Source organism: Humulus lupulus, chromosome 1 (assembly GCF_963169125.1).
Source record: "Humulus lupulus chromosome 1, drHumLupu1.1, whole genome shotgun sequence".
Taxonomy (NCBI): domain Eukaryota; kingdom Viridiplantae; phylum Streptophyta; class Magnoliopsida; order Rosales; family Cannabaceae; genus Humulus; species Humulus lupulus.
Window position 1 is genome coordinate 133596787 of NC_084793.1, and position 72089 is coordinate 133668875.

Genomic DNA, 72089 nt, shown 5'->3' on the forward strand with positions numbered 1-72089 from the left:
TCAGGTTCAGAGTCTGGCCTGGGGAGATCAGCTTACAGGCCAGCATTGTCTCGTCCATCACGAGCTGACGATAGTCCTTTTCACTGGGGGGCAAGCCTGCCAGTGTCTCGTACTGGCTCCCGAGGATCACAGACTTATCTGTCCTCGCGAAGATAGCTACAGAATTATTCTAAGTCAGAAATGGATATAGGGGGAGCTAACCGATGCTTAACTTACTAGCTAAGGTTGAAAGGCACTTACGAGGACGGTTGAAGCAGTGCAGCTCGCAGTTTCGAAACCCCGTCGATATAAAGAATTGATCTTTGAAGTCGTTGGGGTGGCTGGGCAGCTCGATGACCACAGACGTGTTGGGGAACCGGGTTAAGTAATAGATTCTGTCACCTCGCCACCGCTACTCCGGGCTGGCCTTGAGGCAGAAGAAATACAAAATGTCTGCAGGAGTGGGGACCTCCCACTCCTGTTTCAAGAACAAGTATCTTAACCCCGCCAACAAACGGTAAGAGTTGGGGGGGGGGGGGGGAGCTGGAATGGGGCCAACCTCACGTAGTTGAGGAAATCGGCGAAATACTGGTCCAACGAGAGGAAGGCCCCCGCCTTGAAATGTTCGTCGCTCCAGGCCGAGAACATCTCATCAAGCGCGCGTGCAGCTCCGCTCTCCTTCTAAGGGAGGTCGGGCAATCACGGTTCCTCTCCACAGCTCGATGTTATGGGAGAGGAATATTTTGTTTACCCTCGCCTGGTCTGTGATCGTCGAGACGATCCTCTCCGCCTCAAAGAATGCGTCGGGGGCCACCTCGAGCTCCCATTCCACTGCTGGCCCAAAGTTGGGAATCGGGGATTCAGCCATCACCTCATTTCCCTTGTTTTGTTGGGAAGACGAGCTGCCTACGGACTTCTTGGGAGCGTTTTTCTTGGGTCCCATCTGGTTGCCTAGCGAACAAAAAGAAGAAATTTTAGAAGAATGCGACCTAAAAATGGAGAAAAATCTGAATGTATTTCCTTGACATGAGCTGAGCTAAGCCCAGCCCGTGGAGAGTGAGACCACGTGGTTCTATGAACACGCACCTGTGCTCCCAACAGATCCCCGATTACTCGAAATTCGTGTGTCAGGAGGGTCAGGATAGAAATTTGCCTTGGAAGGAAAGTTTCAGTAGGCGAGAGGTGCAAAACCGCCTATGAAGCGTGTCCCCTAAGCTACCCGGTTTTGCACCCAAAATACTGGGTACTTTAGACCAGCATACCTAAAATCCTACCCAGAAAATTTCCCCAGAAAACGCACCCTATAAACAATGCTCCTAAATGGTTTTCTACTGCATACGATACCCTAACCTAAAAGGTTTTTACCCTTCATGCCCACAAAAAACCAACAAAACCTTGCATGTGGCTACAGTAAATATTTACCTAAGCTACAGTGAAAAATAATTTCAAAACATGCACAGTCAGGAGACTTACAGAATGTTCTGGTTGAGAAAAGGATGAAGGGATCGCCTGGGTTGGGGCTTCGTCGGAGTAGTTGATTCCAAAGCTTCGAAGGGGCCCTTACGCCTGAACTTCTTGAGTGCTGGGAATGGCAGCCGGAAAGAAGAGGGTTTTTCTTTTGAAAATGAAGAGAGAAGAAGAAGAAAATTTCTGAAAAATTTCAAATGAACGGGTGGCCCATGCGTAAGGTGGCCACCCCTTTTATATACGTGAAGGGCCACGTGAGGAGGGCCGTTGGATTGCCCTGATGTGGGATCCAAGGCTCTCCACTCGAAAGATGAAACGACGGCTAAGTATAGGCTAGGCCATTAAATGCGGTTCTCGGAAGACGTACCGTCACCAACCACGATGTTCCACGTATTCGGCGCCTGCGTAAAATGTGGAACATGAAGAGTTCATGGGGAAGCCTAAAAGCCCCTACTGTGGCCCTATGCGACGTCGTGTACCACGAGCAGGGGCTTGGAGGGCAAATGTCAGCCCTGGTTTTCCCACGGGCTGTTAGCAAATTGAGATACAGCCTAATCATGTCTACCACATGGACATCCCCAAGACCGGAGCTTCCATCGAAAGATCCTACCTCCTCAGCTCGAGGTAACCTAAGGGTTCGCCAAGGTTAGACTGAGTTTGGACTCTGAAGGCCACAGGTCGAGGGAAGCATCCAGCTCGTGGTATGAGCTAGAGTTGGAGGTTGTGACCTTTTATAAAGTCAACCACACAAGGTAAACGTGCATATATCAGACATCATGTGTCTGATATATCCCTGACTTCTCGAACACGCAGCATGAACGTGCGTATTCAGACACCCACGACTGGGTTGGGTCGTGCGGCCCATTATCCCCTTACCTATTGATTAGACCACACTTCATGTGTCAGGTTTTAGGAATTAATCATGAATGTCACAGAGTTGACATGATAGGTAAGAAGGTCACGAGATGACCTTCTTACCAACTCCCAGGTGCCCTCTCCTATAAATATGGAGACCCTGGGAGTTGCAAAGGGTTGGATTCTGGTGTGTAAGAAATACCCTGTAAAAGAATACCAAGCATATAGCAATAATATTGGCTGGTGGAGTAGAAGGATTTTAACCTTTGAACCACCTAAAAACGTAATTGTGTCACCAGCCCATTTCTAAAAAGATCATTCATCTATTTCGGTTCAGCATAAGCACTAATCCCTTCCTCTTATTTTCTTAATTACCTGTTGACGAAGAACCGCGTCAACAAAAGTAATAACAGGATATGCAAACTCCAACAAACAGTTATAAGAATTCAATATTTAGGTTTTCTCTAATTGGATCAAAATTGAAAACAGCAGCTAAAAAATTCATCTTTTTTTTTTCCAAATAAATTTCATTAAAGTTACAGTTGAGAACTCTAAGTATTGATTTAATCCTGCATAAGACTCCCCATTTCGTATATAACAGTCAACATGACTAGAGTGCAAATATTTAATCAAATATACTTTGTACTTTTCACACTTGTGTTTATTTAGACATCACGCGAACAAAGACAGCCAGAAATTTATAGAACATACCAGCAACGTGAAAATAATGGGTTCAGCGAGGTTTTCCTGCTTTTCAAGTTTTTCAAGTTTTGACCCATGACCTCTCCATGAGACCGAGCCATCCACGACCCTCCGCAAGCCCGAGCCCTCCAACCCCGTCCATAGCCCTATTCGTGAGCTGCATTTGGAGTCTTGATCAAGGTCCTAAAATATGCAAACATAGAAAAACAGTATATTCATGCACAATTTTCAATAGAAATGAAAGAATATATATTGTACAATTTTCAATAGAAAGGAAGGTCTAGAAATTTTCAATATATATTGTAAAAGCCTTAGATATGCAAGTCATATTTGCTAGTCACCATGAACATCATATGTAGACCACAATTCAACAAAACATATTATTGTAACACAACTCTTATTATTCACACTAACACATGAGTAATTCATCTATATGCTAATGGCTATATCATCTTAAGGTAAAGGTAAAATCAATTATAAACAGTCAATGCAATGTCACAGTAAAAGAGATGAGATAGAAAGATCCGGTAACCATACCATTCCCCTATTGAGCCAAGTACTGACCAATTCTGAACAAAAGCGATCATGAATATCTGAATTGATACGCGAGAAGTTCACACATGTCCAAAACTCAACTTGGCCTCCATTGATCATTTTCTATCATAACCCAAAATCAAAAAAAAATAAGTCAATGAATCATACCTCTTCACATACATCATAACAAAATGGAGTTGTAAAGATCATTTACTTACTTTATTGGACATATTCCATTGCCCAAATCTAGGATGCTCAGTAGCCTCCCTCCCAGTACCTCTGTATAAAAGCTTCATGAAGAAAAATAATAGAATTAGTTCCAATTGAAAGAGTAGAACTCACTCGTCAAACGCAAAAGCAAGCACATATTAGAAAAATACCACTGGTGGAGGTAAAACTCGAGCATCAACCATTGTCAAATTGTTTGCAACACTAATTCCAAAATCCTGGACAAGTTCCTGATCACTGTATTTGTTCTGCTTAACAATTCGCCAAATGCTTTCTTCCCTGTCGTTTGGTCTTTGACAGGTTGCCCTCAATAGATTGGTTACTTTCCTTTCATTGAGTTTCTTAGAGTATCAACAATTGTACAAACCTATAACAGATACAACATTTAGAAATATAATCATGAAAATAGCTGTTGTCCAATAGAACTTAGCACACAAAAAAAAATGTTATTGAAACTATGATGGGAACCTCCATGGGTAAGTAAATAGGCTTTGCTGCATTTCCTGCTTGCAGAGCAGGCCATGTCACATATCTGAGTTTGATTTTGTACTTGTCTTGAAAGTAAGAAGTAGCTGAAATCTGTGTCATCTTATCATCAAGAGTAAACCTAAAATAAAATATAAACATGTTAGTAAAACAATTTGAAAGTACAGGTAGAGAAGTTTAAATACCACCAAGAAAAATCTTCCCAAATTGTTAAAATCAAATAGCAGCACATAGCACATACCAACATGGAATAGTTAAGGTCATGACATATGCACACTCACATTAATTTGTTCAGTGGCTCTGTCGATATCCCAGTAATATTATAAGTCCTTGTATTTTGCAAATGACTGCATGCTACTTTAACCCCTTTCAAATTTTTCTTTAGCTGCAGTAGTAAAAATAGATATAAATTTCTTTTAATAATGTTAATAATAGATAAGAAAATCACCGATATCCAACTTATTAATATGCAAGAACCTGGAGCCGGACTTGATCATGCAATGGCCTTAGATCGTCTCTCACATTAAAGTTTTTGAAAACGAAATCAGATACCCTTATAGTTTCATAAAAAGCCCTTGCTAAAACATCTACAATAATTGGATAAGGTAGTTCAGAAAAAGAAACGTCAGTCCACTTGGTAAAAACCATCTAGATAACAAAAATTGTTGTAGGGCATCACATAACATCTTCCATATTATATTTTAGCATCTTACTAGATTATGTGTGAATCGACATTAAATTGCACAAACGACGACCTTACGCCATCAGGTGGTGCACCACATGGTGCCTTGTAACATTATAAGCATAAAAGAGTAAACTAGCTAAAGGCAATACCAATGTTAAGAGAAAGCCCCAAATGAATTGGCCTCAAACTTTGATAGTACCCTTTCCAATAGATTATGCCATCTGCAAGCTCACCAGGACGCCCCAGTGTGAGGTGAAAAAATGACCTCCCAACAACAGTATACCTACAGCTAAAGATATACATACACTCAAGCCATCGACTAAAAAAAACTCAGCACTTTTAACAACATACAGAGTACATTATTATCAAGTTACATAACATATACAAACCAAAATAAACTACCAGGCACTGAATTTTCATATGAAAAAAAATAGTAAAGCAGTAAGAAAATTTTATAAAGAATAGCATTTTGTTCTAAAGCCTGAAGGCAGTATTGAATTACTTATCCGATGGATCTCCTTTGAGAGCAACATCCAGTGCTTGAATTGTCTCTTGAGGAGCATCAAGTTGCCTGCTCTGTAAAAACTGTCGCAGATGATGTAAGTCTGGCTTCGAAGCAAACTTGATGGTCACCTTAAATTCACGTTCCCTACAGCTAATTAAGGGAAAAAATATCAAATCAGAATAGAGTACATAAAAATGAAAATAGTATTACTCAAAATGTCAAACTTAATGTAGTATATAATACCTCCTGGTACTAGAGCTTCCAGTTTCTCTATCATTGTCAGACAACTTTATAATAAATTATTTGGAGGAAAATGGCAACTCCCCAGCAGTGTAGATAGACTTCCCACCATCATAAGCAACTCTCAGATTAGCCAAATGAGAGGCACGGTAGAGAGTATCCAGCTGTTTGATAATGTCACGGTTTACCTGTTGGAAAAAGCTTATACAGGATCTTTATTTATTTTCATGTATATCTAATATTAAACAAATTAATACAAGATAGCCTAAAACATGTTTCTAAAATTGAATTAAAAGAGAAACAAATAATATAATACTTACAGTATACGCAGCGGAATTAAGAGTCCTTCCTTCAGTTTCTCTAACTCTTGTATCCTTTCTGTCGCAGAGTATTATCAAGAAACTGAACTGATCTTCTATTTTCTTCACGATCTTCCAATGTATCCTTAGAACCACCTAGACTAGTGTGGGCAATTCTCAACACATGAGATAGATATAGAGAAAATAAGAGAAAATAACAAAGAGGTTTAGAAAAGGACTTGTGTTTAGAGAGAATATAAAACTATCAGAAAATCTGACTTGTGACTTATCTGTCGTCTCTGAAATCTTCTCTCTAAGCACTCCTTTTATAGACTCAATTAGGTCATTTAATTTAATTAAAAAATCAATAAAATAACAGCCATTTTGAAGCCCTAGGTCGAAATTATGATGGGCTATATGCCCGTGAAATTTCTCATTTGATTATAAGCCCATTGGACTTAAAATCAAGGCCTGTATTATTTTCTATTGATTTAATTATTTAAATCCTTTATCAAATTAATTATTTATAATTTGAACCTTGATTTAAATTTATTTATTAATTTTGATACCAATTTATCTTAATTAATAAATCTGCCATAATTTCTCTTTTCTTCTCAAAATTACACAACTCTGTGAAACTATCCAAAATTGACCTGGTCAACTTTGATAATTCTAATTGATAATTAAATCAATTAATTGAGACTATCTAGATGATTTTATCCAAGGTACAATGGGGACCATGGGCCTATGAAATCAAGCTCCAATAAGTTATCATAAATCTAACAAATAAATTTACTAACTTATTAATTCCTCGTGACTCCACTATAGACTTGGAATTGCACTCTTGAATTCATAGAACGCTCTAGAACAAATATAGATACGCTATTAATTATCCATTGTTACAACCATAATTGTCACTCAATCCTCTATAGACTGTCTACAATGAGATAGGACTAAAATACCATTTTACCCCTCATTGTATTTTATCCTTAAAACACTTAGTTCCTTATAAATGATATTTCAGTAAACTAATTTAATTATTGAAATGAGATCTCTATCATTTATCACCTTGAACCAAACTAAAAGGAAACCATCGTTTCACTTCTTCATCAGAAGCTATAGATGTCCATATCTATGATTAACACTCCCACTCAATTATACTACCGAGTTCCCAAGATGTAAGTATGGGCTAGTCCGTAGGGTAAGCTAGTAACGAACAAGTCAAAGAACTCAAATAATACAACCAGTTAGAATACTAACCACTCAGAATTGAGATTGAATTGACCTATGGTCAACTATATGATATGACTAGAATAGATAATAACGGTATGTTTACTTATCTTATCAACTGTCAATATCGGTCCTGTCCGATGTAACAAATACATCTGATCTTATCTACTTTGCTAATGTTCTGGAAAGAACATAACACTGTAATGTGTAAGTAGATCATATCGTAGATTGGCAAGTCAGTGTAAATCCGGTGCACTGACTAATCTTAGGACTAACTTATTTTTGAACATATAATCATATTTATATTCCACTGTGATTACGTCACTATAAATAAGATTAGCTATATGCTCGGGATTTAAGAAGTTTATATTAAACAAATAATCATGAAAATAAAACATGTGAGCAAAGTGATTGACCAAGTCAAAAAATGATTTCTATTCTTTTATTGATAATAAAATGAGATTACAAAGAATTTGGGTTTTAATTAGGGCATAAAACCCCAACAAACTCCCACTTGCACTAATTGAAACTAATGCCTTAATTCTACTAATCCCATCTCCTTGATATGCTTATCAAATGTAGCTTCTAGTAGTGTCTTTGTAAACGGATCCGCAAGATTGTCTTCAGTTGCAATCTCCATAACCTTCACATCTCCCGTGGCCACATATTCTCGAATAATGTGATACTTCCTTTCTATATGCTTACTCCTCTTGTGACTTTGAGGTTCTTTCAAGTTGGCTATCGCAATGGATGACTATGATCACTACCATACTTGATTTCATGAGGGTAGAAGGACATGACAGAGTGGCCTGTGCCATTTATATGCTGAGGGAGGATGCCCGAATCTAGTGGGAGGTGGCATCACAGACCAGAGATGTTTCTATATTGACTTGGGAAGGGTTTAAGGACTTGTTTAATCAGAAGTATTATAATGTTGCCATCAGGACAGCGAAAGTGAATGAGTTCGTGGGGTTGGTTTCAGGGCAGTATGACAGTTACAGAATATGCCTTGAAGTTCGACAAACTTGCGAAGTTCGCACCAAGTCTTGTGCCTACTGATGCAGCTAGGCAGGACAGGTTTATCAGAGGGCTGAATGCTATGATAGCCTGAGATGTGAGAATTACCACAGTTCCTGGAGGGACAACTTATGCCCAGGCTGTGGAGAAGGCTCTTACCACTGAGGAAGCGGAGAACAAGATATGGAGAGAGAATGCGGTGAGAAGGGAAGGCCGCAGGGTGGTGCCTCCATATTCTGGTTCTGGTAGGGGTGGAGGCCCCAGTGATTTGAAGAGAAAGATTTCTGATGCTCCGATCGCTCCTGGGCCTGATAGGAGAGGTCGGGGTACTCAGGGTGGCCGTCAGGGAGGTGGTGATTCATGGAGGACTTATCCAGAGTGCACGAGGTGCAAGAGACGCCATCCGGGCGAGTGTCGAGCTAAGGCCTGCTATGTGTGCGGGGTGGTGGGACACCTCAGGAAGGATTGCCCGACGGTGAAGAAGGGAGAGACAGGGCAGGTGGACAGCTTGACTCCAGCTCGAGTGTTCACCCTGACGCAGGCGGAGGCCGAGGCTAGTTCCTCAGTAGTGACAGGTCAGCTTTCTAGTGCTGGCATTCCTTTTACTGTGTTGATTGATTCTGGTGCTACGCATTCGTTTGTATCTGATAAGGTGATTGATAGATTGTGTAGACCTAGTGAGTATAGTACTTCAGGGTTTGGGACTATTTTTCCTACAGGAGAACTAGTAGTATCTAGGAGGTGGATTAGAGCACTACCAGTAATAGTTGATGGTAGGGAGTTATCAGTAGACTTGATTGAGTTAAGTATGGAGGACTTTGATATGATTTTAGGTATGGATTGGCTAGTTAGATATGGAGCTACCATTGACTGCAGGAAGAAGATGGTAACTTTTGAGCCAGAGGACGAGGATCCTTTTGTTTTTGTGGGAGCGGTGCATGGACCCCGCGTACCCAGGATATCTGCATTGAGAGCCAGAGACTTGTTACAATGGGGATGTATAGTCTTTCTGGCTAGTGTGGTGGATACCACCAGAGTCTCACCAGTAGGACCAGAGGAGACCAGATTGGTTTACGAGTTCTTGGATGTGTTCCCTGAGGATTTGCCTGGGTTGCCACCGCGTAGAGAGATTCAGTTTGTTATTGAGTTGGCGCCAGGGACAGAGCCAGTGTCGAGGGCACCATATAGAATGGCACTGGTGGAACTGAAAGAATTAAAGATACAGCTGCAGGAGCTTCTAGATTTAGGGTTCATCAGGCCTAGTTACTCACCATGGGGTGCTCCAGTTTTGTTTGTGAAGAAGAAGGACGTGACTTTGAGGATGTGTATTGACTACCGAGAATTGAACAAGCTAACTATCAAGAATAAGTATCCCCTACCAAGGATTGATGACTTGTTCGATCAGCTTCAGGGTAAGACAGTGTTCTCAAATATTGATCTTCGATCTGGTTATCACCAGCTGAGGATCAAGGATGAGGACATCCCTAAGACGGCCTTCCGAACACAGTATGGGCACTATGAATTCTTGGTCATGTCTTTTGGTTTGACCAATGCCCCAGCAGCCTTTATGGATCTAATGAACAGGGTGTTCAAGGATTTCTTAGATCAGTTCGTTATTGTCTTCATCGACGACATCTTGGTGTATTCTAGTTCAGAGGCAGAGCATGAGCTCCATCATCGACAAGTTCTTCAGAGGTTGAGGGAGCATCAGTTGTACGCCAAGTTCAAGAAATGTGAATTTTGGTTACCCGAAGTGACATTCCTTGGACATATCGTAGGTGCAGATGGGATTAAGGTGGATCCATCTAAGATAGAGGCGGTTAGGGATTGGCCGAGGCCAAGGAATGCCTCGGAGGTGCGGAGTTTTCTTGGGTTGGCAAGTTACTACAGACGGTTTGTAGAGGGCTTCTCAAAGATAGCAGCACCGATGACAGAATTGACAAGAAAGAATTTGAAGTTTATCTGGTCAGACAAGTGTGAAGACAGTTTCCAAGAGCTGAAGCGACGACTTATTACAGCGCCAGTGTTGAGTCTTCCTTCGAGGGAAGGGAAGTTTATGGTTTATTGTGATGCATCGAGGTTGGGCTTAGGCTGTGTGTTGATGCAGAATGAGAAGGTTATAGCTTATGCATCACGACAGCTGAAGGAGTATGAGCAGCAGTATCCTACTCATGATTTGGAGCTGGCAGCAGTGGTTTTTGCACTGAAGATTTGGCGACATTATTTGTATGGGGAGAAGTGCGAGGTATACACTGACCATAAGAGCCTGAAGTATTTCTTTACACAGAAGGACCTGAACATGAGACAGAGGCATTGGCTAGAGTTGGTAAAGGATTATGATTGTGATATTCTTTACCATCCGGGGAAAGCCAATGTGGTGGCTGATGCATTGAGTTGGAGAGGTCCAGGTCAGTTGTATAGTTCTATCCAGATCTCAAAGGAGTTAGCTGATGAGATGGTTAGAGCAGGGATAGAGTTGGTGGTAGGACGGTTGGCTAATATTACTCTGCAATCGACTCTGCTAGAGCGGATCAGAGAAGGGCAGTTGGCAGATGCTCAGTTACAGAGGGTTAGAGAGGATGTCTTAGCGGGAGTAGCTAAGGACTATTCTGTTTCTGAGGTTGGTTTACTTCGGTATCAGGGACGGATTTGTGTTCCAGCTGATGAGGGGATCAGACGAGAGATGCTAGATGAGTCTCATACGACGCCGTACTCACTTCATCCAGGTACCACGAAGATGTATCAGGATCTACGGACTTTATATTGGTGGCCCGGGATGAAGAAGGATGTGGTGGAGTACGTTGCCAGATGCTTAACCTGTCAGCAGGTGAAAGCTGAGCATCAGCGACCAGCGGGGTTGCTTCAGCCTTTGGGTATTCCTGAATGGAAATGGGAGGACATTACTATGGATTTTGTGGGGGGTTTACCCAGGACAGTGGGTCTTCACGATTCAGTGTGGGTGATAGTGGATAGATACACCAAGTCAGCCCATTTTCTTCCAGTGAGGTCAACATATACTGTGGATTAGTATGCTGAATTGTATGTGAGGGAGATTGTACGTCTCCATGGGGTTCCTAAGTCTATAGTGTCAGACCGGGATCCTATTTTCACTTCCAAGTTTTGGGGTGGTTTGCAAAAGGCTTTGGGGACTCAGTTGAAATTCAGTACAGCCTTTCATCCTCAGACTGATGGACAGTCTGAGAGGACGATCCAAGTATTGGAGGATATGCTCAGAGCATGTGTGATTGACTTTGAGGGTTCATGGAGTAAGTATCTTCCGTTGATTGAATTTTCGTATAAAAATAGTTATCAATCAACGATTCGAGTGGCTCCCTATGAGATGTTATATGGGAGGAAGTGTAGATCACCCATTCATTGGGATGAGATGGGTGAGAGGAGATATTTGGGGCCAGATATGGTTCAGAAGACAAGTGAGGCCATAGAGAAGATCCGGGCTAGGATGCTCGCTTCTCAGAGCAGACAGAAAAGCTACGCTGATCCTAAGCGTAGGGACGTGGAGTTCCAGGTTGGGGACCACATCTTTCTCCGAGTTTACCACTGCGAGGGGTGAGGAGGTTTGGTAAAAAGGGCAAGCTAAGCCCTAGATTCATTGGACCATTCGAGATCCTAGAAAGGATTGGTCAGGTGGCTTACAGGTTAGCTTTGCCACCATCGTTGTGTAATGCCCCGGATTCCCTAATGTGGTTAACGGCTGGATTAGTAGGCCGGGAGGGCCATAATTTTTTAATTAAGCCATTTAATGTGTTTATGCATGTTTATGAGAATTATATTATAATATAATGTTAATTGTATGCATGTCGGTGATATATGTTGAGACCACATTATGATGTGGGTTTGTTCGAGCTGTTCGACATGAAACGATCGTAGATTATTGATTAGCGGTTTAGTCACAACAGGTTTAAGTGTCGGGACTTGGGTTGAGTCTCGGGGTGATTTTGATGGTTAGAGCGTTACCGGGAGATAAAGGGTAACGGGAGGTGAGTTAATGGTGTTTATGATTTTTGAGAATAGCGGGAATTGGAGAGCGTTAATTATGATTAATGAGTTTGGAGGAAAGTACCAAAAATGCCCTTGGGAGCCTTTAGAAAGTATTAATTGACCTAGGGGTAAAATGGAAATTTCACCCCTAGGATAGATATAACACTCTTGGCTGAAGAAAATAGTGAAGGAAAACAGAGTATATTTTAGAGTTCTCCCGTACCTCCTTTTTCTCACTGTTCTTTGTGGTTTTTGAGCCAACTCTGAGGATTCTAGCTTGGGAAGCAAGCCTTGGGAGTTTGGGAGTGTGTTCCACTATTGAAGAGCTTCATAAGCCAAGCTTTGGGTAAGTTTTTTACCATGATTTTCTCTGGTTTGCTCTGTTTTGGTTTTACTTTACAGCTGAGATTTCTAGGGTGAATTCATGGGTTTTGTTGGGAGTTTTGGCTAGGGTTCCCATGCTTGTGATGTTTGGGATGTGTTGGGATGGTTTTTGGGTTTATTTGGCATCAAGAATAGGCTTTGGAAGCCTGGAGATCGAGTTAGAAACGAAGGAGATGAAGAAGGTCAGTTCAGGGATGTTTTGGGCTGGAGGTAGCGCTACAGCGCCCACCCTAGGGCGCTATAGCGCTCCTCAGGAGGTTTTTTTGGCTTTTGGGAGGTTCTGAGTAGAGCGCTGTGGCGCTAGGGGTTAAGCGCTGTAGCGCTACCCTGTTCCTTCCAAACCCCGTTTTGAGTGTTTTTAAGGGTTTTTGACTTGGGGTTTCAATCCTTAAGGCCCGAGATCAATTCTACTCACCGTGTGGGCATGTTTCGAGGTCCCGAGGGTGGTGCTTAGGTTAAGACCCTATTATTGTGGATTCTCATTAATTGAGGTTATAATTGGTTGTGATTAGGTAACCACTAAGGAACTAAAAGACCGATCGTTCTCAGGGGTCGTCTTTATCATACTTCTCGCTCGGACTTGAGGTAAGAAAACAGTGTATGGATACAGTTGCACCTTGTACAGGTATATGACATGCATGGTTTGATATTGAGGCATGTTGGTTGATACATATGAACGTGGATTGCATATTAAATGCTAATGAATGCTGATTACCTGTTTAAGACACTGACTAGTCAGGGACCGACTCCAAAGTCGATGATCACGCATTGAGTGGCTCTATGGCATTAATGCGGGACCGACCCTAAGGTCGAAGAACTTATAAGCGCTTGCCTGGTCTACGACCAGATGACTATAGCCAAGGTATATGACCCCGGTGACCGTTTGTCACGTGGCTAAGGGACGTTGTCCATAGTTTCGACTCTAGAGTCGTGAGGAAGGTTATGTTGGTGACCAATCACCATGCACCTGTCCTGAACAAACTTATGAATGAAACACTTATTGATTAAGCCCTGGTGACCCTATCGTCACATGGCTAAAGAGAGCGATGCTCATTACTGTGACTTTTGGCTATTGTCACCTATTCGTTGGACTGGTAGTCCTGAATGGTTATTATGATCGTTGCTGATATTATGGCATGTTTTATTATGTTTTCTTGCTGGGCCTTGGCTCATGGGTGCTATGTGGTGCAGGTAAAGGAAAGGAAAAGCTTGGCCAGCCTTGAGTGGGGAGCTTGGGCGGTGTGATGTACATACAGGGCCGCTTGACCGCCACGGTCAAGGAGTTCTCAAAGGGACTAGGGGTTTACCTTATTTTTGCCGCTTAGGCCGGCGGAGTTTGTAAATTTGGAACTGTAGCGACTCTTTTGTATTACGAACTACTTGTAAACATTTTAAAAGGCTCATGAGCAGTTTATTTACTTAATGAAATGTACCCTTTCCTTTTTACTGGTTTTCTACCTTAACCTGATAATAACGCTTAGATCACGTTTTTAACCTAAGGACTCGGGTAGCGGGTCAAATTTCTGGTTCACCGTTCACCGTAACTGTTCTGGGGTAACCAGGGCGTTACATGTTGTCTGGAGTTCATGATGTATTCCATGTTTCCATGCTTCGGAAGTACGTCTCAGATGGGACTCATGTGTTGAGGTATGAAGATTTGGAGTTACAGACAGATTTGGCTTATGAGGAGCAACCAATTCAGATCTTGGATCGGAAAGATAAAGTGTTACTGAATAAGACGATTCCTCTTGTTAAAGTGTTGTGGATGAATAGTAAGGTCGATGAGGCGACCTGGGAGCTTGAGACAACGATGCGGGATCAATATCCCGAGTTGTTCAGGTAAATTTCGAGGACGAAATTCTCATTAGGAGGGGATGTTTGTAACGACCCAAATTCACTAATAAGGCTTAAGGGCCTTGATTAGTGTGCCTGGAGGGCATAATGGGAATTATGTGCGATTTTGATGAGTAAATGCATGATTATGATTTAAAGCATGTTATATGACTATTTGAATATTTGAGATGCATGACTATGTGTATTAGTATGCATGTAGGCCCTGATTAGACTAGAAGGGTATAATCGTAATTTTGGCCAGTATGGGCATAATTGTATTGATATATGTGATAACTGTTGAGAACACAGTATTATGTGGATATATCTGTGATCTGTGACTCGAGACGATCCTAGTGAGCAAAGTAGCAAAAAAGTCATGGCGGGGATTTATACCCGACTCGGGGTGAGCCTAGGGGTATAAATGGGAATTTAGTGAGTATGTTGGAGTCTATTTTGACATTGAGGAATATTATTGGTGATTAATTAGGTATCGGGAATCAAGCGGTAAATATGAGAGACACTCGAGGAGTTAGCGGGAATTGGGCAAAATGACTAAAATGGCCCTAAGTGGACTAAAGGGTTTGGAGTTAATAGGGAGGGCATTTTGGTCAATTGGCATCTCAGAGATAGATAAGTTAAGGATTTATGTTAGTGGAAGTTGTAGGAAAAATATAGAAGTCTGAGGAAAGAAAGAAAAGAAGGAAAAGGAAGAAAAAGAAAGGGAGAAAACAGAGAGAGTTTTTAAGGTCGGTTTATCCTTCCTTCATCAGTTTCTTGAGGATTTTTGGAGCAAAGCTCATAGGAGAGCTGGGTTAGGCTGAGCATCAAGGATCCTAAGCTAGGTTTGAGGAATTGGCTGAGGTATAGCAAGAACTCACCAACACTTGAGGTAAAATTCTGTAAGTTTCTTCAGTTCTAGTTTTGGTTCTTAGCTAAGATATCTAAGCTATGTTGATGGGGAATTTTAGGAAAGTTGGAGCCACGGGTTGAGGAAGAGCAAGCTAAGGAGGTCTAGAGGCAACTTGAGGTCGAAATTCCACCAAAGGTATAAATTCTAAGCTTCTAACTTTGATGTTTAACTGGTTTCTGCTAAGTTTTAATGTCTAGAAGTGGCTATGGTGAATTTTGAGATTAGGGATGCATGTGCTTGAGTTCTAAGTATTTGGGGTGCTTGGGATGAGTGGAGTATTTTCATAAGGTTTTTTTTGAGTTTAGTAAAGGTTTGGAGAATTTTTGGTTGTGTTTGGTTCGAGGAAATCGCAAGAAGAGAAATTTGGAGTTTGCCTGTCTGTGACTAGCGCTACAGCGCTAGCCTTTGGGCGCTGTAGCGCTAGGCCAAGCTTCCTGAGGGATTTTGCTTCTGTTTGTAGCGCTGTAGCGCCCTCCTAAGAGCACTGTAGCACTGCCCTGTCTTCTGAAGGGGATTTTAGGGTTGTTTGCAAGGGTTTTTTACCAAGGGTTTGGGGTTTGATTCCACCACCTTGTTTGGTGGAACTAGGACTTCCCGGGGGCTCGGGATTGGCCCCGAGGCTAGGTTTTGGACTTGAGGATTGATAATGACTTTGACCTATGGTTGTGTTTAGGTGAGCGCTAGGGCTCGAGAGGGATCGTGCTCAAGGAGTCGAGTGATCAAAGCTAGCAATTGAAAGGTTAGAAAACTGCACCTGGTTATATGTTTGTGATGGGACTAAGTGCTCCCGATATCTGTATCATGTCAATGATGGTATTATGCCATGGGACATGTAAAAGCGGCCTAAGATTGCCATACATAATATTTGCGCACAAGGCGCGGCTTGGCCACTGCTAGCCGAGGACAGCTTAATATTCACTGAGCTCGGTTTAAGCGGGCCGGAGTCAATGGGATAACGGAGGGAGCGGCCTGAGGGCGCTAGCCCTAGTTATCGTTTGTGAACTGTTAATGATATGAGTTGATGTGTTTAGTATGTGGAATACTTGATTGTACTGAATGATTATGTGGTTGGGATTATGTGAATGCAATATGAGATATTGATTTGTATGTTGATTGCTTATGCTCTGTTGTTGTGTTTTCTTGCTGGGCCTTGGCTCACGGGTGCTACGTGGTGTAGGTAAAGGCAAGGGCAAGCTGGACCAATCCTGAGATGGAGGGCTGCGGGGTTGAATGTACATAGCCAGTTGTTCGATCGCCATGGTCGAGGAGTGGATCAGGACAGGGATTGCCTAACTGTCTGTTTTGCCTTAATATGGCTTAATATTGTACTTAAACCTTATGACTTTTGTAAACGGTCTTTAAACTTACTATTTTTGGGATCCCGTGTAAACAAACAATGTTTCTTAATGAAAATGTGACTTTTGGAGACCAAAACATTTAACCCTAGTTCCTTTATAGTTTCGATAACACGTTTTAAATAAAATGACTTGATTAGCAAGTCTAGCACTTAATAAACACACAATGTAACGGTCTTGGCTATCCAGGGCGTTACAATGCATGCCCCCGACCAAGAACATACGAGTTCATAACTGACAAAGGGTTGTATTGTTATAACGTCATGTCATTCAGGCTCAAGAATGATGGAGCTACTTACTAGCGGCTCGTGAACATGATGTTCTCCGAACAAATAGGGAATAACATGGAATTTTATGTTGACGATATGTTAGTTAAATCTCAACTTAACAATAACCATGTGGATGACCTCGAAGAATGCTTTGCCGTGTTACGGAAATATAACATGAAACTTAACCCTCATAAGTGCTCTTTCGGAGTATCTTTAGGAAAATTCTTTGGTTTCATTGTAAATGCTCGAGGAATAGAAGCTAATCCAGACAAAATCCAGGCTCTGATCGACATGCCTTCACCTCGAAAACATAAGGATGTCCAAAGTTTGACTGGCAGGATGGCGGCATTAAGTAGGTTTATCTCAAAATCTATAGATCGTTGTCTTCCATTTTTCAACCTTTTGAGTGGAGGCAAGAACTTTGAATGGACGGAAGAGTGCGAGTTGGCCTTTCAAGAGCTCAAGAAGCACCTCGCAGAACCCCCCATCTTGTCAAAACCCGTTACGGGAGAAGTTTTGTACCTGTACCTCGCTACGACCGAGCACGCCATAAGCGCGATACTCGTGCGAGAAGAAGAAAAAGTGCAAAGGCCCATGTATTATGTCAGCAAAAGATTACTGGGGGCAAAATCAAGATATCCCTTGATGGAGAAGTTAGCTCTCAGCCTAATTAACTCATCTCGAAAGCTCCGACCCTATTTCCAGGCGCACCCCATCCATGTACTTACTGATCAACCACTAAGACAAGTCTTATCCAAGCCAGAAGCTTCAGGTCGACTACTCAAATGGGCTGTTGAATTCGGAAAATTCAAGATCACTTATCATCTAAGGACGACCATTAAGGGGCAGGCCTTGGCAGACTTCATAGTGGAATGTACAGGCGTGGCCAATGATGAAGTTATAACCCCGGCCCGCGAGCTATGGAAACTTTATGTTGACGGGTCCGCTAATGAAAATGGATCGGGAGCAGGAGTAATTTTGATCACCCTTGCAGGAAGCCGATTTCACTCTGCCTTAAGATTTGACTTCGACGCGTCGAATAACGAGGCTGAGTACGAGGCTCTATTGGTGGGACTTTGCATAGCAAAGGAGTTTAAAGCCAAAGCATTACATTGCTACAGTGACTCCCAGCTGGTGGTTAACCAAATTTTAGGAGAGTACCAGGCTCGTGGTACGAGGATGGCGGCATACTTAGAAAAAGCGAAGTCGGCACTGGAGCAGTTCGAGTTCTATGCGATAGAACAGGTCCCCCGAGAACAGAACTCGAACGCAGACGCCTTAGAAAGGCTTGCCACCTCTACCGAGAATGACGAACTGAATATCGTGCCAATCGAACATCTTGCGACACCCAGTATTAATGAGCTAGAACAAGAGGATGTTTGTATGATCAATTCCGAGCCAACCTGTATGACTCCGATAGTTGAGTACCTCGAGACCGGCGTTCTCCCGGAAGAACGAGCCAAGGCTCGAAAATTGATGTACCAAATCCCTAGGTATACCATTGTAGATGGAAAGGTGTATAAGAGAGGATATTCCATGCGACTACTCTGATGCGTGACCCCACCCGAAGCTAATAAAATCATGGAAGAGATAATCAAATTATCAAGAGATAAGAATATAACCAAATGCGCGAGATGAGAAAGTTTGAACATAATCAAATTATCAAGAGATAAGAATATAAGTGTATGGATTACAAACCTAACGCAACCTTAATAGGTTTGGAACAAACTAGCTAAAACTACTCGATAGTAAGTTGGAGCCTAACCCACTTCGCGTTAAGTCGAGATCGAGGCTGGAGTATCTTGCAGCACAATAGTTTCGACCTCATAACCTCGGGGAGCTACCCAAGGACGAGAAAAAGTAACTAAAAAAGTAAGATATAACTAAACCATCTGCATTTCACACCATATAAGTACTTTCGGGTGCATGGTAAAAGTAATATCCAACCTTGACAAATAACGAGATCGGAAGTGGATAATTCGAGCAAACTGTGCATGAATGCACTGAACCTCGAGCTTAAAAATCCAAACTATCTTTGTATGAATAAACAAGCATATATGACACTTTAATATAAATTGTGCAAAATATTTCAACCCAAGAAATGTAAAGCATATATATTAAAATAAAAACAAAAAATGGTATCTCAAATATCATATAAAGGCAGCTCTTTTACGAGCTGTAGAATTGTGTTGGCCCTATGGGCACAAATAATAAACCAAACATAAAAGGCTATTACAAAAAGAAGGAGGAGCATTCTCCTTGGCCTTCTCAGCGTCAGCATCCTCCCCGGCTCCCTCCGCCTCATCTCGAGCAGTCTCCTCATCATCCAACCGAGCCTGCCATTGGGCCATGAGGTTCACTTCAAGAGGGCCTAAGAAGCTGGTGTCGAGGTCGACATTGTTGGCCCAGATTCTGTACATGGCCATGTCGACTGCCCGGTCCTTCTTCTCCTTAAACTCTTCGAGAAGACGAGTCTTTTCACCCTCCATGATCTCGAAAGTGACGGCCTTCTCTTCTTCAAGCTTGGCATTGATCTCCTTGACCCGAGCATTTTCCTTTTCAAGCTCCACGAGCCGGGCATTCAGCTTTTCAAGCTCGGAAGACTTGGCCTTTAGTTCCTCAACTCCTGCCTCAACCTTTGCTTTTGTTGCCTTGAGCTCGTCACTCAGTTTGAGCTGAAGATCCTTCGCCTCCTGAGCAATAGACATGCTCAAGTGGACCTCGTTGTTCAGCTTATAATTGAGCTGAGCAGAGACAGCAAGAGTCTGGCATACAAAGAAATCAAATTAGCATATAAACCAAGTGTAAATACGGCTAATACTGAAAGATGAGGGAAGTTACCACAGCAGTGAGCTCGATACTCTTCTCGTAAAGTGTATTGCAGTCTCGAGCATTGTTCAAAAACTGCCAATGAGGGGCGTCAAAGCCGCTAAAGCTCTGGCCCACTCGAGACAGAATGTCCGAGCCAAGTGTAGCCCCATGGGATCCAGCAGCATTGTCAATTACATACTCATCGACGTGAGTAGAAACCGACAACTTGCGTGTTGTGGAAGCTGAGGGTTTTTTCGGAGGTGGGCCGAGCATTGAGTGAACCATGATCGAAGGGGGTTGGAGCTCGACCATAGTGGACACTTCGACCTAAGGAGTCGGTTCCACAGCCAGGCTTATAGCAGCTGGAGCTAGTGGAGGAGGAGTCTTCTCAGTCCTCTTGAGGACCTTGGCAGGTCGCTCGGACTTCCGCGAGCCCCTCGGGCGCTTACTTCTCTTGGCCCTGCCACTCTCTAGGATGTTGTCAAGGTCGGAGTCCATCTCACCTGCACATTTACACCACATTATGAGTTATCCCAAAAACAAAATAATTTGACATGATACGGACAGACAAGGGATAAAAAGACAAGTGGAGAGAAACCTAACTGGAACTCTCCTCCAAGCTTGTGCTCGGCGACCACGAAATTCCCCCATCTTCAGAAGAGGCAAGGGGAGTATCTTCCCCATAGATGGATGTCAACCTCGAAAGGTCCCTATAGTCGTTAGTCCTGTATTGGACGGCTATTTCGTTCCATACCTCGTTCAGGCTATACATGGTGTCGTATTTCCCGAGCCAGCTATCGAACATATGTACCCTCTCATCTACCCAAGACCATACATAAAAATGGTTCCTATCGTCCTTACACAATACTAATCTATCTGGCTTATGTTTTAGTAGTGAGGGAGACCACAAATTTGAGCTAAGGATGACTGTACCTTGTTCATCCGAGCCCGAGCTCGAGGCCTCGTTGTTGGCCTCGTTCCTCGATTGTGGACTCCTTCGACGTTGAGTCAGAGATGGAGGCCTCGCATCTCTCCTTGGGGGGAGGTTGCCGGTCGACTGAGGCACAAGCTCCCACCGGTCTTACTTCTTGTTGGACCAGCCAGATGTAGACTGATCCTCCCCTAAGAGCCCACATGCCCGGAGCTTGCCTTCATGTAGGAGGTAGGAGAGGGATCTCATGCCATAGGGAAGTTGGAGCAGAGTTTCTCTGTGCTCCCTCATCTCCTTGGTGGGGGTAGGGCGATGGTAGTTGGCTGGAAGATAAAACACATTTCAACTAAATACGAGCCTAAGAAAAATTCGAGCACAAAAAAGAAAGAAGTTGAGATACTTACGAATCCGTCTGAAAGAGTATAATCGAGACGGGGCTAGGCCATCTGTCAAAAAGAAGGCCTTCTTGAAATCAGGAGGGTGGTTGGGAAGATCTTCAAACATCTTCTTCTCCTTGGGATAGCTCAAGAGATAGTAGAAGCCATCTCCTCCCCGAGCTCGAGAGGGATTGCTTTTCAAGCAAAAGAGATATAAGATCTCTTTTGGTGAAGGTCCTTTCCACTTCAGCTCGTGGTACAGCGACCTCAGGGCAGACAGAACCCTGTAAGAATTGGTGTTGAGCTGGAAGGGAGCCAACCCAACAAAGTCTGTGAAGTCCTTGAAAAAAGACTTCAAGGGCAGTATCGCCCCTGCCTTCATATGCTCCTGGCTCCAAGCTGCGTATCTCAGCTTGCTGTTAGGATTTCCATCTCCTGGAGCGCGGCAACTACGCTCGTGGGAGGTCGGAGCTCGACACCTCAGCGAGCCCGATAGTCCTATACCGTGAAAGGCCAGAATATCAGCTATCTGACCTAACGACGTAACCAAGCTCCAGTAATGCTCGGCCTCAAAGAATTCTCTCCTCGGCTGCGAGGTAGAAGGTTCCCCCATCAACAAAAATTGAAGAGCGCCTGGCTTGAAGGTGATTGTCACTTTGAGCGTAGGATCAAGAGGAATCGGTCTGAGCTCGGTGTCCGGATCCGGATAAAGGGCGACCTGTAATCTTTTTCTCTTCCCTTCTTCGCCCTCGTAAATCTGACGTTGGAAGTGGTCTCGAGTGTCCTCTTTCTCACGCCTCAGTTCATGCTCCCGAATTAAGCGTTGGTTCCGAGTAAAGGGAGATTCCGGGCTCGAAGCTACTGGTGAGTAAGGAATCGCGAGCTTTGACCCCCACCACTTTCTCGAATTCTGCGGCATCTAACAAGAAAGCAAAAGGGTGAGGGCCAAGCGAACAAGAAATAAAGAGACAAATAGTACCTAAGCTCGAATGATCGTGTATTCCACCGAAAGGAAGGAAGGTGGATATGTTATGGGAAATCCCGAAATATTAGGGAAAAAAGGTGGCGGTTGCTTAAAAGGTGATTTTTTTTTTAATCGTGCATTCCTTAAAAAACCCTGATTTTGTACCTGATACCTTGATGAGCAAGATATGGTCTCTAAAATTTGAAAACCCAAGAAAGGAACCATATTTGGACCCTTTTTCGCAAAAACTGGGTTTGAACCTAATGTCTAGCAGTCGAAGTGCCCTAATCCTAGTGCATTAAACCAATGAATGGGTCGAGAATAAATCCTAATGCCCACGGCGTAACAGAAGCATAAACATACATGAAGAAAAAAAAATGTATATATAATGCAAAGAAGCCATAAACTGAAAACTTACACAATGTAATCAGTGGAAACAGAGAAATGGATGATTGAACAAGCGGTTGCAAGTGCGATCTCACTGAGTCAAAAATTCCAACGTTGCTTTGTCTTCTCGGCTTGGAGAACATGCAAGAACTGGAAAAGAAAGGCTCTGGTTTTTTCTTTCTGTAAGTTTGAATGTGAAGGAAAAATGGAGAAGACAACTGGAAACTTATTTATAGGCCCACGGGCATGTTAAAAGTTGAACCAATCTGGGCCATTGGCCAGATTCCGTATCAGATCTAACGGCCAGGGACTAGTGAAATGATAGTACCCAAAAGGAGGGCAGGCGGATAGACATGGGCAGAGTTTCAAGGCACTCAAGTACCTTGAGTGAGCAATACCCAACTGACGTGTGTCCATACTCGAGTGTGTGACGGAATAGTTCCCGAAGAAAGTAGTTCAAAAGTTTCCTTCTCATAGGATTCGAACTAATACTTTTGAGGGGGCAAAATGTTACACCCAGATTTTGAGACCCGAGATTGTGACCTCGAAAGCTGGACTAGTCAAATGTGAGCTCGAGATATCTAAAACGCATATTCATGGCCCAGATGTCAAACCCTCGGATCAAGATGGCAACCTCGAATACAGTTAACCTCGAAGTTCTTTATGAGCTCGAAAGAATTTAGCTCGGGGTATATCCGTTGTCAGGTGTCTTCGGATCAAGTAGACCGAGCTTAGCAGGAGTACAAGCTTGGAATGTAACAGCCTCGCTGGTATCTACCCGCTCCGAGCTGATCTTGGAGTAAGGCGGCTAGTTCGTAACTTATCTATAGACCTGGACCGACATGATGCTGATTGCCGACCTTGAAAGATTTAATGGGTCATCTGATGTAACGCGTTCCATGCATTTAAAGATATTTATTGTTGTAACATCCCAACATTAAAGGAGTATTAACAAGTTTGTTATTCGCCCCCTGGTCTTCAGGGGACGTTTCCTTGTATATAGGAGTTACAGTATTTAATATCATTATTTTAATTAATAAGCAGAAGTATCTTCCCGAAATATGTGGGAATGAACTTTGAAAACTCTCTATAAATAGAGAGTTCATGAACATTTGTAGAGGACGAATCTTTTGATATACTGAGAGAAATTCTGGAGAATTCATCTCCGAATGATTTCTAAAAAACTCCAAGTCTTAATAAAATACACTCGTGGACTAGGCAGAATTAATTGTTGAATTACGTAAAATTCTTGTTATTCTACCGTATTATTCATCTGCGTCATAGTTCTTATTGTTTAATTACTCTACATTTTAAGTTGACGAAAAATGACATTAACAAAATTGTTGAAACAAAACAAAATACATTATCTAGACACTTTTTATATAGAGAAATTTAGGATTCTTTTTTTTTTTTTGACAAAATATATTTAGGATTTTTTTTTAGCAAAAATATATCTAGGATTTGAAAGCGAAAGAATGGGCAGGGAGTTTTAATTCTGGATAAAATGCCACGCGTCGTACCCGCTGGGTTTCATCATGTTTCCCTACAACTTAGGGTGACCACCTACTTATCTCATCCGGCTAAATCATTACATATGGCATCCTTATTTGCCAATAAATATTTATATATAAAAATATTATTATTTTTTTTTTGAAATAAAAATATTATTTTATTTATTTAGATGATATATACAAATTATTAGTAGTGGCCATTTCCAACTCAGTTTTTATTTTTTTTAAGAGAACCAACTCAACACTTATGAGTTGATCACCAAAATAAAAATAATTATTAAATATCTAAAAACCAAAAAAAAAAATCTTTTGTCTAAATACTATTTAGTCTATTATTTTCTTTTGAAGTAAATGGATATTTCTTTTTTTTGAAAATGAATCCTTTATTCCAACAAAAAAATGGAGATTAAATTTTATGTTATATGCATGATAACTTAGTAAAATTTTTTAATATACCAACATAAGTTATTATTCTAAATATATGACAATTTCAATTTTTTAGACAAAAATATCCCTAACATTCAAACACTCATTTTATTTCTCAATCCAAACTCTCTCTCCCTAACATATCTCATTCTCTTACTTTCTCACTCTCTCTCCCATTCTAATCTTGTAGATCTCGAAAAAACATCAAAATTTAAAAAAAAATCATCTAAAATAGACATTTGAGTGAAAAAATATGAACTTCCAAAGTTTTAGTCAAATTTCAGTACAGAGCATCGATTTTGTATCGAAAAATCATCGCTTTGGCCAAAAATCAAGTTTTCATGATTGCATCGAAATATCATCGATTTTTGCATCGAAACACCTTCGATTTTGCATCGAAAAAACACCGCTTTGGCCAAAAAACAAGTTTTTATGATTGCATCGAAACACCATCGATTTTGCATCGAAAAAGCATCGTTTTGCCCAAAAATCAAGTTTTCATGATTGCATCGTAACAGCATCGATACACCATCGATTTTGCATCGAAACACCATCGATTTTGCATTGAAATTGCATCGAAAAAGCATTGTTTTTGCCAAAAATAAGTTTCATGATTGCATCGTAAGAGCATCGAAATTGCATCGATTTTGCATCGAAAATGCATTGTTTTGATGCAATTTAAATGCTTTTTTAATGGTGTTTCGATGCAATTTCAATGCAAAATCGATAGTATTTCGATGCAAAATCGATGATGTTTCGATGTTCTTGTGATGCAATCATAAAAACTTATTTTTTGGCCAAAACGATTACTTTTCGATGCAAAATCGATGGTGTTTCGATGCCAAATTGATGGTATTTCGATGCAAAATCGATGGTGCATCAATGATGTTTCGATGCAATCATAAAAACTTGATTTTTGTCCAAAACGATATTTTTTCGATGCTCTACACTGAAATTTGACGAAAACTTTGGAGATTCATATTTTTTCACTCAAATGTTAGTTTCAGATGTTTTTTTTTTATTTTGGTATTTTTTTCGAGATCTACAAGATTAGAATATTAGAGAGAGTGAGAGAATAAGAGATGTTAAAGAGAGAAAGTTTGGATTGAGAGAGAAAATAAATGTTTAAATATTAGGGATATTTTTGTCTAAAATATTAAATTCTCATATATTTTAGATAATAATTTAGGTTGGCATATTAAAAAATTTCACTAAGTTATTACACATGTAACATGAAATTTCCTTATTTAATTCTGTTATCAATCAGACCAAGTTAACTGCTTAAATAACAACTATATCATTTTTTTGACAAAAACTATTTCATTTCTTTTACAAAGATAATTATATCAGTTTTAATTTGTAAATTTTTTTTTCTTTTTTAGATAATTTTTTGAATTTTTATTTAGTAAACTATATTTTTTATAAAGAAAAATTCATAACAATTTAACATGAATTGGTATGTATTTTGGTTGACGTGGTCCAAGAGTGATATTTTTTCTTATAAAAAAAATAATAAATGAGTGTGATTGTTGATATTAGGCTTATTAATCATATGATTTCCCAGAACAAAATCAGTTTATTTGAAGAACCAAAACATTGAATTTCAATGGATGAAAATATATACGAGCTTAGCTTTGAAGTTTAACAATCAAGTGTTCGTTAAACCATGATAAAAAATGAACAAGAAGAAGAATCATTATTATCTTTATGTTATATTGATTAGTTTAATCACAATTGTTACAAATAGATTTGTTAAGGTTGAAATTATGTTGAAGTGCTTTTAATTTAATTATATAAATAACACTAATAATAATTTTTAAGGATAATTTTTATTCTCGTGTTATGTAAAGTCACCATTGTGTTTCTCTTTAAATTTTAACAGAAATATCTGCGTATGTATTGCTACTTTCCTCATAAAGTTTTGGATAAAATCACAGAGAGAAAGAGAGAGAAACTAAGAGAACAAAAGAAAAGCTCATTAGATTAGGAGTGAGAAAGCAAGCGTGTTTGAGCCTAGAGAGAGAGAGAGAGAGAGAGTTCACGAGCTCGGTTGGTCTCCCGCACCGCCTCTGCAACTGCAAAATTCAAGTATTTGCCCCCCAAAAAGAGAGAGTGAAGAAAAAGAAAGAGAATCTAAACTCATTTTAATTATCTTCAAGGGTGGCTGGAAGCTTCACGGGCCTCAACCCATCTTTGAGTCTCTTTCTTCACCCACCCTCAGCTTCTTCTTCCAATCCACTGGCTAATATCACGCCAGCTCACACTCACTACCGGTTTCTGGTTTGATCTCGACCACTGTCATGGATAGTGCTTTGCCCATTTGCCTTTCTCTCTCTATAATGTGAGAGAGAGAGCGCTTTGTGGAAGGAGTGGTTGGTTGGTCTTATTCTTTTTTTTCCCTTCTTATAAAGAGACAAGAAAGAGAAAGATGGATCGATCGACGATCACAGTTGGACCAGGCATGGACATACCGATCATGCACGATAGCGATCGCTACGAGCTTGTGCGCGATATTGGGTCGGGAAATTTTGGGGTGGCCAGGTTGATGAGAGACAAGCAGACTGACGAGCTTGTAGCCGTTAAGTACATCGAGAGAGGTGAGAAGGTCAGTGTTTAAATTACTTGATACTTCTTTTCCTTCGTTCTGTTTCTTGGTCTTTTTGGTATTTTGTATTTGAAAGATTTAATGGGTTGTTCAGCTTTTGGGTTTACAGGGTTGATATCATTATGAACTAATGGCTTGTAATGTACTTTGTTGTGTTTGAACTCCAATTTTATCTTTTTGGTATATTATTTAGTTGGTTCATTCGGTTAACCATTTTTTTAATTGGGTGTTTGAAAATATGGTTTTGTTAAAGATAAGCTCCACTTTTTGCCGCGTGTACGTAAATTGAATGGTCTTTTGGATTATAAGCTTCGAATGATTGATGGGTTCTCACTTTAGTAATCGTTTTTCTTTTAACACTGACTTCTACTTCGAGGATGACTGGATTTTGCTTATTAATTTTTTTTTCTGGGTATTGTTCATATTTGGTTTGAATTTTGACTATCTAAAGACGTTTTACGTAAATGATTATTATGGTGCTTAATCGTTTGAGTTAGTCGAGTCCATAAAGAAGAACGGAGGATACTCAATCTGGTAATAAGAATTTTTTTTCCTTAAAGATCTTTTTGTCATTAACATCAATGAATTGTCCTCCACTTGATTTTCTTGAGTTAAAATTAGCATCAGCGGAGCACAAGTTTCTATATTCCTTCGAGTAATTGATAAAGTTTTGTTTCAAAATGTTGCTTTCTCATTTGTTCTCTAACATGTTTCAGTCTAATGGTTTCGTCGCAACTTCTCTTTCTTTTTTCTTTTTTCTGAATGGAAATTTTACTAAACTAGGTGTGATCGGATGGATGAGATAGTGGATGTTCAAATAGTCAAGAAATTAGCAAAGCAGTACTTGGAACGTCTTTACAAGAGAACCATTAGTGATATGATAAAAAGAGAGATTTAACCTAGTGATTAATATTGCTGCAGAAAAAAAAAACCTAGTGATTAATATCTAAGTTTTCAACTGTCTTGTAACCTGAATCATGCTATCCCTGTTCTGTTATTGTTTTTGCTCTGAACTCGAGCAGTTTGGATTTTGAGTTTAATGGAATGCCAGAACTTTAATAAGTTTTTGACAGAGTACATGTGTTAAACTGTTTTTATAAAAATGCTTGCACAAAGGTTTTAAGTGCCTATGATATGCATTTTATTTTTTATAAGATAGTGTATAATTTAGTTGCAAGGTACTTACAAATTTTTAGGAAATTCTGGATAATTTATGATGTAGAAATAAAGATTCTTGAATTGTTTAAATCATAATTTCAGTATATCTTAAATTTCTTGAAAATTTGTGGGATGTATCTTATAACTACATTGTGCACCATTATATAAAATAAAATGGAGTTGCAACTTATTAATATAGCAAAAATACTATATGTATATATTCGTGTATATATATATAACAGTTGTATATGTATATTTATAGGCCATAGTGCACACTCCAGTTCATCATCGTAGTTATATATGTATATTTATAGTCTACAATGGTGAATCAATATTGTAGTAGTTCACAGTTATAACCTTGTTTTTTTTTACATGATGGTATTCATTGTAGTTATATTTTTAAAAATTTTTAAATAATTTAGAATGTCGAAAACATGGTCCAAATAAAATATGAAGCTCATAATAATACTATAAGTCTAGAATTGTGTTTTCGACAACCTAAACTATTAAGAATTTTCTAAAAATAACTTGTAGGATGTTTATTGTGACTACAATAAACACCATCGTTAAAAAAAACTAAAAACCTAAGATCATAACTTATCTACATATGTAAAATTGTATAATTCACTGTGATAATGCATAAAAAGTGTGCTCTATATTTATATAACAAAAATGGTTAATAATTCTCTTGGTCACAATCTAATTGAAATGACAATTTTTAGACTCATAATGCGAAGAACTTTAAAAGTCTATATTAAATATAAAAAAAAAAAAAAACAGCAGTAGTTATTCGTGATATAGCAATATAGGCAGGATATTATGTCATGTGATCAGTCAATATTTGTGCTGATGTGACAGCTGAGGCCTGATGGTTTCGAATTATCTTGACATGGCATGTAATGGACACTACTTGCTGAATGCTCATCGGTCTCTATGTTGTAGGCCAGTGACTGACTTCAACGCTTTTAGTCGGTGCTTCTGTTCATTCTTCATTTTTAGTCGCAAATTTACCTACTTGTGAATTGTGTGACAGATAGACGAAAATGTACGGAGGGAAATTATAAATCACAGGTCATTGAGGCATCCCAACATTGTCCGGTTCAAAGAGGTAAGTTTTTAAATGTGTTATCACAAATGAGCCTCTTTATGTGAATTTGATGAAATGTATGTATGTAGGTCATTTTAACACCAACCCATCTGGCCATTGTAATGGAATATGCATCTGGAGGAGAGCTATTTGAACGAATATGCAATGCTGGAAGATTCAGTGAGGATGAGGTTCCTATCCAGTGCATTGTTTTTGTTTCCAGCAGCAGCCACGACTTCTTTCTAATGTATGTTGTCTTGGGCTGCAGGCACGCTTCTTCTTCCAACAGCTTATATCAGGAGTGAGCTACTGTCATGCAATGGTATTTGAGAGCCTTCTACCATTCTGTCTTATTTTTTTCTTTTTCTTTTTGCCTTTTTTTTGGAGCTTGGAATCTTTGTTCTAGTTATCAATACACCCAGAAGATGACTTTTCCTATGTTGCACTTACAATCAAGCAAGTATGCCATCGTGATCTGAAATTGGAGAACACATTGTTGGATGGAAGCCCAGCTCCACGTTTGAAAATTTGTGACTTTGGATACTCAAAGGTATTTGTTAATTATATTTTGCTTTTATTTTCATTGGAGCTATGCATCTACATAAATCCCTGGCGTTTATGCTTGAAAGAACATTTTCAAGTAAAACTTTGGAAGATGGTTACGTGACTATATGCTCATGCATGGTGAAATACATTTTTCTTGTTGATGCTATTTCCTTCTGGTTAGAAGAAATTTCGTGGAACTATCTACTTCTTCTTGCGTGTAATATTTGTTATTATGGCATTCTCTCTTTTTCTTCCTTAACATTGTCATTCTCTGTTAATGTTGGTTTGGATCAATAGTAAATGACATGTAATCAAATTCTGTTTTGGTTTCTCAGTCCTCAGTGCTGCATTCACAACCAAAATCAACTGTTGGTACCCCTGCGTATATTGCACCTGAAGTGTTACTTAAGAAAGAATATGATGGCAAGGTAAGTTTATTTTTTATCTTTTGGAAACATTCCCTATTTGATGACATGTTATGTAATCATCCTTGTTATAGGCTTTTAGCTATATTACATATTTTTTTGAAGGCATATTACGATTGGAAGATTAGAGTCAGTTTTAAAATTACTCATCCTTACTAAGTTTCTTGTGCATTTTCTTGCCATGACCTCGAGCACCTGGCTCTTGTTGATACCTCCAGAAAATGAGCCCCAAAAGATTGTGCTGGGCTTCTGGCTACACCACTAATCAGATTGATTCTGATCTTTTTTTAAACTAGTAGTCTTCTTTCTTTTCTCCTTTCTTTGGGTAACCTAGAAAAATGGACATTTGATGGGTCTAGGAGTTTCTGCATTAAAATTTCATTTGTTGGATAAAGTGCCTTGAATAAGTATTATGGATATGCCAAAAGATGTGTTTATTACTCTACTCTTGTGAAGGCTTCCCTCTGTTTCTCTGAATAATATGGAGTTGACCTTCGACATGGTGATTATAATGCCTTGTCACTTTTTTTTCTTCATTCAAACCAGATTGCTGATGTGTGGTCTTGTGGGGTGACTTTATATGTCATGTTGGTGGGTGCATACCCTTTTGAGGACCCAGAGGAGCCTAAAAATTTCCGCAAGACAATACATGTAAGTTTAAGTGTTCAATAGTTATATAAATGTTATTTTTAACTACTTTCCTTCACTGAACCGACTTGTGTTTGTGCAGCGAATCTTGAATGTTCAGTACTCAGTACCTGACTATGTTCATATATCTCCAGAGTGCTGCCATCTGATCTCAAGGATTTTTGTAGCTGACCCTGCAAAGGTCTGTGTAATTGATTATATTGTGCTTGAATCACCTTGCTGCTAATTGAATAAAATTGTTCATTAGTCTCCTTAGGTTTCTGTATTCCCAAATTCACTTGGAATTTTGAAATGGTATGACTCCTGATAATGCATGGTAGGATTTATTTTACTGACCTTTGTCACCTCTCCTAAAAAAACAACACATAGAGACTGGTTGATTTCAAAGAAGAAACTATAGAATTCTGCAGGATAGGTTGCTCTCCTTATTCTATTTAACTCTCAAATAAATAAGAGAATGGACCTTCTAATTTAAGTTTCCTTGGATGTCACTTTGCAACAGAGGATAACCATTCCTGAGATCAGGAACCACGAGTGGTTTCTGAAGAATCTTCCAGCTGATCTCGTAGATGAAAATACAACGAACAACCAGTTCGATGAAGCCGATCAACCGATGCAAAGTATTGATGAAATTATGCAGATAATTTCTGAGGCCACATTACCCGCAGCTGGTGCCAACAGCCTCAACCAGTACCTTACTGGCAGTCTGGACATTGATGAAGACATGGAAGATGATTTGGAGACAGATCCTGAACTGGACATCGACAGCAGCGGAGAGATAGTTTATGCAATGTGATTGTTAGAAAGACTAGGCCTCCAACGCTTGCCCCTGAAATTTTTACTCCATCTTCTATGTCAAGTCTTCAGATATGTGAAAAGGCGTAAAGGGTTTTCAGTACTTGCATTGTACTGAAGTGATTCTTTGGTTTGCAATGTCAAACTCAGTAAGAATCCAGCATTCCAACTCGTCTTTCTGCTTGTGGTTTCTTTTACAATGCCTGCTTCTTCTATTACTATTTTTTTTATCACTGTTCTGCCACTGCTATGAAGTGTTTATGTGTACTATTATTTCCCACTTCTGCTTGTGGCATAAGAAAACCTAAAATGGGGTTACTGTTACTATAAAATGTATCATTAGTTAAACAGCCTTCTGTATTTGGTACTAGTTTTTTTTTTTTTTTTTGCCCTTCCAGTTACCGATTTTGTGGAGCTTTCAGTAGCGTAGGCAAAATACCATATGATATTTTCTCACCATATCTCGGTCAACTTCGTATCATGGCGAATTACGAGTACAAAGAAAATACGTACAGACCAATAAAACAGGAGAAATAAATTGTCCCCAACAACTATTGTGGTGAAGATTGGAATGAAAAACAAAATACAAACGGTCAGCTACTTGTTTGATCAAAATCTCTTATGAAGTGTGGAAGTGCAAGTATTTTTAAAAGTTTTTGTGCCACTGCTTTTAGTCCAACAGCCTTCAATAAAAAATAGCATTTGCTTTTTTAATAGGAAAGTCTAAGCATACAAAAAGGTACCAGTTACATTGGAGATGGATTGATCATTTAAGTTTCATAGACCTAATATAATCTGGCTATAAATAAGAGAAAAAGTGGATGAAAGCTCAAAAGTGAAATATCAAGTTCACTCTTAAGAGCACGAGCTCCAAAGATGGCTTGATCAGTTAAAAAACATCCACTCTCTTCTGCCTGATTTGGGATAAAGTCCAAGGCAATCAATGTTATACAAGGTATATGAGAGTATTACCAAAAGTGAATCACAAATGAAGCACCTAAATTAGAGAGAACATTCATAACCACCACCAACTTCAGGTTTGAGCATCGGCACTTTCCTGCACAGCAGGAGCTGAGCCAACTCCATCTGAATTTCCATCAGTTGCTCTTTGAGCTCCATGCACTGACGAGTGTGCAAATCCATTTGTTGCTAGCTGTTCCTGAGATTGTTGCTCAATTTTTTGCCCTCCTTGACCAGAGGAATTAGTTTCCTGGACATAACTGGCTTGTGTTGGAGCTGATTGAGCATATCCTGCCTCTCCATAGCCTGGGTGGGTCGCAGCAGAAGCTACCTGAGGCTGCTGACCTCCGTAAGTCTGGTAATAACTTTGATCGTAAACTGGCTGTTGGCTTGTGTTGCTTGGGTAAGACCAGTAACCAGTCTGATGATTATACGTTGGTGCTGGGTGAGCAGTTTGAGAGGAAGATGTTCCGTCGTAGTTTGATGGCACTGGAGGTGGTCCATATGCTGAGCTCACGTACGGGTTTGGCTGATCAGAAACTGGGACCTGACTTGAGATATTTTGTTCATAGTTTGAAGGCTGCTGTGAGTAGCTCTGATCATAACCGTGGCTCCCATGAGGATTCTGATTGTAGGTGTAGCTAGGATTTGATGGAGCAGAGCCAACCTGAGCTTGTTGTCCATAATAGTCATATCCACTGCTCTGCTGAGGTTGTTGAGAAACAGTAGACTGGCTTGACTGATCCCAACCCGGTACTGAGGTAGCATAGTTACCATAGTATGAGGCAGGTGCAGGAGGTTGTACATAGCTTCCAGATTGTGCGTACCCATACTGAGGTTGTTGAACTGGTGGTGCAACCCAATTTCCAGCAGGGGGGTAAGCTGGCTGCATGTAGTTATTTGCTCCAGGAGGATTCACTAAGCGTTTCTGCAGGAATTATCACTCACGTGAGATATGCAACTAAAAACATTAAAACCAAACTAAAATCAATTTTTGGTCATGTGTTCTGTTAAGGCATCTCCTTTTTTTTTTCTTTTTGTGATGTATCTGTTTCATGTCCTCTTTCATACACAACAGAAAGAGTAATATTATAGGACAAAATCAACTTTAAATAGGGTAACGATAAGTAAATATGATTTGCTAATTGCTTTCGTGAAAAGAATTTTTTTTATTAACCTTATGCTTTCTGGTCCATAAATGCAAGCAAAAATGGAAACGCTTTCCACATGTTGAGCAATTAGAATAAAAACAGCTAAACCAAGAGTAACAAAATCTTCTGATATTAGCATAAAAATATTTAACCATATCACCAATAATTTTTCACGATGTCACAGAATACTGAAAAAGACTGAAATAGTGCTGTATATCATAAAAGTATCCAATGGACAATTGTTAACTCACCCCACTGATTACTTCATTGACCAATTCTTTAGCTGAATCAATTTGCTCTTCTGATCCATCTATATACACATTTCTCTCCGTTGAGGTATCGCCAGGAGGAAGGTGCAATGGTACAATCTGAAAGGATTACAAATGATCACCAACCACTACATTGTGTAAAATAGAAAAATTGGCACGCATGGCCTTCCCAGTAGACAACTCAATTTCCAAATAGTGTGAATTCCAGTGTGTATATATCTGAACTCGTGAAACCCCCAAAAGAAGCAGGTATAATAAAATTAAGTGCATAAGAGTCAAAAGCGAATTTGAAGTGATTTTGATATCCATTTCAACAGCGACACTTATCCCACTATATCAAGTCATTCCAGAGACATAATTACCAGTTAACTTTTCTCAACATAGAAAACAGACAAATTTAACTAAATAAAAAAACAAAAGAAGCTAAAAGGTTTACAGATCTATGCAATTCTTTATTGCCTCAAAATTTCAAAACCTGAATACGAGCCCCTGACTTGCTTTGCATATTCCTTATAGTCTCGCCACCCTTGCCAATGAGCAAAGCAACCTACGAACAAAAATGTGAATTAAGATCGCTTGTCTAAACATCAATAATAATAAAAAGACAAACTTTTTACCTTGTTATTAGGAACTTTCATGATAAATTGTCCTGCTCCAGGCTGAACTGGGTTCGCTCCATGATTTGCTGATGGAGCAGAGTTCCCTGTATCTGTCTGTTCCAACAATGTTGCGAACCAAATTGTAGCGAGCAAACCATTTGGATCATCAAACAATAACATCAATGCACAAAGCATTACTATACCTGTGATATCACATCATTAATAAGTTGTTCTGCTCTACTAATCTGTTCGGATGTCCCCGTCAATTCCACATCTCTTGAGAGAGAATAAGGATCAGCCTCCGAGTCCCTAGTAATCTGAATTTTTGCTCCCGACTGACTTTGTAAATATTTAATCGTTTCTCCTCCTTTCCCAATAATCAGCCCCACCTGCTTAACAAAATTCTACAGAATCAAACTCTTACCGATATCATGCTAATGACGAGTTAGCAGAGCAGCTAGATAGTGATAAAGTACCTTGCCATTTGGAATACTTATTTTCTTGCCTGGGCCTTGAGAACCCTGATATTGTCCTGTTTGAGCAACAAAAGGAACTGAACCAACGTTGTGAGGGGTCAGCTTTATCGCTTTAACAGTAAAATAATCCCAAATATATATTAAAAATATGAATGAAATCGATACTTCTTTTTTCGTCTTTTCCTCTAAAGAGAATCTTCAACCATATTCCGCATACACAAACTTCAATAATTTTTTAGTAAATCGCAGAATGTAATGATTTCAAATGACCAAACACAGGAACCAAAACAAAAACAAAAAATCCACAAAATTCTTTTGAATGTACGGGTTAACATAGAGTAATTAAAAAAAACATATGAAGGTCAATCGAAGATAGGGCTAAATAGCTAACGTGTAAATAAATTGAAGTGAAAGAGATTTAAAAAAAAAAAACAGAATCCCTAGAAATGTCTCGAATAGGAAAAATATATTACCAGGAAAGGGAGGGTTGGAAGAGACAGAGTCAGAGTAGGGGAGAGGTTCAACGGAGTTAGAGTCATCTGTGTCCAGTCGAGGGCGCTTTGACTCAGCATTACTGACGAGTCGGGCGGCGATTTCTTGAGCTTTCTGCTTGGCGAGGAGGATGTTTTCGTCGAGCTTTCGCTTGGTACTGTTGTCTAAGGGAGGAGAATCTTGTTGAGCATGTTCTCCTTGGTCTTCTTTCATGGCGTGACGGTGGTGGTGGTTGAGCTCACTGCTTAAACAAACAGACAAAGATATATGAAGAAGAAGAAGAGGGAAACCACAACTCTACATTTTCAGCGTAGAAGATTACATATTACACTACCTCATAGGGCTTGAATTTGGGAAGTCATTCATCCTTCTTTCACGACGTCGTTTCAATCTTCTTGTTTTTTTCTTTCTTTTAGTTAAAAAAAAAATCTAAATCTAATCTAAAAATAACCAAATGCATTTTATAAGAACAAAAGTACCCTCAGATTTATATATATTTGTAAATATAATTTATTAAATTAATTAGAAAAATATAAATCAAAAATAAATTAATAAAAATTATATTTGTTATTTTTTATGTATTTGTAATCAATTTTTTTTTTTTAAATTTTATTTCTTTTAGGATTGAATTTTATTAATTTTAAATTGTAAGTTTTGTTAATGAATTTTATATCTCTTCTATATAATAAGTGTGTAGATAATGAAATTTTTTTGTTTTGACAGTTTTTTATTTTTTTAATGGAATACTCTTATATTTAACATAATATTCTTATATTTAACGGTAGTTTGTAAACACTTAAAATAAAATAAATAATTAAAAAAATGAAATAGGATATTTTTGAGATATTTTACCATGATAATTATTTAAAAATAATAAATAATTAAACAAATTGAAATAGCTTATTTTCATATATTTTACAATGATAATTATTTTAAAATAATAAATAATTAAACAAATTAAAATATGATATTTTTGAGATATTTTAGAATAATAATTATTTAAAAATAATAAAATCATATATTTTATAACTTAAATAAAATTTAATTAAACTTAAACTTAAACTCACTTATTATAATAATATATGTTGACCCTCGATTTGGCCAACGACACTGAGTCAAATATACGACAAAAGATAAGACGACAATTAAGAATTTAACCTAATGGTAAAGAAGAAAACACCAAGGATTTATATTGGTTCGGCCCCAAAGAATGGTAATGACATACGTCCACTTAGTGTTATTATTAATATTGAATCTCAAAGTCGTGATCAAAGAACTAGGGTTCTTAAGTTTCACAAACCTTGGGAGAATTACAATCAAACGATGGATAATCACACTATAGCTTTTTCTCTCCATACTCAGGAAAAAGATTCAGAGATCAAAAGTCTCCTCCTTGAGCTATTTCATGCATATTTATAGGCTCAAGGAGGGTTACATGGGCCAATGGGCCTTTAACTTTCCTTAATAACCACGTATCAAGGTAATAAAAAGGAAATATTCAATGCAATTATTATAGGATTACAATCTTAGAAGTAAATAAATCAAATTATACGACCAGCCTAGTCGTATCTAATAGTTAAGCCTGACGAAGTGATGTGCCTCTGGTCGATAGTCGAACAGCACTTCCGCCACGTGTCAACCACGTGTGAGAAATCCTTGCCACGTCATCAGCGCCCGTTTTTTTGGTAAACATTTGCCCCCCAAGTTTATTTATTGTGACCAACAATAAGTAAACTTAGGAAACCGACATTTCGCTTACTCCACGAAACCTGTCAGAGCCGCTCATGCCCTCGTAGAAAAAGCAATTAATCATGTCTAATCAAGCCTTTTCGGTTTCCCAAAAACTTGTCTGGCGGCTATTACACTTCCCCATACTCCGAAAAAAGTAATTCATGATTACCTCTTTTTTCATGTCGCAGTCACTATATATAATACCCCAAATCCATATTCTTACTTTTTACTTTTCACTCGTCATCTTCTTGTCAAGAACTCCTAAGAACCTCGACTTTCAGAGCCCAAAAAATTTGAGGAGCTTCCATCGCTCTTGTAAGGATCTGTCGCTCGGACGTTCGAAGCTCTTGTTTCAGACCCCTCTTTTCATCCAAGTAAGTTTTACGAACCTCTTGGACGTTTGAGATGCCATGCAAAACTGTTTTTTATGTATTCAAACCTGTGTTCTTGACTGAAACTGCTTTGGGGTAATGGGCATACTGATCGATGCTTGATAGGGAAGTGAAATAATGTTGTATAGGAGTTAAGAGCCAGTTTGATAGTCGAGATCGTAGACTTAGGGCGTAAAATCGAAGCAAAATTCAATTTTTAGGCTAGTTGAAAAACTGGGTTTTTCCCACCCTCTCGGAGTTGAAAAAGTTTTCTCTAAAAAACTTTTTACTTCCACTTTTCAATCTGTTTCTCAAACTGCTCGTATAAAACTTAGTGTTTTTGCTAGAATGTTGTTGGCCGTATAAAAGCTTAACTTTTATACGCGAGCAACGTTATTCTAACTCTCAACACGGATTTTTAGGCTTTACGTTCTCATCTCCCCTTTATCTGTTTGCAGCTTTTCATGCAAGATCCGTGGGGAGGTGAGAGACCCATCGACGACGATTTGCTAGCTCAATTGCTCAAGGACGAGGAGCAACCGTCGTTACTAATACCTGATATTCCCTTTTCTCGTGCCACTTCAAACACTCCATCGACCCTCATCCAAAATATGGGTTGAGCAAAATCTAAAGCCCAAAAAAAAAGAAACCTTCCAATCAGCTTGCTCCTCGGGCTGAAATTCCCTCGACCAGTGGTCGAGAAAGAAATATTCCCAACTCTAGTATCCAAACTCACGCTCAACTTTGAAATGCCATTCAACCAGATGTTGAATGGTATGTCGCCCCTTCTAGCCGAGTAACAATTAGGATGATTACGAATTATATTAAAAAATACAGACTTCCTGGGGTAACCTTAGTTCAACCCACCAAGGACCAAAGGGAAAACTTGCCTGGAGGCGCTTTCAGCGCCTGGTCGAGGTATTGCATCGAGGTAGGAGCTATCCTGCCTCTTCACCCTTTCTTCCAAGGAGTGGCCAACTATTTTGGGGTCACTCCTTTTCAAATAACCCCTAATGGATATAGAATGCTCTCGGCACTCTATATCCTCTATATCCATAAGAAATGGCCTATCCCCACACCACACGATGTCAACTATCTGTTCGACCTAAAATCCAACCCCAACTAGGAAAACACGGGGTTCTTCCACTTCTGTCACCAGGAAACGTCCCGTACTTTCCTGAGTGACACAACTTTTATTTCTAATGTGGGGAGGTACCACCTTGAGTACTTCCTGACTACGGACATGGTTGCCAACAATCTAGCCTTCACCCAAGGAGGTAATACTTTAACACCCCTGGTCATTTATTTTTCTTTAATTTTTTCTTACACTTTCCGTAGATTTTTAGCGCCTTTCAGGCCCATGGTTGCGACCAGACCCTACTCCAAACATCGAGGTTCGATCAGCCCTCTTGGGAAGTATGACTGACATGGAGAAGAGCGTCAAGCATCTGGTCACAGAGGCTAACCTTAGGCTGGTCGGGCTTTTGGCTCCTCACCAGGATGTGAGGGAGTCAACAACGGGAAGTGCCACTGACGAGGAGATTCCCGAGCAACACTCAGACGTGTCACAACCTCAAAGGAGGAGGACGGCTGGAGTGACAATCAAGGAACCCTCTAGCATCCCGCGAGCTACCGCTCCCCCCGCCCCACTGGGAAAGGGAAAAAGGAAAGCCACCAAACCTCCCACTCCCATCGACAAATCTTTAGATGAGAACAGTACTGATCTCTCGCTCTTAGATAGTTTTCTAATTCCCTGTCACTTATTTGACGGGGACGACAACTTTAAGTATACTCCAAACTTAAGTTCAGATTTCTTCCAGGCAGTAAGTAGCTCAGTAAGTAATGTAGCGACCAGTATTTGTAGCACGGGTACTTTACTTATAATCTCTTTACTTTTATTTTTATTTCTGCCTATATATCTTGTCTCACTGCTTGTGTTGTTTCTTTTTGTGCAAATATGTCATCTGAAGACGTGTTCGAGCATTACAAAGCTGCCGCTGCATCTTCAGGCAAGAAGAAAGACAACAAAAGGACTCGCGGGGAGAGCAGTAAAACCGCCTCAAAGAAGGCCCAAGCCGAGGACTAGGGGTGGCAATTTGGGTCACGACACGATGACACGACACGACACGATTAAGGTAAACACGAACACAACACGTTTAATAATTGTGTCGTGTTCGTGTTTGAGTTTTTGACACATTTAATAATCGTGTCGTGTTTGTGTTTACCTTAATCGTGTTGTGTCATAATCGTGTCAGACACGATAACACGAATACTTTACATAGGTTTTATGATTTTTTTCGTATAATTATGATTAATCGTGTCATAATCGTGTTATCGTGTTCGTGTCGTGTTGACCCGTTTAATAATCGTGTCGTGTTCGTATTTTTGACACGTTTAATAATCGTGTCATGTTCGTGTTTACCTTAATCGTGTCGTGTCATAATCGTGTCGACACGAATCTGACACATTTACACGAATTACCACCCCTACCGAGGACCCTTCAGCCACTGTCCCTTCGAAGGAGAACACGCCACCTCCATCGCCACTCGAGCAGCCAACCTCAATTCCTCCGGTCAAAAAGGTTGATCTCCGAGGGTTAAGCTCGATGACATTGCTGGCTAAGGATGAGGCTAACCAAGATGGTGAGCTCGTGATGTTGGTTGATCTCGACAGTATGTTCGAAGTCGATAGTCCAATTTGAACGTGGTTGTTGTTAGGAAATCCCTATTTCTTGGGGATTTATTATAATCTGATGATAAATCCCGATTATCATGGGAAATTATGTAATTAATGCATTTATTTGTATTATTTCAAATTTGAATTGTAACTTCCCGAAATAAAAGGGAGGATATTTTGTTAACCAGTCTATAAATAAACTGGATAATTTCATTGTAGATATGCACAATTCGGTACTGAGAACACTCTGCTAAATTGCCTTGTAAAAACTCTAAGAGAAGATCACCAGTCAATAATACTGACTCGTGGACTAGGCAGATTTTAACTACTGAACCATAAAATCTTGATTGTTTTTTTTCTTCTTCATTTTCGTAATTCTGTGTTTAGTGCTCTTCATATTCAAGTTGACGAAAAACTGCATCAATAGTTTGATGCTTTCATTGAGAGCATTAAGCAAGTCATTAGATTGTTTAATCATAAACCTCCTGAATTACCAATGGCCACCATGAACAACCCCAGTACTGGTGGGTGACCATTGCCCCAAATATCGGAGAAACAAACTCCTCACACTCAAGGGAGTGGTTCCTCTGATTCCCAGGGACCACCTACTCCCAGGCCCGATGAGGATCTTTTATAATCCAAAGATGTACATTCCTATTGTTGAACTAGAGAATCGTCAACTGCGCCAACAATTGGCAGAAGCTACAAGGCACAACGAAGAGTTGGCCAAACAGGTTGCTGAGGTCCAGGCACCACCCTAGAGGCCAAGAGGACGTCCCCGAGGGAGCACAGCTGCCAGGAGAGTTGAGCAAGGGGCCCAACAGGCTCAGCCGAGGACCAGAACAAATCCTAGTGATGAGCGCCCTAGGATCAATACTCGAGTTGAGGCTACTGACAATCCGACTGCGGAGGTCTCTACAGGAACGGGGAATAACCGAGCTCCTCGGTTAGTTACTTTTGCTTTGACCTTCTTTTTCTGTACTAACTTAGGCTGTGCTTTGCTAACTTGTGTTTATTTTTGTGTGTAGGCACTCGCATCCTTCGTTCACCACAACTTTATGTTGAATAACGAGGTGACCATGAGCAGGGCGCTTGCGCAGGGGTTAGAGACGCCCAGCTGAGGCTCGAGAACGAATTGAAAGCAACGAAGCTGGAGGTGGCAGCAAGGGATGCAGCCATTCAGAAGGTTTCTGAGCTCGAGTCAAGGCTGGAGGTTGCTTTGAAAGAGGTCTAGAAGGTCCCCGACCTTGAATCGACGCTGGCGGTGACCTTGAAGGAGGTTGAGGCCAAGAATTCTGAGATCAAGGAGAAGAATTCTGAGATCAAGGAGATTTGGGAACTCAATGCCAAGCTGGAAGAGGAAAAGAAGATGACCTTCGAAGTTATTGAAGGTGAGAAGGCTTGTCTTCTGGAGGAGTTCAAAACCAAAAAAGATTGCGTCATAGACATGGCGATGAATTGGATTTGGGTGAACAATCCTGACCTCGACACCAGCTTCCTAGCCAACCTGGAGACCAAATTCATCGCCAAATGGCAGGCTCGACTTGAGGAGGAGGAGGCCAGGCTCGAGGCTGAGGAGGCAGCAGAAGCTTCAGGGGTTGCGGCTGGAGAGACATCTAAGTCTTGAGGCCAAGATTATGGCCTGCGACCCATTGTAATAAATTTTTTAATTATTCTTTTTTTATTTTTATGCCCTCGGGGCAAAGACAATTTACAACTCAATTTTGAGCTATTTAATTATCTTATGAATTAATACAAATAGCAACTTTTATGCTCACAATTTTCTAGCTCGAAAATCTTTATGCATTTGGTTTAACCTTTAGCTTTTTGCCTTAATATTATGGCCTACAATTCTGGATGGAAATATTTCGAGCACGCCATTATTAAGAACCTGCTTTTATACTTGTTGATTCGTACAAATATATATTGGATTTAGGTTTGAATTTCAATGCATTCATGCATAGTTTATTCAAAATATCCATTGTTCAACTTCGTTATTGTCAAGGTTGAACTTTAGTTTTACCATGTACTTGAAAAGTACTCAATTGGCATGCAACCTTAGTAGTCTAGTTATTTTTCTTTTCCATTAACTTTTCCTCATTCTTGAGTATGTCATCGAGGTTGCGAGGTCGAAACTTGTTTGCAAAAGTTTACAGCCCTAGTGTCGACTTAGTTTATAGTTGGTTTATCTAGGATTCCAACTTTTTTACCGTTGGTTAGGTTTTGCTGGTTTGTTCTAGATTTATTTAGCTCGTGTGTGTTTGTGATCCATACACTTATTAATTTTTTTCATGTCGGGTTAATAATCTAGACATTTTTAGTTCGCGTGTTTGGTTAATGATCCATATACTTATTAATTTTTCATGTCGGGTTAATAATCCAGACATTTTTAGTTAAGTTACTTTTTTATTTATGTTATATATTTTTTAACCTATAGTATGATTGTATACCACTTATGCCTCTTTAATATCCTATGATTGCGATCTTAGGTTATTGAATTATGATGGTTTGCAAAAAAAGGTATAACAATAAAAAATACAGCTTTTGAACAAAATTTAGTACTTTATTGATAAAAAATAAAAACTCAAGTACATGCTTGGTTAAAATGAAAGCATCATTCCTATATTATTGATAATAATGTCGTAGATGTTCACCATTCCAAGCTCACGGAACCAATTCTCCATTTAACCTCGTCAGTTTATACACTCCAGGTCGAATAATGGACTCAATCTAATAGGGTCCCTCCCAATTAGGTCCAAGCACCCCAGCAGACAGGTCTCGCATGGCCAAAAACACGCGCCTTAGCACCAGGTCTGTAGCGACCCAAATTTGCTAATGAGGCTTGGAGCCTTGATTAGTGTGCCTGGAGGGAAATAATTGTTATACTGTATTAATATATGTGAATTTAATGAAAATGTGGTTAGAATGCATGTTTAGGTGGTTAAATATGCATGTGGGCCCCATTTGGTTGTCAGGGGCATATTTGTAATTTTAGCCCGTTGATGGCATAAATGTGATATATGTGATATAATGGTGATATATTTGTGATGCACGTTCTGAGACGGTCCTAGGGAGCTGTTCAGCTAGAAAGTCACAACGGGGTCAAATACCCGGCTCGGGAGGAGCCTAGGGGTATTTTGGGAATATTATTAAGTGATCGAGAATTATTGAGTAGCGGTTAGCAATAGCGATAGTTTAGACATGTCGGGATTAAAATGGGGATTTTTAGGTACCCTCGAGGATTTAGCGGAATGTGTTAAAAGACTAAACCGCCCTTGGTGGCATATGAGGACTTGGGGTAACTTAAGGGGTAATTAGGTCTTTTGGTAGCTGGTTATGTTGAGATAAGGATTGAGGAAATTCTAGTACGGTTTAGAAAAGCAAAGGAAGGAAAAAAAATAGAACTTCTCAGCTCTCTCTCTCTCTTCCATGCAATTTATTCTTCCTCTCCTTGGTGATTGAAGACTTGCTGAGTTTTGAGGATTTTGGGCTAGTGAATTGGAGGAATTTGACTGCTGTGGCTAGGAAAGTTAGCTCAAAGGTGTGCTAAGGTCAGAGGTAAGGTGTTCATCTCTGTTTTGTTTGAGTTTCTAAGCTTGAATTTTGAGAGATTGATGATGGAAGCTGAAAGTTGGTTTGTGTGGGAATTCAGTTCAGGAACAAGAGGAATTAGCTTGGAGTTGGATTTGGAGGAGGCTTTGGGGACGAATTTCTACTTGAGGTAAGGATTTCATGCATCTCTGTTTGGTTATTTGCTGGTGTGGTTTAAGAATTCTGAGGGATGGTTTAAGCTTCACAAGTTCTGGTTTAAGTTTTATAAAGTTTTAAACCAATTTGTGAATTGTGGGTTTGATTGTGTGTTTAGGCTTGTTGTTGATGTTTCTGAGTTGTTAGATGGTTTATATGGGGTTTTGGATTGAATTTGGGACTTAGGTATGCATTGGTATTGATTTGGGAGTGTTTTGGCTCGGGAAAATGTTGGGGAGAAACCCAGATTTCTGGGTTTGCGAAAGGGCGCCGCGACCCTGTTCTTCTGCGCCGCGCGCTAGGCTGCATCAGGGGAAGGGAGCCCTTCTAGGCGCCGCAGCCCTCATAGGGTGGCACCGCGGCGCTAGGCTATTTCTGGGCAGGGGAAAATTGCAGTTTTTAGGCTTTTGCCAGGGGGCTCGAGGGACGCTTCCGCCACCTTGCGTGGGGATCCGGGAGGTCCTGAGAGCTTGGGTTTGGTTATGGGAGATGCTTTTGAATTGGATAGTAATGGGAGTGCTATTTATGTGTTGTGACTAGGTTCTTGGTGAGGCTCAGATTAGAGGATCATGCTCGAGGGTTCAGTGCTCAAGAAGCTCGGGACACAGGTAAGAAAACTATTGTACCCATAGAGCAGGGCGAGGCCCCATAGTTGTGTTGCAGGGCACGACCCTATATGATCATGTGTTGGGTGTAGCCCATTTATTGTGTTAGTATATGTTTAAGTTATGTTTAGATTATGCTGAGTATGCATATATGTGAGTGATCGGCAAGGGCCGGGAACGGCGAAGGCCGGGTACGACAAAGGCCGGGAACGGCGAAGGCCGAGAACGGCAAGTGGCCGGAAGCAGCGTTTAGCACGCGAAGTGCGAGTTTCCAGGGTGAGACCCTAAAGGATACCTGGGATATCCTTACGGTGAAGACCGCAACCCAGGGCCTGGTAAAGCGCCTGGGACGGCTAGGTCGTATGTGTTTAGCCTGTTGGCGAATTTGTTATATGTTGAGTGGTTTATATGCATATGTTGTATATCTACGTGGAGTTTTCTTGCTGGGCTTTGGCTCACAGGTGCTCTGTGGTGCAGGTAAAGGCAAAGAGAAAGTCAACCGACCATGAGTATGGAGAGCGCAAGGCGGCGCGTACATGTCTGGTCTGCCTGGCTGCCACGGCCAGGGGTAGTTTTTGGAAGTTGTTTGTAAAGGATCCTATTTTGTCGTTTAGTCAACTATAATTATATTTTGAGTTGTAAATATTTATAAACAGTATTTTGGGATCCCAAATGTTAAACGTTTTATGATTTTCAGTAAATGGAATTATTTTCAAGGTTTATGACTCTGTTGTTGATTTGATTACACGTTTGCCTGAAAACCTCGATTAGCGAGTTAAAAGCACATTTCAAACTCACTTAGTAACGACTCTAAGAAAGTAGGGCATTACAAGGTCTCCCAATCCAAATTTTCTATCTCAGAACTTCTTGTTAAAATATCTAGTAGCCTGCTGCTGGTATGTAGCATTTTTCAATTGGGCTTCGTCTCGTCTTTCTTCGATGAAGTCCAGACTTTCTTCGAGCTGAGATTGGTTAAGGCCTGATCGTATGCATCACGCCTTATGGTTGGGATTTCAACCTCAATAGGAAACATGGCCTCGCATCCATAAGCCAGGGAGAAGGGGGTATGCCCCGTTGAAGTTCGTCCTGTGGTTCTATAAGCCCACAAGACTCGAGGTAGCTCCTCTGGCCATCTCCCCTTTGCTTCTTCTAACCTTTTCTTCATGGAGCTCTTTTAGGTTTTATTGACTACTTCGACCTAGCCGTTTGACTGGGGATGGGCCACAGAGGAAAATCTTTTTATTATCCCATTTTTTTTCGCAAAAATGTGTAAATAAATCACTGTCGAACTTGGTCCCATTATCTAATACTATCTTCTTGGGCATCCCATATCTGCAAATGATATTTTTTACTATGAAATCTAGGACTTTCTTTGAGGTAATAGTGGCCAAGGGTTCAGCTTTGGTCCATTTTGTGAAATAATCTACTGCGACCACAGCATACCTTACTCCACCTTTTCCAGTTGGCAAGGAGCCTATGAGGTCAATTCCCCATATTTGCGAATGGCCATGGGGAGCTCATCATGGTGAGCTCGTGGTATTGAGGCAAGCCGTTGACATTTATCACAGTATTTTACGTACTTGGACGAGTCTGCCTTGATTGTGGACCAGAAGTACCCCTGCCTAATCACCTTTTTTGACAAGCTATGACCCCCAGTGTGGTCTCCACAAAATCCTTCATGGATTTCTTCCAAAATCTTTGTTGCCTCGGGAGGAGTTACACACCGAAGTAACGACAACCCCTTTTGTACAATTTTCCTTCCAAAATAATGTATCTTGTAATTTGGTACATCAGCTTTCTGGCCTCGTTCAGGTCTACTGGGAGACTTTTGGTTTCGAGGTAGTCAACTATTGGGGTCATCCAGGTGGGTTATGAGTCGATCATACTTACATCTTCTTCATCAAGCTCGCTAATACTTGGGGTCGATAGGAATTCTACTAGAACCACGTTAAGTGTATCAGCTTTGTCAGTTGTGGCGAGCTTGGCCAATGCGTCTACATTTGAATTTTGCTCTCGGGGGACTTGTTTTATAGCGCAAAACACAAACCCTCCGAGTGTTGCTTTTACCTTTTCCAGTTAGCGGCCATTCTTATACAACGAGCCTGATATTCCCCCAGGACTTGGTTAACAACCAACTATGAGTCGCTATAGCAATGTATGGCTTTTGCCTTGAGCTCGGTGGCTATTCGAAGTCCTGGTAATAATGCCTCGATTCAGCCTCGTTGTTTGGCGCCCCGAAGCCAAACCTTAGTGCCAAGTGGAAGCGATTTCCTATTGGAGTAATTAGAATGATCTCTGCCCCCGATCCATTTTCATTGGAGGATCCATCGACATAAAGTCTCCACTGCTCGCTGGCTGGGTTTACAACTTCATCGTTGGAAATCCTAGTACATTCGACAATGAAATTTGCCAAAGTCTGAACTTTGATTGTCGTTCTTGGGTGATAAGTAATCTCGAACTATCAGAGCTCGATGACCCATTTTAACATTCTTTCGGATGCTTCAGGCTTAGATAAAACCTGCCTCAGTGGCTGGTTAGTTAACACATGAATAAGGTGTCCTTGGAAATAGGGTCGGAGCTTTCGAGATGCGTGCATTAGGCACAGAGCCAGTTTCTCCATTAATGGGCATCTCGATTCTGCCCCCAGTAATCTATTGCTGACATAGTATACAGGTTTTTGTATTTTCTTATCCTCTCATACCAGTACTGCACTAATGGCGTGCTCGGTCGTGGTGAGGTATAAGTACAAAATTTCTCTTGCGATTGGTTTAGACAAGATTGGTGGTTTGGCGAGGTGTTTCTTAAGATTCTAAAATGTGAGTTCACACTTACCCAACCACTCAAACTTTTTGCCCCCTCTTAAAAGATTAAAGAATGGAAGGCACTGGTCTGTAGATTTTGAGATAAACCTACTTAAGGTCGCCATTCGTCCAGTTAAGCTCTGGACTTCTTTATGTTTTTGAGGTGAAGGCATGTCTATGAAAGCCTTGATCTTGTCGGGATTAACCTCTATACCCCGAGCATTTACTATGAATCCAAGGAACTTACCTGAAGATACTTCGAATGAGCATTTTTGTGGGCTATGTTTCATGTTGTATTTTCGAAGTACATCAAAACACTCAGCAAGATCATCCACATGGTTATTGTTATGTTTAGATTTGACCAACATATCGTCCACATAAACTTCCATGTTATTCCCTATCTGCTCAGCAAACATCCTATTTACCAACCTTTGGTATGTGGCTCCAGCATTTTTTAGCCCGAAAGGCATGACATTGTAGCAATACAATCCCTTCTCGGTTACAAAGCTCGTATGTTCTTGGTCAGGCGCATGCATGGAAATCTAGTTATATCCAGAATAAGCATCCATGAATGACATGATGCCATGGCCTGCAGTGGCATCTACGAGCTGGTCTATTTAAGGCAAGGGAAAGCAATCTTTGGGGCACACCTTGTTGAGGTCCGAATGGTCGATGCAAGTTCGCCATTTTCCATTGGGTTTTGGGACCAGCATCGGATTGGCGATCCAATTGGGATAAAAAGCATCTCGAATAAACCAATTCGCTTTTAACCTTTCGACTTCCTCTTTTAGGGCTTTCTTTCTGTCATCGTCCAGGAGCCTCCATTTTTGCTGCTTCGGGGGGAAGCTTTTATCAATGTTGAATGCATGGATTATGACATTTGGACTAATCCCTACCATATACTGAGTGCGACCATGCAAATACGTCATGGTTTTCTTTCAAAAAGCAAGTTAATTTCTATCTTACATTTTCAGATAGATTTTTTCCTATTTTTACCACCCTCGTGGTATCTTTCTCATCAAGCTCAACCTCTTTGAGCTCCTCCAGTGGTTCGAGATCGGCCCTTTCCTCGACTCTAGGGTCGATCTCTTCTTTTATCTCGAAGGTGAATCCGTCCATCTCCTGAATGATCACAAGTGTCTGAGCACTTGTTTGGTTTTTCCCTCTCACAGAAATGTTGTAGCATTCCCTTCCTGCGAGTTGGTCTCCCTTCAGCGTCTCGATGCCACTAGACGTCTGGAACTTGATGGCCAAGTGCCTAACAGGCGATACTGCCCCCAACCCAATCAGGGTTGTTCTCCCGAGCAGTACGTTGTAGGCCGACGGTGCATCCACCACCACGAACTCCATCATCTTGGTTACCGAGACTGGATAGTCTCCCAAGGTCATGGGGAGTTCAATGGATCCCGTACAAGCAATCCCTCCTCCTGAAAATCTATACAACATGGTTGCACAAGCTTTCAAATCTTAAAGCGTGAGTCCCATATTTTCTAGAGTGGCCTTGTAAAGGATATTCACAGAGCTCCCATTATCAATCAGGACCTTGCGTACCCTCATGTTCGCGAGCTGAAGCGTGATGACCAGGGGGTCATTGTGAGGAAATTGGACGTGTGACGCATCCTCTTCTGTAAACATGATGGGTTGAGTTTTAACCCTCTGCTGCTTCAGAGCTCATGGTTTGGGTTCGTAGGGAGAACCTTCCCCAGTCTTTAGCTCATTAACGTTTCTCTTTTGGGCATTTCTGTTCGATCCTGCAAGATGTGGTCCCCCAGAGATGGCTACCACATCCTCTCCATCTATTGGGGGAGGTCGATCATCCTCCCGCGCTCGAGAGTTGTTCTGTTGGACAGGTTGCGCTGTTGCTGCCCTTTGTCCTGTCGAGGCTTGATTGGGATTTTGATTTCTCACATACTATCCAAAATATCCCCTCGAGATCAAGTCTTCGATCTCGTCCTTTAGTTGTTGGCACTCATCAGTGGTATGTCCGACGTCCTTGTGGAATCTGAAGTATTTGTTAGAGCCCCTCTTTGCCTTTTGATTCCGCATTGGGTCAGGTCGTCTTAATGGGACCTGATTTTCATTGGCAAGAAATATATTCTATCGAGTCTCATTAAGCTCGGTATATACTGTGTAAATGGAGAAATACTTGTCTCCCTTCTTCTTTTTCCCCCGCCAGCCTCGGGGTTATTCCCTTCATTTTTCTTTCTTTTTGAAGGGTTATCCTCAGAGGGTCTTGACGTTGATGGGGCTGCCGAGGTCAAGGCTGAGTTAACGTTGGTCGTTGTAGTTACGGGCTGAGAGGTCAGATTTAATGCTGACCTCGCCTCTTCTACATTGACAAATCTCTGGGCCCTCCTATTGAACTTGGTTAATGATCTTATGGGTTTTCTTTGCAAATCCTCCCAAAGGGGACTCCCTGGTAATATACCAGCTCTTACAGCCATCAGGTTGCCACTGTCATCGACGTTGCAGGCTCGAGCTACTTCTATATTAAACTTTGTAAGGTAGCTCTTCAGTGACTCTCCCTGTTGTTGTCTGACGTTGGTCAAGGCCAACACTTCGGGCCTGACACCTACCATGGCTTTGAACTGCTTCTTAAACTCCCTTGCTAGTTGATCCCAAGATGATATCGAATGTCTTCTAAACTTCTCAAACCAGTTTTTTGCTGGTCCTGTTAGAGTAGTTGGGAACAACATACATCAGGGCTCATAACCAACATTGCTGGCTCGCATGATGGTATTGAATGTGCTCAGATGACTGTGTGGGTCTGAGTTCCCATCAAATGGTGCTACATGGGGCATCCTAAACCCCTGTGGAAATGGGGTGTTGGAGATATGCAGGGCAAAAGGCTCGAGCTCCTCATCGGAGTCTTCACCCTTATCCCTGTTCCTTTCATCCTATAGGAGCCTGAATATCCTTTCGAGCTGGTAAATTCTCTCCTGGACCAGGTCCACTGGAGGCCGAGCTTGAACTTGGAGGAACTGGTTATTGTTCATAAAAACTCCAGCCCCTTGTCTCGGTATAGGGCTATTCCGGTTTCCATATGCCGGCTGCTTTCTACTGTTCTAATGGTTGCGTAAATCAGGGTTTGTGGGATTGGCCTGCCCCCAGTTATGGTTCAGGTGATCCCGAAGGTCAGGATGATTGTCTTGTTTTCCAGTATTCCTGGGCTCGGTATTATATACGCTTACAGACCGAGTGTAGTCTGAGCTCTCACTTAAGAAGCTAACATTTCTCTCCGCCTAAGGGGATCGATGGTTACGAGGTGGATCATCCACTGGCCTCCTCGCCCTAGCCGTTTGTGATCTCGCACATGGCTTCCTGACGGTTGGGGAGCTCTGTGTTCTCGGGTAGTGTCCATTCCGCTCCTATGTCGGGGTTTGGCCTGACGGTTCCCATCTCGATTGCCATTGCGAGATGGCCGTTGTGGTGCAGGCTCTCCTGCCTGATTCCTTTAAGGAGCTGGCCGTGGTACCTCTCGGACCAGTGATGGGTGTCTTATTGGAGAGGGTGGATGTCTTATAGGGTGTGGTTGTGGCCTCCCATTATTGGGTCTGGATGGTCCAGAACTGGCCCGGACAGGTTCCGAGTTGTTCCAAATGCTTTAGGGTTAAGGTTCCGAGCTGTTGGAAGAGCTCGGTTATTCCTTGTTCCTGTAGACAGCTCCGTAATCGGATTGTCAGTTGCCTCAGCTCGAGTGTTTCTCCTGGGGCATTCATCACCAGTATTTGTTCTCGGCCTCGGCTGAGCCTGCTGGTCCCCTTGCTCAGCTCTCCTGGTGTCTGTGCTCCCCCGGGGACATCCTCTTGGCCTCCGGGGTGGTGCCTGGACCTCAACAGCCTGTCTGGTCAACTCTTCATTGCGCCTTGTAGCTTATGCCAATTGTTGGCGCAATTGGTGATTCTCCAGTTCAAAAATAGGAATGTATCTCTTTGGATTATAGTAGAGATCCTCGTCGGGCCTTGGAGCAGGCGGTCCCTGGGAATCAGAGGAAATACTCCCTTCCTCTAGGCCCTGGTCAGCCATGGGCTGCTTCCCAGGTCGTCGCGGGTAATCTTCAGTGCACGGAGTCTGTTCCTCCAGTATTTGGGGCAATGGTCGCCCACCAATGCTGGGGTTGTTCGTGGTGGCCATTGGTAATCAGGAGATTTCTGATTAAACAATCTAACGACTTGCTTAATGCTCTCAATGAAAGCACCAAACCGTTGACAACATTTTTTGTCAACTTGAATATGAAGAGCACTAAACACAGAATTAAGAAAATAAAGAAGAACAATAAGAATTTTACGTGGTTCAACAGTTAAAATCTGTCTAGTCCATAAGTCAGGATTATTGACTGGTGATCTTCTCTTAGAGCTTTAACAAAGAAATTTAGCAGAGTGTTCTCAGTACCAAATTGTGTGTATCCATAAATGAAATTCTTCAGTCTATTTATAGACTAATTAACAAAATATCTTCCCTTTTATTTCGGGAAGTTACAATTCAAATTTGAAATAAATACAAATAAATGCATTAATTACATAATATCTCATGATAATAGGGATTTATTATCAGATTACAACAAATCCCCAATAAATAGAGATTTTAAAACAGCAGCCGTGTTCAAACTGGATTACCGACCTCGAACATACAACTCACACACTTTCGAGATCGACCCACATCACGAGCTCGTCATTCTGATTAACCTCATCCTTAGCCAGTGAATTTATCGAGCTCAACCATCGGAGATCAACCTCCTCGAGCTTGCAATGAAGGTTCGAATTGCACTCAGACTTCAGAGAAGATTCATCCCTTCAAGCTTGATGCCTAAGCTCGAGCCTTCTTAACTGGTGCTTGGTCGCCAATGAGAACAAATCAAGAAACATGATAATTTATACAAATGCTGAACCCTTACTTGTTATTTTCGAGCTTACACTTTACGAGTCTACATTTCGAGGTCATAAATTCTATTCTTGAAATTTTGGTGTAACAGAAAAATCATTATAGATTTAATATAGTTTTATATAAATTTATTTTTAATATAATGAATTTTTTTTATTTTAACTACATATTGTTTTTTACAAGAGGGAGTGATTCGAACTTGGGATATCTTCTTTGTAAAGAGAGGCATAGTACCATTAAACTATGTTTATGACCATATATTTAAATATTGTTGAAACATTAGTGTTAATTAATTAGACATTTAAAATTTTCAAAAATAATAATTTTGTTTTTTTTATTGTTAATATTTCGAGCTTCCATTATATTATAGCAAGGTTTATATAATGGTGTTATTTAAATATTCCATAAAATAATTGAAATATATATTTTTTAATTTTAATTTTTCAATTAATTATTATTTTAAAATAATTTTTAAAAATTTAAGAAGAAAAAATAGTTTTTTTAGAAAGTCAATTAAATGATGAGACTCTTATATATAGTTGATGTTATTAAAGATTGTTTAAAATTTTAGAAATTTATATTATCATTAAAAAAAAATTAAAAGAAATAAATTGTTTTGTTTATTTTAATTAATGGATTTTTTAAGTTTTAAATTTTAAAATCTCGGAAACTAATAATGCTACAAGTTAAAAAAAAAAAACCTGTACATTTGCAAATAAAATAACTTTAAATGAATTTATATACTCACTACCAAAGATGGTAGTTAACAAAGTTAATTCTAACAAATACATCCAAACAATAATATTTAGGTTTTATATGGAATTTGGATTTTTGCTAAAATTTTATAAGACTTTTTTAAAAAAAAAATTAAATGTATAAAAGTTCTAAATTCTATAATATTAAAGTAAAGTAAACTTCCAATAAAAAAAATAAAAAAAATTATCTCTCATTTTTTTTATTTAAATCTAAATTAAACAAATAAACATTATTTGGAATTATATGTATTTTCCATTTCTGAAACTTTACGTTCCAAAAAAAAATTATATATATATTTTTATTCGATATTAATTAATATTTCCGCCATGAATATTTCTAAATAAATATATATAATTCACAAATTTATTATTGATATATATTAAGATGAAATTAATGATACAAATGTAAATTTAAGTTTCTAAAAAAAAGTTTATGATAATTCTCCACTCCAACCCCTAAAAATGATGTTTTGGTGCATCTCTTTCTATTTTCACACGTGGAGAAATTATAACTTTAATATCTTTTTATGACGGTTCATCCTAGTTATTTATAGCATATTGGAAGTTTTCAAAAAATTCTAAATTATTCAGGGTGTCGAAATTAGAGTTTAAACTATTTGTTGCATGTGTGTTTATTTTTTTTACTCGTGTGCAACATTCATTTTGAGCTCTAATTTCTGCACCCTAAATAATTTAGAAATTTCTGAAAATTTGTATGATGTCCTAAATAATTACAATTGATACTGTCATATAAAAATATTAGGGTTATGTACGGGTCAATTTTCACGAGCAATATTTTTTTTCCCAAAATGGAAACCTTAGATACGAATCTCTCCTCGTCTTTACTTTACTCTATCTTTAGTTCCCTGTTGACCTAATCAAATTTTGGGACAAACTAGCTTCTCCTGTGATCAATCTTTGGTAAGAACAGTCTTCGGCAAGAAACTACAGTGGATAACTGCAAGAAAACTCTTTGATGCTTATGTCAGTTCCCTCTCAATTTTGATAGAGTAACAATATAGCAAAGACCAGGAAAAGACTCTCCTATCCATCACAAGAGTAAGTTATTTATAGTAAATGAACAAAGAAAATGGTTAGAAATAACTTATTGTCCTGGTCCACGTGTCTTCTCCAAATTCATTTTCCCGCCATTCTTAACCGACCTCTCTCGAACTGATCAAATCGTTTGTCACTTTACAGAGGCCAAAGCCTTTGCCTCTATTTATCCTTGCAGGTCTTATTGGTTGCTTCATCATTTAGCGAAACACTCGTTTCAACATTCTTCCTGCAAACAAATCAACATCTTTTTGCCACTTTATTAGTCACGTCACTTGCACGTTCTTTCTTAATTTACAATAGTATATTCAATACATAATATTTTAGTAATGCACATAAAAAAAGAAAATAATAATTACGTGGACAAAATGCCCTCACAATTGTCCCTCGTCCTTAACCGTAAACTTCTTTTTGTTTACTAGGATGAAGTTCAATCGCCAAAAACCCCTACTCAAGTATTTCCCTGCACACCTCCCTTCGCATTTATCATTCCCGCTCTTTGTTGGATTAAGTCTCATCAACGACTATTTTCACGACTTTCGATTTTTGAATTTATATAAAAGAGTAACTTCCCATTCCGTTGTCATTGCTCACCCATTCTTTCCAGTATCTACCTCATTTCATCTTTAATTTCTTCCAATCTCCATAACCCTAATTCTTTGAAAATGGCCCCTAAATCATCAAAAGCAGACGCCAAATCCTTAACCAAGAAGTCTGAAGCTAAAGCGTTTCTTAGGAAGATTGGGTTGCTAATTATGAGGGACATTTCTTTACAATTTGCTCGAGCTATCAAATTCCAGGCGACGTCTCTGTTCGAAAGCTTTCTCAGGAAGAACTCAGGGATTGACGTTATAGCATATCACTTAAACCCGATGAAATTGTAATTGGTTTAGTTCACCTTCACATGATCCACACTCTTTCTCCTTTACTAACCTACTTTCTCGCCATGGCGGGCATACACATCATGTAATTACCCCCTCAGTCCATTCAATCCATCATTGCCACTGATGTTTTGGGTGTGCTAAAGAAAAAGAGGCTTCAGGTGTCCGATATCTTTGGCTCTTTCACCAAATAATGGAATAAGGCTTCCATGCACAAAGTTTGGTATCTGTCTCCCAAAAAGGGTCGTTTCATGATTACCGAGCAAGAAACTTCACATAGGAATTAGGATGAATTCGTTTTCGTCATCGGAGGCAATTGGTTCGCAAAAGTAGTTTACAATAGTGTCTTTCCAGTTATGTGTTATTTTTTAGAAGGTAAATACTAGCATATTGTTTAACGCCCAAAATGTGCATCCACTAAGCGGTGGTTGTAGTAAAGATCGGGCGGTCAATTCCATAAGGAGGTAACTAAGAGCAAAAATATTAGTAGAAAATAAACACAAGAGGTTTGTGAAAGATAATGAAAAGGGAAGTGGATTTATGATTTTTGGTTTGAGAATTTGATCATAAAATAAAACAAATAAAAATAAGATGTAATCCAAGATTAGAGAATAGAAAGGCATCAAGAGTCACCCATATACATTGTTTATCTATTTAGATCTTTGATTCCTAAAATTTACACAAACAAGTAGTTCACATCCCAACTACTTAATTGGAGGATTTATCATTAAAGTGCATGCATGTTTCATAAAAATATTTGAGCAAATATGTTCTTACTTTGGAAGCAATATGTTAATCTTATGAAAAATCTAAAAATGACACTATATCATTAGGCCATAGTGCAACAAAAGATTGAACATAAAACTATGCATCAATATTATTTATACTAACTTTAAATTAATAGAAAAATCAAGACTAATTATATATATAATATTAGAAACAATAAATAAAGATGAAGAAGATGATAGAAGAACATAAATTACTCAAATGTATAAACTTTAAGGAGACATGTATTGAATCAACCTTCCAAGGAAGATTAGGCCATTATGCACATCATTCTCACAAAAATTCTATAAAGAAATATGAGAAGAAAAGTGAGAGGAAATTTTGCTATAGTTTCTTTACTCTAAAAATTACATACTAAACTAATGAAATGAACTCCTATTTATAGTCTCAAAAGGGATTAAAATGCAAAATAGAAATACAATTGGGATTATAAATAAATAAAGTATAAATAATAAAATCTGATTATTTAAAACCAAATTATATTATTAATATTATTATTTATAGTGTTATCATGGCTATTTTTGGATTTATTTATTTGCATGAAGCTTGAGTGTGAGTAAAATAAGGGATTGATGAGATTGCAAAAATAAAAAAAATGAGCAGAAAATGGCAGCAATTGGTGATTGGGCTGCTGAAGGAGAGGAAGGAAGTGGGCTAGGCGGACTGGGCTTTGGGGAAACCAGGCGGGCTGGGAAAGGGCTGGCTGCAGGTCTGGGTCTGGGTCGAGGAGGCGGGGCGTGGGTTGAGCTGGCGAGTCGGGGTGACTGGAGCTGGAGTCGCCGCTGACTCATGGTAGGCGAGGGGCGCACCAAGTGGCGCACTGGGGAGAGAAGCAAAGGAAGTGGGCAAGTGGGCAAGTGGGCCTGGGTCTCTGTAACGACCCAAAATTACTAATAAGGCTTAAGGGCCTTAAATAGTGTGTCGGGAGGGCACAATTGGAAGTTATGTGAATTAATGTTGAAATGCATGATAATGGTGCAAATGCATGCTTATATGATTATTTGGATTAAAGTGATGCATGACTATGTGTTTTAGTATGCATGTAGGCCCTGATTATGTTATAATGGCATATTTATAATTTTGGCCCGTTGAGGGCATAAATGTAAGTATTTGTGATAAATTGTTGAGACCACATTATTATGTGGATATATTTGTAGCTTGTGACTCGGGGCGATCCTAGCAAGCGGTTTAGCGGGAAAGTCACAGCGGGGGTTTATACCTAGCTCGGGGTAAGTCTGGGGGTATATCTGGGGATTTAGAGAATATACTGGAGACTATTTGTTATTGAGGAAAATGTTTGGTGATTAGTTAAGACTCGGGATGTAAGTGGAAATTACTAGGGACACTCGAGGAATTAGCGGGAATTGGGAGTAAGTGACTAAAATGCCCTTGATGTGTTTTAAGACTTAGGAATTAATGGGAGGGCAAAAGGGTCATTTGATTGGAAATAGATAAGTGTTATTTTGTCTTTAGTTTTAGTGGAGGCTGTAGAAAGTTTCAGAAGTTAAAAGAAAGAGAAGAGAAGGAAAGAAAGAAGGAAAAACAGGGGACTTTCTCTCTCTGTCAGTTTGGCCACATCTCACCATTCTTTGTGAGTTTTGGAGCTGGAATCCCAGAGCAGTGTAACGACCCAAATTCGCTATTAAGGCTTAAGGGCCTTGATTAGTGTGCCAGGAGGGCAGGTTGGGATTTATGTGTGATTTTATGAATTTAATGCATGGTTATGGTTTAAAGCATGTTATTTGGCTATTTGTTTAACTGAGATGCATGGCTATGTTTACTAGTATGCATGTAGGCCCGGATCGTGTTAAAAGGGCGTAATTGTAATTTTGGCCATGTTGGGCATAACTGTATTAGTATGTGATAATTGTATTCTGTGAGTTGTACCACGTGAGTGTGGTTTTATTATTGTGATGCACGTGCCGAGACGGTCCTAGAGAGCTAGTTAACTTAGATGTCACAACGGGATTTTGTACCCGGCTCGGGAGGAGCCTAGGGGTACCTCGGGAATTTTATGGTTAAGTTGAGATTTAGCGGGTAATGGTTATTGGAGATTTAGTAACCTGGGTAACCATTAGTTACTGCTGAGAGTAACAAGTTTTAGAAAGAAAATGGTAGAAATGAAATGAAAGTGTAAAGACTTAAGTGCCCTTGGAGGTTTAGCTAAGGAGGATTAGTAGGAAGGGGTATTTTGGTCTTTTGGCATGGGGATTATGAAAATTCTCAGCTGGGTATATGGGGTTCGGTTTGGGCATTGGTTATATGAGGCATTGATAGAGTTTGAAGAGAAGAGAAAAGAGAGGGAAAAGTTAGGGCAATGAGAAGAAGAAGAAGAGAAGTGAAGGAGCTGAAATTTGGAGACTTAGGAGATGAATCAAGGGAGCTTAGGATGGGATTCTCTACTTGAGGTAAGGATTTATGCATATTTAAGTTTGATTATGTTTAGATTTGTGAAACTTAAAGCTTGAGTTGAGTTTTTTTAAAAGTTTGAGTTTGAAGTTGCTGATTTTTGCAATCTAAGGGTGGATTGTTGTGTATGTTGCATTTTGAGCTTGAAGCTAGAGTTTATGAGTTGTTGGGTGGTTCATTTGAGGTTTTAAATTGATTTTGGGGTTTGGGTATTGGTTTGGTGTGATTTGGAAGGTTTAAGTTCGGGAAAAACGCAAGAGAAAACCCAGATTTTCTGGGTTCGCGTATGAGCGCCGCGGCCCTGTTCTTGGGCGCCGCGGCGCGAGGTTGCATCAGAAGGAGGGCAAGCCGCTGGGCGCTGCGGCCCTTGAAGGGAGTGTCGCGGCCCTAGGCCAATTTTGGCAGCCAAAAAGTTGGGTTTTTAGGGCTTTTGCCCGGGGACTCGGGGGATGGTTCCGATGTTTTGTTTTATGGATTTAGAGGTCCCGAGAGTGCGGGATTGGTCCCGGGAAGTGGTTTTGGGTTGATTAGTATTGAGGGATGTTTCTTGTGTGTTGTGACTAGGCTATTGGAGAGGCTCGTGCTAGAGGACCGTGCTCGCGGCTTCAATGCATCAGGAAGCTCGGAATGCAGGTAAGAAAACTATAACACCCGTAGGATAGGGCGTGGGCCCATAGTGTGATTGCGGGGCATGGCCCTATATTGCATGATGAGATAATTGGCGGGCATGGCCCTATATTGCATTACATGTTAGGGTGTAGACTTACATGTATTGATAATTGTATGAATGCTGTTTGATTTATGCTATGTATGATCATAATGAAATGAACGGCAAGGGCCGAGTGCGGCGTAGGCCGGGTACGGCAGCGGAGCCGGAAGTAACACTAAGCACATGGGATGCTTATGGTCAGGGCAGGGCCCGGGACCCAGGGGATACGTGTGATATCCCTGCGGTGAGAACCGATACCCCAGGGCTTCGGTAAGGCTTCTGGGGCGGCATGGCCGTATTTGCTTAGTCTAATGGTTGACTTGTTTGCATGTGGATTATCTGTTATGATAAACTGTATAAATTGCATATGTTATGTTCTGCATGAGTTTTCTTGCTGGGCTTCGGCTCACGGGTGCTCTGTGTTGCAGGTAAGGGCAAAGCTTGAGTCAACCAACCATGAGTACGGAGAGCGTGAAGCGACGCGTACATGTTTGGCCTGCCCGTCTGCTTTGGTTGGGGGTTTATTTGAAATTGGTTGTAATAATCTATGATTTTATAACTGATCAACTGTAAACTTATTTCAAGATGTAAATAGTTTTCAAACCTTATTTTTGGGATCCCAATTGTTTAATACTAGAAGTTTTTATTGAGTCAACGTATTTTCAAAGATTACAGCCTTAACTTTTAATTAGTCACACTTTTGTTTCAAAACCTCGGTTAGCGAGTTCATTGCACTGTTATGTCTTAAAACTCACTTAGTAACGGCTCTAAGGAAGTAGGGCGTTACAAGCAGGCTCAGGTTGGAGCTTAGGGCTAAAGGCTTTGGTGAGGCTAAAAGAGTTAGCAGGGAATAGCCACTCAAATTGAGGTAAGTTTCAAGATTTCCTTATGTGTTTTTTTGAGTTTTATTGAGATGGTTTCTAAGCTTGAGTTTTGCATGGAATAAAGGGAAATAAGCTAGAGGAGTTGAAGTGCTTGAGGCTGGTTGGATGCTAGAGATAACTTAAGGTCGAAATTCTCAATAGAAGGTAACAAATTCTAGCTTTGAAGTTCTAAGTTTCTGAGTTTCTGATTGAATTCTTGAGTTCTTGGGTTCAATGTTTGTTTTCTTGGTTTGATGATGCATGTGGTTAAGTCTTGTGCTATTGAGTTGTGTGGGGGTGAGATATAGGTGGTGGTAGACTCAATTTGGTGTGTAGTTGAGGTTTGGAAGGGTTCCAAGAGGTTTTGGTTCGAGGAAAATCGAAGGAAGAAAAACAGGGTGTTGCTCGTCTGTGACTAGCGCTGTAGCGCTAGCCTTTAGGTGCTACAGCGCTAGGCTTGGGTTTCTTGGTGCCTCTGGCTCTGCTTGTAGCGCTGTAGCGCTACCCTGTTTCCAGAAAGGGGTTTTTGGGTTATTTTCAAGGGCTTTTGCCCGAGGGTTCGGGGTTCGATTCCACCACCCCGTTTGGTGGAATTAGGGCTTCCTGGGGGCTCGGGATTGGTCCTGGGACTAGGTTTTGGACTTGAGGTTTGGTGATGATTTTGATCTATGGCTGTGACTAGGTGTACGCTAAGGCTAGGATGGGATCGTGCTTGAGGATCAAATTGAACAAAGCTAGCGAATCTAAAGGTAACAAAACTGCACCCGGTTATGTGATTGTGATGGGACTAAGTGCTCCCCATACCTGTATAATGTCATAGATGGTATTACGCCATGGGACATGTGATAAACGACCTAAGGGTGTCGTAATCAATATTTGCGCACAGGGCGCGGCTCGACCACTGGTAGCTGAGGACAGCTTAACATTCACTGAGCTCGGTTTAAGCAGGCCAGAGTCAGTGGGATAAACAGAGGATGCGGCCTAAGGGCGTTAACCCTGGTTATCGTATGTGATTTGATTATTGATATGAAATGATGTACTTAGTATGTTGAATACTTGATTAATGTGAATATCTGGAATGTTGAGTATATAAGTATACTGTATGAGTTATCTGATTGTTTATTTGATGATTATGCTCTGTTATTGTGTTTTCTTGCTGGGCCTTGGCTCACGGGTGCTACGTGGTGCAGGTAAAGGCAAGAGCAAAGTGGACCAGTCCTGAGTTGGAGAGCTTTGGGGCTGAATTTACATAGTCAGCTGATCGACCGCCACGGCCGAGGAGTGATACAGGACGGGGAGAACCTAAATGTCTATTTTGCCCTTAGAGTGGCTAGTAGCAGTACATTTGTTCTGAGTTTTGTAAACTGTCTTTTATCTTTACTACTATTGGGATCCTATGTAAGAATGTTTGATTATAAGAAATAAAACTTTTGAGACCAAAATCTTTTAACCCTAGTACAACTTTAGTTATTGTAACACGTTTCTAACTAAATGACTTGATTAGCAAGTCTCGCACATTTGTAAACACACAGTGTAACGGTCTTGGCTATCCAGGGCGTTACAGTCTCTTTGGGCTTCTCTTGGGCCTCTTGTTTTCACTTTTGCCATTTTTTTCTCTTCTTTTGAGATTTAATTCTTTTCTTTTCTCTTCATTTCAAAGTACCAAAATACATTTTATTTCCTACAAAATAACACAAATTAAATTAAAATAAAATATTTTCAATTTAAAAATATATCATATAAAATTCATGAAAACATTAATTAAAACTTTATTTATTTTGACCATTAAAATCAATAAAAATACAATTTTCACCACTAATCATAACCCCTAACCAGCTTATTGCTAGTCTCTAGCAATTCAAGCGGAGAACAAAATTGTCAATTTGAATAACCAAGTCAAACAAAGCGAAATCATCTAAGCATTTTCAAAATATCAGCAAGAAATTAGAAATTACTATCTAAACAACTTCAGTTGCAATTCCAGATTTGTGTGTGTGTGCACCAAACCATATTTTTTTATCGCAAGTCTTAACACAAATAGTATTGAAAAATCTCAAAAGTATAAAGGTCTCAACTCCAAATTTCTCACGGGCATTGAAAGTATTTTATGGGAAGAATAACACTCTTGGAGTTGGAAATGTACCAGTTAACGCTCAACTTGAGAGAAGGTAAACTTTTTAGGACAAACAATTTGAACAAGTATTGATCACAAGATAGTCATATCAACTTATTAGAATTCAAATGACAAACAACATTTGGGATATACAAGAGAAAACTTATTGAATAAAGAGTCAACTAATTATAAACGATAAATAAGAAAATGAAACTAATAATAATAATATTTTTCTTTTATGAATTATTTATTTATTTATTCATGAATACAATTACGTAAAACAAAAAAATTACTAATAGAAATATTTTTTTTAAGAGGATTACAGAGTAGTAAAGGAAAGTGTTGCTCTTGTTCTTTTTTTTTTCTTTTCATTTTTAATTTTTTTTTCAATTTTCTTTTTGTATTTTGTTTTTATTCTTTTTTTTATATATATTTTTCTTCTTCTTCTTTATTTATTTTTTTTTTACAAGAGGCAACACAAAAATAAGAGGAAATTACAAATAAAATAAGATAAATAGAACACAAATTTAAAATTTATTACAAATGCTCGTTCTTTTATGGAAAATATCCCTCTAGTAAATGTCATGTTTTAAATTCCAAAATTGTGATATTACCAACTCAAATGATCAATAAAAGTTTAAAAAGTTATTTTCTCAACTCTCACAACTCACCAAGAAATGAAAAACTTTAAACTTGAAAATTTTATCAACTATTTGTGTTAACAACCATTTTACCACATGTTTGGAAAGTGCACAAAAGAACTCTAGAATCACTTCTTAATAGCTAAACATCGTAAAAAATAACTCAAACCAACAAGTTGTACTTTTGTTCGGACAATTATGAGAAAAATTGACTTAAAAATTCAACAAGACAATAAGATTCTCCAAATGAATGCAAATGAATGCTCACCCCCCCAACCAAAAATTAGACAGTGTCCTCAATGTCAAAATGAATTCTCAATGAAAAAGATAGGCAAAGAAAACACCTGGATGATGATAATGTCCATGAGGCTAGAGCGAAAATAACTTGATAACAATACACAAAAACAAACAAAAGACAAAAATGGAAAATACACAAAAATAAAAGAAACACAAACAGATAAAAATAAAAGAAACACAAACAAACCATTCAGAATTCAAAGTGTATAAATTGGGTCCTTAAGAAGGACCTCTTCAACGCGACTCACACTCTCAATGTAATGCTTTAGTCTTTGGCCATTGACTTTAAAAATTCTCTCATCGGTTGGGTCCTCGACCTCCAGAACCGTTGGGAAATACTTGTTTCACCACAAATGGACAAGTCCATCAAGATCGCAATTTACCGGGGTGTAAGTGTAAACGAGAATCATACAGATGTACTTTCTGATTCGACTCAAAGTGTTTTCGCATGATCTGTTTATCGTGAGGGACTTTCGACTTTGCTTTATAGATCCTGGAATTGTCATATGCATCGTTTCTTAACTCCTCAATTTCAGACAATTGGAGTTTGTGATTGATACTGTAGTGTCCCAGAATTTTTACTTAGCTAGATAGTAGTATTAGCTAGTTGTAGATTTTAGTATGTTAGTTTCCGTGGATTTTGGTTCAAGCCGAGACTTAGTTGGAAACTCATAGTAACAGTTATAGATTTTATAAGTTTAACCTATAGTTTAGAAATATTAATTATAACATAAGGTTAGATTAATATTGTTGGTCTTAGAAATATTATTTATTATAACCTAAGGTTTAGATAGAATTATTAAGAATGTGACACTTGTCATAATCATGTTTATTAAGGATTTAAGTATTATTGATGAATAAATTAATTAAAAGAAAGATCTAGAAGCTCTAGAACCTTCCAGCAGCTGTTAGGATCATGTTTTGACTCAGTCAAAGCTATTTAATCAATTCAAACTATGATGAAAAAGTGCAAATACGTGTTTGATATATCAACGTATGCCGATATATCGCAGCTATAGGGGCCGATATATTGCCTACGGGAGATACGAAAAACACGTCGACTTCGCACGAACAAACGAACGGGGCTCGGGAAATAGGTCTAGGCGATATATCGCCCAAGGTAGATGATATATCACCCCTGGGAATGATTTTTGAATATTTGAGGATTTTAAATTTAAAAACAACCTTAACCACTTGGACCTGCCTTTGAACGATTTCGAACTAGTTTTGGGCATCTGTTGAACGAAAATTCAAATCTTTTTCATTTTATATTCATTTATTTATTCAAATTAAAAGGGGTTAGTTTCACTCCTTGAACTCTATTAATAGGACCTAGTACTCAGCCATTTCACTCATCATTCAAGCATTGTTCAGAGCCTCCAAGCTGCTAAGATTACTATAGAGAGAAACACTTGGGTTTTGGGTTAAAAGATTTTCCAATCTAAGCTTTTCTAAACACTTGTGAAGTAAGATATAGTGTTATTTCGGTATCGAGGTGTAGATCAAGTCATAAGTTTATTCAAGGTATTCTTATCCTTAAGTTCAGTTCTTCATAGTTCTTTTTTTTCATTTTCTTTCAGATCCTAACTCTTGTTTATGATTCTTGGTTAGGTGTATAAGATCCTTGAACTTTAAGGTTTTCGGTAAGTTTCTACTTGGATGGTTTAGTTCTCTTTTTCATCTCTTTTTCTTTAGAAGCTCACAATTCTTACTGTTAGTTTTAGGAGTGTTCCAAAATCCCGTTCTTGTCTCCACATCCCGGTTCTTAAGAAAATAGATTAGATTATATGTGTTTATATGTTTATGTTATGATATGTTTTATGCTATGATATGTGCTATGTATATATGTATAAATATGTTTTGTAGTCACTTGGGGCTTATAGTTGCTTAGATAGCAAACCCTAAGAATTTTTATCATTATCGTAGTTTAGAGTTATGATTTACCCTACCTCAATTAGTAGACAGAGGACCTAGATGGGTTATCATATACTACCTTGTGATCTAACCTACCTTGATTAGTAGATTGAGGACCTGGATGGTTTTATCACATGCTATAGTAATGAGTTAATGGCCATTAATATTGTAGTCTTGTAACGACCCAAATTTGTTAATAAGGCTTAGAGCATTGATTAGTGTGCCTGGAGGGCAATAAGTGAATTATTGTTATAATATGTGAATTTATGTGAATACATGATATAGATGCATGTTTAGTTGAATTAAATATGCATGTGGGCCCCGTTTGGATATTAGGGGTATGTTTGTAATTTTAGCTCGTTGAGGGCATAAATGTGATAAATGTGATATGTTTGAGATACATTTGTGTAGCATGATCCGAGACAGTTCTAGGGAGCCGTTGGTCACAAAGTCACAATGGGGTTGAGAATCCGACCTGGGGCAGGTCGAGGGGTATTATAGGTATCAGATGTTTTATGGGGTTATCGGGTTATGAAAATAAATATTTGGAGATATATTCAAGGATAGAATGTCTAGGAGAGAATATTGGGAAAAAAATTAATATTTTGGCCTCGAGGACTTAGCGGGACTTAATAGATGACTAAATTTCCCTTGGGTCAATTAAGGATAAAGGTTAAACTTAAGGGGTAGCTTGGTCATTTTGTAAGGATAACATTAGACTTAGATAACTCAAGAAACTACTGGAAATAAGTGAAAAGGAACAACTCTCAGCATTTCCTCTCTAGGTCGGTTCAACATTTCTCCCTTTGGTGTATGAGTTTGGGAGACTCTAATCAGAAATCCAAGGTTTGGAGCTTGAAGTGGGTGAGCTTTGAAGGTTGAGGAGCAAGAGAAAGCTAGGAATCACCAGCTGAGGTAAGGAGTTTAATTTTAAAATCCCTTGAGTTTTAATAGAATTATAGTTGGAACTATAAGCTACATGTGAACTAGAATTTTGAGTTAAGTTTGGTTGAGGGCTGAGTTTTATGGTTGCTTGAACTTGTTGTGAAGCTTAGATGGTGTGGTAGGGAGGTTCAAACTTAATTTTGAGTTTAAGTGTTGGCCTGAGGTGATTTCGGAAGTGATGGCTCGAAGAGAAAAGCAAGGAAAAATGGTGTTTTCTAGGTTTGGAGGCGAGGGCCGCGACCCTAGGAGGGGCATGCCGCGACCCGTGTGCACGCGAGGCCTTGAGAGGCCATGGAGTTTGAGGCACACCGCGGCACTTGGCCAAGCATGTCGCGGCCCATGTGTGTGTCCAGGGAGGTGTCTAGCCTCTGTTTTGAGGCTAGCCGCGGCGCTTGTGGGTGGGTCGCGGCCCTAGTTCAAGGTGCAGGGATTTTAGTGGGTTTTGACTTGGGAACTTAATTGCGAAGGCCCAGGATGGATTTTGTCACCCGGATTGATAGAATTCAAGGTTCCGGAGATTAGAATTGTGGTTTGAAGTTATTTATTGGATTAGAGTTTGATGGGTGGATATTGTTATGTGCTGTGATTAGGGCTTCGGTGAGGCTCGGACTAGGGAACTGTGCTCGGGATATCAGTGCTTAGAAAGCTCGAGACACAAGTAAGAAAACTACTGTTCCCATAGAGCTTGTGTTGCAGGGCTCGACCCTATTTGATTGTGTTGCGGGGCATGGCCCTTTGATTGAATTTATGTGTGTTATGATACTTGTGTTAGTATATTATGTGTATGTATTAATGATGGAACGGTGATGGCCGGAAATGGCGAAGGCCGGGAACGCTGAAGGCCGAGAATGGCAAGGGGCCGGGAGCAGCGTTTAGCATGTGTAGTGCGAGTTGCCAGGGTGAGACCCCAAGGGATACCTGGGATGTCCTTACGGTGTAGACCGCGCACCCAGGGCCTGGTAAAGCGCCTGGGACGGCATGGCCGTACATGTATGACCTGGTGTTGGCCTGATTTTGTATTAAGTGTTTGATATACATTTATTATCTGCTTGTGAGGGTTTTCTTGCTAGGCTTCGGCTCACGGGTGCTTTGTGGTGCAGGTAAAGGCAAAGGGAGAGTCGACCAACCTTGAGTATGGTGAGCGGGATGAGCGACGCGTATATGTCCGGTCTGTCTCGCTGTCACGGCCAGGGGTGTTTTGGAAGATGCTTGTACAAAAAAAAAACCTGAATTTTGTCGTTTAGTCAACTCTAACTAGATTTTTAATTGTAAATATTTCTAAACAGTGATTTTGGGATCCCAAACATTATATGTCTTATAATCTCTAATGAAAGGTTTATTTTCAAGTTTATGACTCTGATTATGTTTTTGTTATCCAGTAAATTAGCATTTGTGACGTGGCGAATAATTTACTGACACGTGGCTGATACCTGGAAGCATCTGCTAGAGTATCGACCAGGAGACACACCAGAAGCAGGACAAGCCAATCTTTGCCACGACCAGTCTGGTCGGTGATTCCGCTGGCAAAGCAACATTTATGGGAAGATCTTTGTGAATCCCGAATTTGTCTCATGCAATCTTCTGAATATCCCACTATTCAGGGGATAATATCTGTAACGATCTTTTGTAACCCTCCTTGAGCCTATAAATAGCAAGAGATAGCTCAAGGGAAGGGGACTTTTTGGGGGCTGGAAAATCATAGAGAGATAGAATTTCTCCTAGAAAACTTGTATTGCTTTATGTGAAGTGCTGAAACTCATTGAACCCAAGTTCTCTGATCACACTTCTGGTTTCATATCAATATAATTCTAAGTGGACGTAGGTCATTACCAGATCCTGGGGCCGAACCACTATAAATTGCTGTGTTTTCTTTACTTTCGTCATTACATTATTCTCTTTATATTCGTCCATATCATTCATATTTTGACTCCGTGTCAGTTGGCCAAATCGTGGGTCAACATTCTGGTGCTTTCATTGAGAGGACAATTCATTGCTGTTAAGGAAACTGATGGCGAAAGCAGGAAGGAAAGCTGGCCAGACTGCCGCCGCTGCACCGTCAAATCCACCACCTCCTCCTCCACCCGCAAGCATGGCGGAAGATGAGCCGTAACTAGATTTTGAAGAGGAGGAAATGGACGATGCGACGCTGAAGAGCACCCTGGGCGCGTTGCAAGAAGAATTGGCTAGTCTGAGGGCCAATCAAGAGACTGCCGCAGAAGCCATGGCAAGGCAGCAGCAGGAACTTGATCGTCAGCGGGCGGAGTTGAGCGAGAGACAAGCAGAGGTGGATCGCCGCCAGACCGAGGCCATGGCAGCCCTTGAAGCGGCCTTGCTGTTGGCCAGAAATCAGGCCGTGCCTGCCTTGCAGCCTAACCAACCTGAAAATGGTCCACCCCAGAGAGGTCCCAATCCTAGCCCACCAATCCATCCTTCAAGTCCGCAAAGGCCCGAACAGCCCCAGATGCCCCATGACGACGTCCCACTGGACCCCGAGGCAAATCCACCATCCCAAGATGCTCGAGGTAATCCCCCGCAGCAAAGGCAGAATAGGGCCGAGCGACAGCCTCGTAGTCCTAGACGCCGTGAGAATGATGGGCCACACCAAGCGAACAGAGGTCACTACCCTCCTGGTAACAGGAGGGACTCGGAGTTAGGCTCTGCGGTCCGTGGACCCCCACGGCATGATAATGCACGGGAACATCGCGACCAGCGCAGGCCACCCTCTAACGCTCGGGGCGTTTCTGCCAGAGACGGGAATAGAGGGAACAGCCAATCTTACCACAGCCAATCAAGGTTCAAAGATGGCCACGGATACAATGAGGCTGACTCAGGCAAGGGCAATGCTGATGGGAGGAACGGAAATAGAGGTAAAAGCAAGAGCCAAATACCTCAAGGTGACCAACCAAATAGACAAGATGCTGGGGGGCAACCCAGGCAAAATAATGTCTTCAACCGGCTCGGAGGTAGCGAGCAACGGAGAAGGGAGGAAGACCTAAGAGACATACTCAATGATCGTTGAGAGAAGCACGGTGAGAACATCCCCCCAGCAGCAGAGACCGTAGCTATTCCTACTGCATTGCAAGCCCAGATAGACGCACTGAATCAGGCTGTGCAACAACTGGTCGGGGGAAGGACCTCTTACATCGACCACGATAGAAGAAAAGGCACTCCTTTTGTCCAAAGGATAGCCAACGCAGAGACTCCCAGCAAGTTCAAGATGCCTACGCTCCCGAACTTTGATGGATACGGGGATCCCGTTTCGCATGTTAATAAGTTTGAAATCCAGATGGACATTCAGAAAGTGTCCGAAGACGCTCGGTGCAGGATCTTTCCTGCAACACTTTCTGAAGCCGCGCAGGAATGGTTTTTTAAGTTCCCACCTGCAAGCATAGTTTCCTGGGAAATGTTCGTAAGGGAGTTCTACGGACAGTTCTACGCGGGTCGTGTCCACCCGACCGAAGCAAACCAACTGGTCGAGATCCGCCAGCAGGACGGAGAGTCAGTGAAGGACTACGTCCAGCGATTTATGAGGGCGGCGGCTAGAGCAAAAATAGTAGGAGACGAAGGCAAGATGATGGCCATTACCGCAGGGGTAAAGCGTTGCTCTCCCCTCTGGAAGAGTCTCCGAAAGGAAGGAGTTAAAATGACCCAAGAGTTCTTGGATCGAGCCGATCGTTACATAAAACTCGAGGAAGCCATTGCTGACGATGGGAAACCCTTGAACAAGGATAAAAAGGCCGCCGAACCTTCCAAAGCCGCCAATGGTTCCAAACCTGATGGCAACGACAAAGGCCATAAAAACGGCAACGGTAATGGAAAAAATGGTGGGACACGGCCATATAACGAGCCTTCCACCTCCGACAATAAACGAGCCAAGGGTAATCGTTATGAACCTAGGTTCACTAACTACACTGCCCTCATCGAGTCTCGGGGAGAGGTTTACCAGGCCACAAGCTCTAGTGTGCCTTACAAGAAACCTGGGCCTATTCGAAAAGACATTTCGAAAAGAGACACCACCAAGTTCTGTCGTTACCATAATGACTACGAACATGATACTAATGAATGCAACCAGTTAAAAGACGAAATCGAGTTCCTTATAAGACAAGGACACTTGAGAAGGTACGTACGGGCCTCGGGAACTTCCCAACGAGAAGCTCCAGGTGGCAACGAGTAGGCGTCGACACGCCAGCACTCGCCACCATTACAGCCTGCCCCCGTAGCCGGGACGCTCTTGACCATCTGTGGAGGCCCGTACCTCGCAGGAAATAGCGGAAAGGCCAGAGAACGATATGCTCGAACTCTACGCCATGACCAGGACGTCGAGATGATGACTGTGGAGGACCGCGCGCCGAAAAAGGCTCGCTCAGAGGAGTACGGGATAACCTTCTCTGAGGGCGATGCCCAGCACATCAGGTTCCCACATTCCGATCCGCTGGTCGTGGATATCCAGATGGCCAATATGATGGTAAAAAGAGTACTGGTCGATACAGGAAGTTCAGTGAATATCCTGTATAAATCAACACTGGAACGCATGAAGTTGTCCGTAAAGGACTTGGAGCCCTGCAATCAAACCATATACGGCTTCTCTGGAGAAGGACTCGCACCAGCCGGAATGATCAAACTCCCAGTAACAACGGGTACAACGCCTGCTTCAAGAACACTACTCGCCACTTTTGTAGTGGTCGATTGTCCTTCAGCGTATAACGCCGTTATTGGAAGACCCATACTGGTTGAGCTGAGGGCCATCATCTCCATGTGGCACCTAGCCATGAAGTTCCCAATGGACGCAGGGGTAGGATGCGTTTTGGGAAACCAAAGGGAAGCCAGGGAGTGCTATAACGCCTCGATCACAAAGGCAAAAAGTGGAGCATCGAGGAGCGCTACCCCAGAACGATTGCAGATGACAGAAGATAGACAAACCCAATCAGGTGGTAAAGTCACCAAATAGGGTGTTGCCCAAAGTGAGGATATAGATTTGGATCCTCGCTTTGGGGATTTTGAAGAAAATGTCGGACCCATCGAGGACCTGGAAGAGGTCCAACTCGACGAAAAAGACCCAACCAGAGTCGTGAGGGTTGGGAAGAATTTAGAACCTACCACAAAGCAGGCACTGGTGAGATTCTTGCAAGAGAACCAGGAAGTTTTCGCCTGGTCGCATAAAGACATGGTTGGGATAGACCCTGCAGTAATCAGCCATGTCCTGAACATAAACAAAGCCTTTCCACCGGTGCAACAGAAAAGAAGGCTGCTCGATAAAGATAGATCAAAGGCCTTAAAAGAAGAAGTCGAAAGACTTAAAGAAAATGGGTTCGTCAGGGTAGCGTTTTATCCGTCGTGGGTCTCAAATCCGGTGTTGGTCCCCAAGCCTAACGGCAAGTGGCGGACCTGTGTGGATTTTACAGACCTCAATAAAGCCTGCCCAAAAGACTGCTTCCCACTCCCGAGGATCGACCAGCTAGTCGACGCAACTGCAGGACATGAGATCCTCTCGTTCATGGATGCGTATTTGGGTTACAACCAGATCAGCATGCATCCCCCTGACGAGGATCACACCAGCTTTCGGACCGATACGGGCTTGTATTGTTACAAAGTAATGCCCTTCGGACTGAAAAACGCAGGTGCGACTTACCAACGACTGGTCAACCACATGTTCAAAGAGCTAATTGGGATAAGCATGGAGGTATATGTGGATGACATGCTCGTAAAGTCCAAAAGGGCAGAAGGACATGTGAGGGATTTGCAGAGATGCTTTGATGTGTTGAACAAGTATCAGATGAAATTAAACCCCCTCAAATGTTCCTTTGGAGTCGGATCAGGGAAGTTTTTGGGGTTTATAGTAAATTCAAGAGGAATCGAAGCCAACCCCGACAAGATAAAAGCCCTGATCGACATGAAGTCGCCGAAGAAAATCAAGGATGTACAAAGCCTGACCGGAAGGATCGCTGCCCTGAGTAGATTCATCTCAAAATCAACTGACAAGTGCGTTCCATTCTTCAATCTACTCAAGGGAAATAAGAAGTTTGAATGGACGGAAGACTGCGAGCAAGCATTCCAAACCTTAAAGGCTCATATGTCGCAACCTCCCATCCTATCAAAACCAATCGAAGGAGAGACTTTGTATATTTATCTGGCGATTACCGAAGTTGCTGCTAGTGCGGTACTAATACGGGAGGAAGAAAGCGTATAGAAAGCTGTTTACTACGTCAGCAAAAGGCTTATCGGTGCAGAATTGAAATATCCACCGATCGAAAGATTAGCATATTGCCTAATTCTAGCCTCCAGAAAGTTGCGTCCGTACTTCCAAGCCCATCCT

At 40.4% G+C, this 72089-nt stretch overlaps 2 protein-coding genes and 1 pseudogene across 2 annotated transcripts; 1 reads left to right on the forward strand and 2 right to left on the reverse strand.

Annotated features, from left to right (window-relative positions):
- Nucleotides 1–2864: 2864 nt before the first annotated feature.
- Nucleotides 2865–19328, reverse strand: LOC133822211 (protein argonaute MEL1-like; annotated as a pseudogene).
- Nucleotides 19329–26292: 6964 nt separating this feature from the next.
- On the forward strand, nucleotides 26293–32008 carry LOC133798028 (serine/threonine-protein kinase SRK2E). The gene is made up of 9 exons (XM_062236202.1): nucleotides 26293–26989; nucleotides 29181–29255; nucleotides 29324–29425; nucleotides 29503–29556; nucleotides 29692–29784; nucleotides 30116–30208; nucleotides 30752–30856; nucleotides 30936–31034; nucleotides 31356–32008. The coding sequence occupies exons 1-9, from the start codon at nucleotides 26813–26815 to the stop codon at nucleotides 31647–31649; spliced, it is 1092 nt and encodes a 363-aa protein (XP_062092186.1). The 5' UTR covers nucleotides 26293–26812; the 3' UTR covers nucleotides 31650–32008.
- A 324-nt stretch (nucleotides 32009–32332) lies between these two features.
- On the reverse strand, nucleotides 32333–35911 carry LOC133798020 (uncharacterized). Its single transcript, XM_062236192.1, has 7 exons — nucleotides 35577–35911; nucleotides 35104–35180; nucleotides 34831–35016; nucleotides 34646–34741; nucleotides 34504–34575; nucleotides 34011–34127; nucleotides 32333–33536 (listed from the first exon to the last, which is right to left on the reverse strand). Exons 1-7 carry the CDS (start codon nucleotides 35806–35808, stop codon nucleotides 32682–32684), a joined length of 1635 nt encoding a protein of 544 aa, XP_062092176.1. The 5' UTR covers nucleotides 35809–35911; the 3' UTR covers nucleotides 32333–32681.
- Nucleotides 35912–72089: the final 36178 nt, after the last annotated feature.

What these genes read in the sequence shown, in the direction of transcription:
- LOC133798020 (XM_062236192.1), bottom strand. Translation starts at nt 35,808, where the DNA reads ATGAAAGAAGACCAAGGAGAACATGCTCAACAAGATTCTCCTCCCTTA. An exon ending in AGTCAGGGGCTCGTATTCAG is followed by an intron (nt 34,128 to 34,503) that starts GTTTTGAAATTT and finishes TAATCCTTTCAG; the next exon opens with ATTGTACCATTGCACCTTCC. An exon ending in TCAATGAAGTAATCAGTGGG is followed by an intron (nt 33,537 to 34,010) that starts GTGAGTTAACAA and finishes TAATTCCTGCAG; the next exon opens with AAACGCTTAGTGAATCCTCC.
- LOC133798028 (XM_062236202.1), top strand. Translation starts at nt 26,813, where the DNA reads ATGGATCGATCGACGATCACAGTTGGACCAGGCATGGACATACCGATC. An exon ending in AGAAAGAATATGATGGCAAG is followed by an intron (nt 30,209 to 30,751) that starts GTAAGTTTATTT and finishes CATTCAAACCAG; the next exon opens with ATTGCTGATGTGTGGTCTTG. An exon ending in ATTTCCGCAAGACAATACAT is followed by an intron (nt 30,857 to 30,935) that starts GTAAGTTTAAGT and finishes GTGTTTGTGCAG; the next exon opens with CGAATCTTGAATGTTCAGTA.